Below are 72,089 nucleotides of genomic sequence, written 5' to 3' on the forward strand. Positions count from 1 at the left end.
GATTATAGGTACAAGATTCATGTTAATAATTACATACTAAAGTTTAGTTCATTTAAAAAATTACACAAATTCTCAATTAAGATGAACACTATCCATCTTAAGCTTAAACGGGTCAAATATATACCAAATCACATGACAAATTGTTTAGAAAATGTCAAATTTTTTGTCTTTATTACCACTATGTGATAGTCTTTGACCCGTTTTAAGATTTAAGACGGATATTCCATCTTAAACAAGACGTACTTTTTCAACCTTAAATATTCCGTAAGTAATCGTACGGTGACACAAATTTTTATCTGGTCTTGAACTACTATAATATGATGGCTTGAGCTTCAAAATTAATTTTCACTAGAACGTCCAAAGAAAATCAAATAGTTACCTTATCTAAGCAATAAAAAATTAGAGTATACTTAGTGTAAGATAATAGTTTATTCATTCCATTTTTATTGTTTTATTTTCATTTTGAAAAATTTAAGAAATATAGGTGATATTACTACTCTATCCCTTAATTAAGAAGAAGAGGGAGAATGTCATCTTAATAGAATGAGTAATAGTATAAGATTAGGGGTAATAGTAATAGTCCATCGATTTTATCATTATCAGGGGATGGTTGATTTGGGATAAATTTTGGAGAAAAAAGGTCAATAAAAATAGAATGAGTGGATTATTCAGCAAGTCACAGAAAAAAATCAGCATTTGGCAGGGTATAACAAAATTTTAGTAAATAATTAAGATAATAGGGGAAAAAATGTTTAAATACGAAGTACTTTAGTTTATTGGAAACGAAAGAAATGTTTAATAATTTTTGACAAAAAACGCTTATAAAACCGAAGTCAAAATCAAAACCAATTAGACATTGTATATTTTCTAAAAAAAAATGGGCATATAGCCAAACAGAGCTGTATAATGATGGTGGTAAACATTATTAGTTGATTAATACAGAGAAACATATGTATATACTCCATAATTGTGATGAATATAATAAATAAGCAATTGGTTCATAATAAATGTTAACATTTATCGTAAATATAAGAACATTTAGCACTACAATAAGAAAATCACTTTTATTAGAAAGCAAACTCTATTAAAAGTGTTCAATTATATCAGTGCATTTGTTTTGGTTGGAGTGAATGTAAATGACGATTTATTAGGCCATATTAAATTGTACATCGTGTCAACTATGGCCGTTAAGAGATACATAAAGCTAATATTTACATCTTCATAACTCTTGAGGTAGTTATGGTTTCCACCATCGTTCATGCCCCTTCTCCATATGACATCCTTGCTTTTAAATGAGTCATTTTTTACTTTCATTATGCGCGACTTTGACTAGGTATTTGAGTTGGACTCGGCAAGACGAAATTTGCTCTTGAAAATTTCACAATAAAGTGCATACACAATGAAGTTAATATAAATCATATTTCCAATTAACTAATCCTATAATCAAATTTTTTAATAAAACTAATATAGATCTAATCGGATTTACAAGTAATGCCTATACTATCTATCCTAAACTCTAAAAAATTAAACATTTACTCCCTCCCTGGTCAATAGTTTACACTATCCCTTTTTGAGTGTTTTAGTCAATAGTTTACGTTTCTGTTTTGGATATGTTTTATACTCTCTACTTTATCTTTTAAAAATATAAAACCAATTCCCCTCTCTTTGTACCTTGGTCTTTATGTATATATTTCCTCCGTCCCGATCAATAGTTATTTATTACTTTTGGCACAAAGATTAAGGAAATAAATATGAGTGAATTTGGACCACATGCACATGAGCCACAAAAGGTTGCCAAAAATGAAAATGGATAACTATTCAATGATACACCCAAAAATGGAAATAGATAACTATTGACCGGGACGGAGAGAATATATGGAGCATATGTAAACATTTTATTGAGACAGATGGAGTATTTAGTTATTGGAGTAGTTAGTTATTCTCTAAGATATAAAGATACATCTATATAATAGACATGCAACTTTAATGACTCATATCTTCATAGATGTACACGGGGATAATGATGGGTTCTCAGATACAAAAATATATTTCGTGTTTAACCGGAGACAATATCCATTGAGGTCATGCTACGCCATGACGATAAATAGAGGCAAGGGGCAGTCACTTAATCATGTTGAAATTTATATGAACTCAGATTTTAGTTGTGGTTAGCTTTAAGTAACAACGTAAAAAAACAACATCACCAAAAGGGATGAATGCTCTACATTGATGATAGGGAACAAGTATACCAATGCCACACGAAAGATATTGTTTACATGAAGTTCATAGGAAATAATCAGTCTTAATTGTAAATTATGAAAACAAATTCTATTGGTTAAAGATTTAAAAAATTCTCCAAACACGCTACATATATGATCGAGATACCTGTTGTGTTACGTACCCTCATTCAGCTTTTACACCGTCTTATGCTTACATAGTCGAATATATGGGTAGATATTGTAGGTTAATCTAATTTGGGAAGCACATAAAGGTTTGCTTCAATTATCACATGTTTATTTTGGTAGAATTAAACCACATTTGGCAATACCGTTTTATGTTAACTAAAAACTGATGGTGCCTACAACAATAAAAATAGGTAACTACATAATTGAATAATGCAACTGTCTCTTTGGATGTTATACAACTGATATAATTAATACCAAAGAGAGTAACTTTTACATTACATGGACTGAAGATCCAGCAGTAATCAACTAAATCAACCAAAAGTTTTGTACGTTCCAATTTTTAAAATATTTGGACTTTTTTTTATATTTAGTTTAGTTGACTTCTGCTACCAAACATGGCAATGTAAACCAACGTTTACAATATGTTGTTTTACAAATTCTTGGAACATTCAACATGCACATTGTTAAAGATAATCAAAATTGGAGCCCCGTGCATCGCACGGGCTTTCCAACTAGTAATAATAATAATAATAATAATAATAATAATAATAATAATAATAATAATAATAATAATAATAATAATAATAATAATAATAATAATAACCAAGTGCTGCGAGTCCCGTGGTGGGCTGTGCTCCCTCAAAGCGTTCCAAATTTGGGCGAACTGCGAGGTCACAGGTTCAACCCCCGGGATGAGCATTCATGCGGTTATTGCACGGGGACCTTCGGGGTCTGTTAAACAGGGTGCCGGCTTACCGTGCTGTCGCGTACCTGCGGGGTTGGTCTCCTTGGATCGCGCCTGGACGGCCTGGTCATAGACCAGAAGCTGGGGCCGGTAGCTGGGAGATTCCTCGCGCTAAGTGCAAAAAAAAAAAAAAAAAAATAATAATAATAATAATAATAGTAATAATAATAATAATAATAATATAATTTGTAATGATAATAATAATAATAGGTAATTGCTATAATAATTAGAATAAGGTAATAGTAATAGTTTCCTAAATGGCCTCATATACTCTCTAAGTTTAGACTATAAATACCATGATATCTGAAAAATAAATCACAAAGAAAGAAGAAGGAGATTTAAGAGACGAAAGGAGCAATTAGATAAAATGTAAAGATCGTCGTGTAGTCGCAAAATTGGCGACTGATATCAGAATTAGCGACTGAAATCAGTCGCTAATTTGGCGACTGAAGTCGATCGCTAAATTGCTTTATAGAAAACCCGCAACACTCCTTCCCCTCTCTCCCGCTTTACTCTTTCAAAACCACAAAAAAAAAAAAAAGGAAAGGCGACACGAGCGACGACACCACCACCTCCACCGCCGTAGCCACCGTCCTCACCGCCTCCACCACTCTATTTAATTAGGTTAGTTTTTTTTTTTGTTTAATTTCAGTTTAATTGGTTTAATTTGTTAGATTAATTTGTAGTTAGTTGGATTAATTTGTGATTAGTTTGTTAGATTCATTTGTAGTTAGTAGGTTAGATTAATTTGTAGTTAGATTTTAGTTTAATTTGTGTTTGAATTAAAAGGGAATGATTAAGGGGGTTTGTGTTTAGGTTTAGAGTTATGGGTGGGGGGTTGGTCGGCCGTGGGTGGCGGTTGTCGGCCATGGGTAGGCCGTGGTGGGCGGTGGGTGGGGTGGGTCGTGGGGTGGCCTTGGGTGGGTCGTGGGTGGTGTTTGGTGTTGGGTAGCTAAGTGTAACCGTCTTATTATTATTAGTATTAAGCTAAGTGGAACCGTCTTAATATTATTATTATTATTACTAAGTTAAGTGAAACCGTCTTATTATTATTAGTATTAAGCTAAGTGGAACCGTCTTTTGGATTAAGAGAAATTAGCTATTAGCTAGGTGGAACCTTCTTTAGGACTTGATTTTGATAAATTTAGTTTGATAATTCATGTTATTGATGAATTGAGGTTGAATAACCCTGTTTTTTTTTTTTTTTTTTTTTCTTTTCTCATTCCAGGGTTGTCACCGCGCTGCTGAGCACCACCGTCCACCGTAGCTGTTGCTTCTCGTTTTCTTTTCATTTTTGCTTTTACTTGATTAGGTAACCTCCTCTTACCAGTTACCTTTTAAATTTACGAATTTTAGTTCAAATTATGCTACGGACTCTAGGATAGAAACCTTTATTATGTTGTTGATATTGTGCTATTGATTAACTTAATTAATTTAGATGGATGGATGTAACAGTGGAGGATTGGTGTCTTCATCTTGTTATGCAAGTATCTTAAAGCTTTAGCTACACCAACGACAATTTTCATTCTTGTTTCCCAATCAAAACATTTGGAATTCCCTGCAAATTTATCCAAAATACATACAAAATTACTATTGGACTAAAACACTGGTATACATATGAATATAAATATAAATAAAAATAAAAATAATTACTCACCATACAAATGACTTTCTAATGTGCCTCCATGCACATAGTCATAAACCAAAAATCTTTTCTTAAATTTGACCGAATATCCAATCAACTTTGTAAGATTTTGATGGTTTGCTTGACTAAGGAGCGAAACTTCATCCTCAAATTCTTCGGGAGTTAGTAATGATACCTCATTGAGTCGTCTAATGATGAACACCTGCACTTCAAAGATAAAATTATACTCGCTAGACCTGATACGCCTAAATCAACTTATAGAATTCTGGAGGAAGTTACCTCCTCAGTATTCTTCAGCTTCCCTTTGAAAACACTCCCCAAACCATCCACACTTATGCGCAAATCTAAGTCAAATTTTTTTGTTGCATCAGCCAAAGATTGAAGAGGAAATTTGACAAGCGGCTCAACACATAAATCATCCTCAGTATTCAAGTCTTCCTTCGGTTGGGAGTGTGAGTCGGGGGCCACAGATACATCTATTGTTCGGTGTGAAACCAAAACCAAAACATAAAATCTCAGTTCCATTTGTATGTACTACAAAAAAAAAAAAAAAAAACTTAAAATGATGAAACAAACAAGTGTGATATTAAAGGACAGCAACAGCAACAACAACAAGGTGTAGTTTTGGGGTTGCCTAACATGAATTATCATTTGGAACCGTTCAATAACAAGTAATTAAGTTAAATTAAATGAAAATTACCAGGAATATGCTTCTTACGAGCTCGATTCTTTTTGCGATTAGGTCTTCTTCTGGTTTTGGATGAATTTGAAGTCTGATGAACAATTTTAAATCGCAAACCCCAAATAAATTTCGATAAACGAACAGAACAGTAAAGAAACATGATTACGAAAGTTATGCGCAACCAAATTGATGTTGATGAAGAGCAGAAATCGATGATATTCAGATACTCCATCTTCAGATTATGATAGAAATTTTAATGAATTAGGGTTTGAGTGTGGTTACGAGTGTGTTTATTTGGTTTTGTTACTTTTGAATTTATATCTCCCCTATTTTAATTATCCGTGTCTAAGGATGCACTTAATATATACCTGGAAAAATCAACTCAACCCGAGCCAAACTCTGCCGCGTCCGAATGACACCGAAGCTCGAATCGACCCGAATTTTTATGGATCCGAAATGATCTGATCTGAAATCACCCGACCGTAAATGACCCGACAAAACATAACTTTAATGCCTTTTTTTTAATCTTAATAAACGAAAATGACCCGACCCGAAACAACCCGACCCAACCTAACCTGACAATGTGACAAACCTGAGCTAACCCGACCCGAATTGGCCTGACCCAAACCCGATCCATTGACCCGTTTTGCCAGGTCTAGATAGGTATGTAATCGAGCCAAGTCAAGCCCAATCTCACTTGAATTCGAGCTTTAAATCAAAGCTCGGGATAAGCTCGTACGATTTATATGAGATTAATCTGAGGCTGAGCTTTGTTTGAGAATCTCTTTATCATTAAAAAAAATACCTATAAAAATGGAAGTAATTTTAAAAATGACAAGTTTCCCACCCTAGCCTCAGTATGCTCTAGTTCAGCTTAGTTTGGGCTCAAATTCATTTTGACTGATCTCGACCCCAACTTTGATCAAGCCAGTCGTGAAGACTTGTCAAGCTGGGCTAGCTCATTCACGGCCCTACGTCTCTGGATATGTTCGTAAAATACACTTAACTAGTATTGGAGCCCGGCTTCGCCCGGGCTACCTCTATTTACCATTAATTTTTTTTTTCATTAAATAAAATTACTTAAAGTTGCATAACCCATAAATTTATCATTAATATATTTTCCTATGACGTATCCTAAAATAACGATAAAATAAATTTTGAGACAAATTCACTACTCCCGCTATTAATATTTTACTCTTATTAATGAAACAATAGTAATAACATTTTACTACCTGCCCGTAATCATTGTTACTTTCGCTACTCCCGCCGTAATTATTGTTACTGTCACTACTGCCGCATTAATATTGATAATTTCACTCCTTCCGCCGTAATTATTGTTACTTTCACTATTGCCGCATTAATATTGATTATTTCACTATTTATTCAAATGAGTGATTACTATCATATAACTATCTCCATTGTTACTGCAATTCTTTTCTTTACTGACGAAATTACTTTTACTACTTATATAGGCATGCAATTTTAAGAGGATTCTATATTTATATAAATATATTACATATATGCATTAAATCAAGTTGAAAGAATTATGCAATATTATATATTATGGAATCTAACTTGAATTATTTATAACCTACTTATATTATATTTTTGTATGTTAAATAATTAACATCTCTATACATCTAATAAACTATAAAGTTTAATAAAATTGCATAGATTTTAAATATAGTATATAATTTTATGATGATAATAATTAACACCATAAGTGTGCATTTTATACTAATTAATTATTTTATTTTAAGGGAATTGACCATCTTCTAACCTTCTATAAATATTTAGGAAAATTACTAAGTATCTTCTTTCTTTTAGTCTCCTTGAAATTGACCATCTTAATTAATTATTTTATTTAAGGAAATTGATCATCTTAAATAATTATTTTATTTTAAGGAAATTGACCATGTTTTAGTCTCTTAAAATCAATCAATACATCAATACTATATATTAATTCCAGAAACCAAGGGACTTCAATGTAATTAAAGAAAGTTATACAAATTAATTATACTATATAGTTTTAAATCAATAGCACCGGGTGATGGACCCGATTAAGGGATCTCAATGCAAATATTACATAGTTTGGGTTAAAATTAAATTATATAGAAACTTGGTAATTTTCCTACACATGGTCAATTTTCTTAAAATAAAATAATTAATTAAGATTGTCAGTTTCCTTAAAATAAAATAAAGAAGATGCCAGGTAATTTTCCTAAATATTTATAGAAGACTAGAAGATGGTAAATTTCCTTAAAATAAAATAATTAATTGCTATAAACATGCACACTTATTGTATTAATTATTATTATCATCATAAAATTATATATTAAATTTAAAATCTATGCAATTTTATTAAAACTTTATAGTTTATTAGATGTGTAGAGATATTAATTATTTAACATACAAAAATATAATATAAGTAGGTTATAAATAATTCAAGTTAGATTCCATAATATATAATATTGCATAATTGTTTCTACTTGATTAATGCATATACGTAATATATTTATATAAATATAGAATCTTCCTAAAATTGAATGCTTAAGTAGTAAAAGTAATTTCGTCAGTAAAGAAAAGAATTGTAGTAACATTGGATATAGTTATATGATAGTAATCACTCATTTAAATAGTAAAGGTAACAATATTATCAGCGAGATTAGTGAAAGTGGTAGAAACAACAACGGGAGTAGTGAAATAATCAATATTAATGCGGCAATAGTGAAAGTAACAATAATTACGGCGGGATGCGGTAGTAGTGGTAGTAACAATAATTACGGCGGGAGTAGTGAAAGTAACAATGATTACGGGCAAGTAGTGAAATGTTATTACTATTGTTTCATTAATAAGAGTAAAATATTAATAGCGAGAGTAGTGAATTTGTCTCAAAATTTATTTCATCGTAATTTTAGGATATGTCATAAAAAAATATGTTAATGATAAATTTATGGGTTATGCAACTTTAAGTAATTTTATTTAATGAATTTTTTTTTTAATGGTAAGCAGAGGTAGCCCGGGCGAAGCCGGACACCAATACTAGTACTATATATTAATTTCAGAAACCAAAGGACTTTAAAGTAATTAAATAAATCTATACAGATTAATTATACTATATAGTTTTTAATCGCTAGCGCCGTGTGATGGACCTGAACAATGGACTTCAATGTAAATATTATATAGTTTTGGTTAAAGTATAAATTTAAAGAACACCAGAATATAGTGAATTTCCTTAAATAAGCAGGCCCTACTTATGATATGAATTAATATAAAGATGTTAATTATTTAACATATACAAATATAATATAAGTCGTTATATTTTGAAAACTATTAAAAGGTAAATAAATCATTTTAGATTTCCAAAAAATATAATATTCCCATAATTCATTAGATTTGTAATTTATTTAGTAAATAATAATGATTGCTCTTAAATAATATTCTAATTTAATATTTCAGATTTATTTAAGTATAAAACTTTAATACAAACTATATAATCATCCACTAATATGATAGTAACCACCCATGTGAGTGTAAAAGCAACAATAGTAGCAACAAAAGTGAAAGTCATACTATCAGCAACGGGAGTAGTGAAATTAACAGTAATAAATGCGGGAGTAGTGAAAGAAAAAATAATGACGGGGCAGGAGTAGTGAAAGTAGTAGTAGTCACAACATATGCAATGAAAGTAACAATAGAAGCAACAAAGAGAGTATGAAAAATTAATTAACAATTCGATTTTAGAATAATATTAATTTATTTAAAAATATGAGTTTGACAAAACTAACGGATTAATCGTAAAAATAGTAGGAGTAGTTAAAGAAACAACCGTAACCGAAAAAGTGGTGAAAGTAATAGTATTAACAGAGGATGTAGTGAAAGTAATAATATTAACAGCGGGAGTGGTGAACGTGTCTAATAATTTGTTGATTAATTTTACATCTCACCAAAATTTGTAAATGTATGTGTTAAACAAATTTAGCGAATCATATTTTATAGAAAATAAATTTTAAATGGTAAATAAAGGTAGCCCGGGCGTAGCCGGGCATCAAACCTAGTATATATAAAGCAGAAACTTTTCGAGTGATATTAGAGAGTCCAACTTTTTTAGAAATCATAATAAGTGTAGATCTAGCTTTTTCTTCTTAATAATTTATGAGAAAGTATAATCCTAATAGAAGTAAATCTAATAATTTATGAGAAAAATAATATTATTAGAAGTGAATCTAACAATTTATCGATTATTCTTTACTAAAATAATAACAGAAAAATAACTTGATAAAAAATATTTATTTTAGAAATATTTATAACGCAAAAAAAAATATAATAAACGTATAAAAGTGTTAAAATTGTATATTTTATAGACATACAATTAATCTTTGTGAGACAAAAAAAACATATCCTAATTTCTAACAAATACAAAATATTGTCAAAAATCTAAGTTGTTCGATTTCAACTACTTAGTGAAACTCGTGTAGTAACAAAAATAATTTTATTTAAAAACTTTTTTGAATATTTAGAAAATTTACAAAAGATTAGGGTTGTTAATTCTCTTAAAAGAACCTTAGGAAAAAACTGATTTTTATTTTTTTAAAAATATTTCAGGAAAAAGCAATATGTCATAATAGGAAAAAGAAGTAAAGATTAATATTTACTTAGCATTCGGCGCAGAGAAAATTTCTACAGTGACAATATTAGAAATAAAAAATTTCAACGATAGCATAAAATAGTTTTAACTCTGATTTTTATTTTTTAAAAAAATACTTTTAAAAAACCATAGGAAAAAACTTTTTTTTTTATTTTTTAAAAAATATTTCTGGAAAAAAGTAACATATCATAATAGGAAAGAGAAGTAAATATTAACATTTACTTAACATTTGGCAGAGAAAAATTTCTACAATGACAATATTAGAAGTAAACAACTTTCACGATGGCATGGAATAGTTTAAACTCTGACTTTCTATAACGTATCAAATGTTTATGATTAGATTAGCAATAATATTCACATAAGATTAAAAAAAAATTGAGTTACCCTCTAAAAAAAATGAGTTATCATTTAAAAATATATTAAATAAATCTCATATCGATTTTGTCAAATGAGCCAAAAAAATTAAATATAAATGAATAAAGTCAAGAATTATGATTTTATGCGGGACTAATAATCCAAGAACTAGCTAACTATGAATAAATTCGTGTACGATAAATATTTTTTTAGAATAATTGTGAGAACTTTTTCTTCGAACTTGTTTCAAATTCATATCAAATCCAAGTAGACGTTAAAAATGTATTGAACGGCCAAATATACAAAATTATGCGGTTAGACTGGCTACATCAATTTTTACTTTCTAAATTCCAATTCATCTATGTTTCCAATTCACTCAAAAATATATCTCACATCTAAAAAATTAGATTTGGTATTATATACTTCACATGAAGTTCATAGGGAACCGCCAGTCTTAAGGATAGATAGTCAAAAACAAATTTGTATTGTTTAGAGATCTAAGAAAAATCCTCCAAACATGCTACATATATAATTGAGATACATGTTGTTTTGCGTACCACTATTCAAGATTTATACTGTCGTATGCTTACAAAATGGAATATTGATAGATGTTGTAAGTTAATCTAATTTGTGAATCTTAAAAAATGAGTCTCAGTTATCACGTGTTCATTTTATGGAATTAAAACACATTTTTGGGAATGATGTTTTAAATTAACTAAAATCGGTGGTGCTGGTACGTATAACAAAAATAGGTAATTACATAATACAGTCGTGTCTTTGGATGCTATACAACTGATATAATTAATACCAAAAAAAATACCTTTTATGTTAAAGGGACTGATGATCCATCAACAATCAACTAAGTCATCAACAATTAACTAAGTCAACCAAAAAGTAATTTCTATGTTTCGATTTTCAACATAGTTGGACTTTTTTTTTTCAACTTAGTTTACTTCTACTACCAAACCGTGACAATGTAAACGAACTGTGAATTCTTAGAACATTCAACATGCAAATTGTTAAAGATGATCCTAATGGAAGCCTCATGCATCCTATGTAATAGAATCACATATATTTTTTTACTGTTGTTTAGAGACTATTAATTTTATTGGAATTCAGTATGGATTTGATTTTACGAGAAATATATAAAGAGCAAAATACTCTCTTAATTATAGAAAGTCAAGGTAAACTTATGCTATAAGCCGGAGATCTAACATTTTCTCTAAACACACTAAATATAGATAATTATGATATCTGTTGCTTTACTTAACACCATTTAGTTTCACGTCGTTTTTATAGGTTAAAATAATTTGCAAAACTCATAAAGGTTTGTCTCATTTATTAAGGGCAGTTTTGTTTTGGTGAGATGCACTATGTTTATGGAGATACCTATTATATTTAATTAAAACCAGTGATACCTATAACAATAATGAAGAGCTATATACATACTCTTACAATGTTACTTATGTTGGAAATCTATATCTCATTACTATAACATATTCATATATGTTTCAAATTAATTTAGTTATAAAATTAATAACAAATCTTATGCATGCAAACTAAAAAGATAAGTGAAGAAATCGATTTCTCACCATATGATTTTCGGATTTATGGGCACAAATGAGTTCACCTTCTCACTTGTTCTTGAGCTCTCCTAACAATGGATGAACAAAAGGATCCAAAATAGAATCCCTCCCAAAAGTGAATACCCAAGGTGACCTCTTAAAAGACTAATATTATTAGATCTAGAACAATATTAATCTTACTAAAATGACCCAAAATATTGGTTTTGGTCTCTTGATTTCGGTCAAGAGAGGAAAGAAGTGGGAGTAAATTTCTCTCTAAAATTTCCATATGAGTTTTTGATGTGTAGAGAGAAAAATAATTTCTTAACCTTAGAAATTATATTGTGAAAGATAATGAATAATCAAGAGGAAAAACCCCTAAAGAGGCTCCTCTAAAACCGGTTGGGAGAGGGTAATGGTGCCCAATGCATGGGCTTGTTTTTCTTCTCAAGAAAAACTAGACTTACAAGTCTACAAATAGGTGTGCAATCATATTGTTTTCCACTCAAACAATTAACACAATTTCATCCTAAATACTCCTTTCATTTCGGTACACATACATAAAATGGATGAGTCCATTTTATTTGTGATTTTGTCAATATGTCACATGTGACACATTTCATGACATCTTATTTATAAAATGTATTTTTAACCATTAAAAATCAACATATTAATAAAATATGTCACTTATAAAAATAACATAGTAATACACAATTACTTGTACCAAAAATGGTTTACCAAATTATAAATCACAACATCTTGCATTTATAATAAATTATTCATTCCGTTTCAATTGTTTCCGTAAACAATAATTTCACCTAAGTAATAAAACAATTCGATTACTTAGACCGTATCTTATTTAATCAAATTACAATGAGACACGTAAATATTACTTCCAAAATCGTCCGTCAATTTTAAGTAATTTAATTAACCCGTATCGTCATACGATCAATTAAATAATCAATTAAGAGTGTCACCCTTTAGGTATGACCTAAGGGGATCAACTGATCACCACCGTCGCACGACAGTAATGTCAAACTCTAGTCAGCCAATCATTACCGATATGTGTGGACCAGTTGACTTTAAAATATTACATCCCACATGTATTCTTAAAATGAGATTTAAACATGTGATCATCATGATCAACAGTTGTGATCGCATTATTGTCGGACGACACATATTCCCACAACTTATGTTTAACAACTGAAATGATAACACTATTAAATGATAAAACGTCTATGCTAAAAGCACTAATAGTTCATTGATGATCAACTAGACCAACCACGAACTTTTGTATATCAATGATTTAACATAATTGAACTTCTTTTAGCAACTATAGACTATATTTATACAGATGATCCTAATAGGAGCCCCGTGCATCGCACGGGGTTTTCAACTAGTTGTTTAGGAAAATTAACAAACTTCTATATAATTTAATTTTAACCCAAACTATATAATATTTGCATTGAGATCCCTTAATTGGGTCTATCACACGGTCCTAGTGATTTAAAACTATATAGTATAATTAATTTGTATAACTTTTTTTAATTACATTGAAGTCCCTTGGTTTCTGGATTTAATATATAGTATTGATATGATCATCTTTCACTATTTTTCAGTTAGTTCGACGAACGATTCACAAAAAAATCGCTCTAATCGGAAATCTAAGTACATTTAAAACTTTTTCTAATAATCACATCTTTTGTCCTAAATTAATCCCCATAACTAAGGCTTGTGATCTTTTTGAGAAATATTTTATTAATTATAGGCGATTTTCATGTATTATTAGGATTGGATCATTATTGTTTTTAGTATTTTTTATATTACAAAATTTTCGCATTGCTTTGATTTTAACCTTCATGCTTATTCAAGTCTTATACTCACATTACACATTTGATGACATTAAAGTCCAAGATATGCAGGTGAACATATAGGAGTAAGGATCTTCTCCATTTCTTTTTCATTACTTTTCAATAGTCAGGATTAAATTTGGGCTTGATCGGATGGTTGTATATTTATTTGGAAATAAAATTTAAACGAATAGGATTGAAATATATAATATAATAATGTTTTGTGAGAGGTAGTGAAGAAAATAAATGGAGATGATCCATTTTAAAACTGTAGATCCGATTATATGATTACGTGTATACATGATGAGATACACATCCGAATTTACATGTTTACTTATTTTCAAAGGGCCTAAGGCCGAAGAGTCAAGCCTCTCAAGAGCTGTGGAATATTTATGGTCTTAGGTTTAGTGGTGTAGCTAAAAATGTTTATATGTGGGGTTAATTTTAGGGTTATTTAACGAGAATACTCTAAACTATAAGAGTCCTTCTCAAAATACTTCATACTTTAATTTAACTAGGAATATAATGAACTATCTCACCCATTCCCACGGATTAGAATTAGCCTTTTTTTAACCTGATACAGCAGGTAAAAGTTATGGCGGGACCCTCTTCATTTTCTTTAAGACAGAACTCCTCTTTCTTCCTTTTCAATTGAACTCCTTGTTCATAGTTTCATACACCAGTCAACTACATAATAATCCATGGGTTTACACCTTTAGATAACATTCACTCACCAGATTTCTATCATCAAGGGAACCCCAGCTACATTCAGTGACAGGCCTTGGTCTTAGAAAGTGACGGAGAAAATTTAATTGTATCTGGCCAAATTTGTAACCATCTAATTTGTTCAATCTGTTATCTTCTTAATACTGAACTCCTCCTTCCCCCTTTCCACCCTTTGTCTTTGCAATTTCTGGTTATCTACTTGATTCGCTAATTTTGCTAATCTCTCCTCTAGATCATACACTACTTAATAACATCACAAGTCCCAACAACTTAACCAATTCAAATAAGTAGAACAAAATGATATGAAATGCGTGAATTTTAAAGTTGAGTTGCCTCAATTTGTCTAACTTAAAAGTGGGTTTATAAATGATGGGTGCTTTCTAAGATGAGTTATTTGGTGAATAGATAAAGACCCAATGAAATGAAAATGAAGAAAGATGAGTTGTTTTCTATGTTGATTTAAATGAGGTATGGAAGAAAATGGGATTGTGACGAAGTGAACTCATTTTTGTTAGTGTGAATAATTCATGTAATTTTAGCCAATTTATGAAGGTGTAACTTGTGAAATGAGCCAAGATCAATTGCAAAGAGAAAGGGTGTAAATTCACAGGTTGGAAATTGCAAAGACAAAGGGTAAAGAATCAATTAAAGCATCTGATATCACTTGTATGAAATGAGCCAAGATAAATGGCGAAAATGGCAAAATTAAATTCAATATCGAAAATAAATGGATTGCTTTTTATAGAAACAGATGGACAAATGAACTTTAGGCGAAGATAAACAATGGTGTTTAGGAGAAGATAGAAGGGTCAATGATGTTTAGTGGAAGAAAAACAAATGTAAAGGAAAAAGAAATCGGTTGAAAAGGTAGCCCTTCCACCTGTTTCATTAAAAGAGAAGGGGTGTAAAAGTTGGGTGTATTGTTAGTTAAACTAAAGTATGTAGTATTTTGAGAAGGACCCTATTAGTTCAGAGTATTTTCATTAAATAACCCTAATTAACCCTTAATTTTAATATAATTGATGTCCGTTCTTTTATTGAAGGATTGTGAAGATATAAAATTTTCAAATCAGAATAATTTTGATAATAAAAAAGGTCAATTGAAAGTTGTGGGGTTTTAAGATTCCATTAGGAAGTGGCTTGTAGTCTTGTACTTCCTCCATTCAACTCCACTCTACCACCTTTCCATAATCATTCATTCAACTCCACTCTACCACTTACTATAAAAAGAAAGTAAAATGACATTATTATCCTTATCACACCTTCCTATTTACAAGAAATGCCACTAAATGGCCCACCTCCTTTTACCAAAAAAATCCACCCTAATCTATTTTTGTCCCAATTAATGTTCCTAATCCAATCCACCCTTCACTAACCCTTCCCTCCAAATTATCCTAACCCAACCCATATACTCCCCCAAATCCATTCAAAAAAATCCCTCATTCAATACCCAACCCCATTTACTCCCCTCATCCCATTTACTCCATTTACCTACCCATCCGTCTATCCTTATCTCCATTCATCCAGAGACTTCCATCCAAACCCTAAATCTCTCTTCTCTCTCTCTCTCTCTCTCTCTCTCTCTCTCTCTCTCTCTCTCTCTCTCTCTCTCTCTCTCTCTCTCTCTCTCTCTCTCTCTCTCTCTCAATCATCCTCATCTCAGTAAAACAAATCCGTCATTCCTTACCCTAGATCTATTAAACCCTAAATTTGTCTTGTATCTTGATTACCTTTCAATCATAAATCGTTGTTCCTTCAATATATCAGTGTTCTTTAAATATAAATAATGAATAATTCACATAAAAAATGTGGTCATAAATGTTTGATGTGTATGCTTGATTGGTATAGTAATGGTTCATCTGAAGATGAGGAAGAAGATGTTATTGAAGACTCTGTGCCTGATTCACCTCCTCCAAACATCGTTGTTCCTGATTCTTTAGATCATGAAGATTTAGGGAGTCAGGTCTTGGAGACGGAGTTCGATGATGGTACTTGGTTCTTACGTACCTCCCCTGAGAACGACGACCGTCCTAAGTCACCTGACATCCCACTTGCTGATGGTTTGGGTTGTAGATCTGGTGCACCTGATGACCGTCCTAAATCTGAATCGCCGTGCACCAAATATGCGAATGCTTATTTGAAGAGGATGGCTGCTAAACGTGCGAAAACACCTGTGAAAAAACCTCCACCAGTTGAATATCTGGAGGATCATTCTCCATCACCAAGTTCAAAAAGATTCAAGGCTTATTGCGATGGATTCAATGCTAAGCATTAATTAAGCAAACTCGTTGGTATAATCCCTAAATCTTAGTCTTTTTATAATTTATTTATAATTTCAACAATTAATATGCTGGGATTTCGTGCTGTTAGGAATTAGGACTGTTTGTTTTTGTTATGGATGAATTTTTTCGACTGTTTGTTTATATTTTGTTTATTGTGTTGGTTGAAAATGTTAATGTTGGATGAACTTGGTTAATTTGTTTATGGATTAATTTTTTTCGACTGTTATGGAAGAATTTGGTTAAGGTTTATTGTGTTGGTTGAAAAATTTGGTTAATGTTGGATGAATTTGGTTCATTTGGTTATGGATGACTTTTTTTCGACTGTTATAGATGAATTTGGTTAATTTGGTTAAGGTTTATTGTCTATTTGATTTGTTCCTCGAAACTGAAAAATTCGACTTGCTGAAGCATGTTTTCTGTGGATATTATGTGAATGGATGAGTCGTGATTGAGTACACTTCAGTACTTTGCTCACTTGACGTCTTACTGCTTGTCCTCGTGCTAATGCTTGTATTCTTACCACACTTATTGATCATTCCAAATTTACCTTAGTGTTAAAAACTCAGTTAAGGTATACTCTGTAATTAATAATTGATGTTGGCCAATATTTAACTGAAAAATTCGACTCTCTGAAGCATGTTTTCTGTGGACATTATGTGTATGTATGAGTCTATCTGAACTGAAAAATTGAACTGTTAAGATGAATTTGGTTAATTTGGTCTATTCTTTTGTTATAATTTCTGAGGATTCAAGGCTTAATGTGTTGAATTTTTCTGTTAAGATTCAAGGTTTATTGTCATTAACCTCGATGATGGTCCTTCCTGGACTGAAAGGGTATCATCACTGTTATTGTTACTGTCATTGTTGCTCTGTGATGAAGTAGCCTTAATGGTTTGAGAGCTATAGAATATTTTTGGCGGAGTCTAGTTAAGTGGCCAATAATGTTTAGTTGTTAAGCCACCACATTATATATGAATGAATGGGTGTGTGTGTCTAACCATTTAAATAGGAGTACTTTTAATTAGAGCTCAATGATAACTCTACCTTCATGGTTTGAGGGCTGATTTAGTACTTTTGTTGAATAGAGATGACATGGTCTACCTTCATTGTTTCTGTGTTGGAGGCTTTACAACTCCAGACAACTCAATGATGAGGCCATATTGGCCTGAGAGTTGTTTAAACCAGACAGGCTCTATGATGATTATACCTTAATGGTTTGAGAGCTATACATGGTTTTTGGTGGAGTTGAATGGGGGAAGTATATGTACGTTTTATTGCCCATTACTTACAAGTATTTTTGCCACCACATGCTATATTAATGAAAGGGTGTGTGTGCTCAATAATGGTAAGTGCAGTATGATTACTCAATGATGACTATACCTTATTGGTTTGAGAGATTATTTTGGATGTCAATACTGTTTTTTGCTTGTTGAGCATGGTCTACCTTCATTTTGTTAAGTGTAGGAGGCAAGAATACTTGGGACAACTCAATGATGAGGGCAAACTTAGCCTGAGAGTTAGTCTATACATTTTGCAACTGTACCTTTACATATTGCATTTTTGTAATGTATTGTGTCAGTATCATTTCTGTTTGCATGAAACTGAAAATTCCACATTATGTATGCATAAAACTGAACTGAACTTTGCATTTCACATTCCATTACATTTCAAAATGAAGTTTAATTGTCATTTGAAATGGTTTTTTCAAATGAACTTTAAACTTAACATTACATTGAAGGATTAAAGTTAACATTAAACTAACCATTACATCCCATTTAGCTGATCAACTATACCTTCAATAACATTGTAACCTAGTTCGTTCATAAGATATTCTAACCCTTCTGTTTTACCAATACCTTGTAAATACTCAATGCATTCCCTGACCAACTCCACATTGACCTCTAAATTCCTTGGTAACATACCAATGGCAGCCAGATGCCCATTCCCCATATGTGGAAGAGAGAAATTGTTATGACCCTTGCATTTCATAATCTCAACCATTACTGCTTGTAATGATAGGAATATATTATTCAGTTGACTTGGACTATAATCAACAAATGCTTGCATTACCTCATTCACTAAATCATCCATTGTCTTTGCTGCATGTTTTTTTTTGTAATGATTGTAAAGCTCTGAAATAACCTAAGTCATTACAGTTGAGGTCTGGTGAGTTAGGTGGCTGAAATACCAACTCAATGTGAAATCCATCTGAGTTTGCAGCTGCCATAAACTCAGGATCATCATTCTTGATATGAGGCCTTGCATTGTCTTGCTGTATGTATATGTGTTTGCTTAAACCTTCTGGCCAAACCCTCTTAATTGCTGGAATGACTTGCTGTATTAAGCATTCTTTGATGACCACTTTTGTGATAGACTCAATTGGCTTAGTCTCTAAAGTGCCCCTAGGCCTATTTCTGCTTGCCCTTGCTGCTGGAACTTGGTTTGTGAATGGAAACATGCCTATTTTCCCATCAAATAGACATTCCCCATCAACTGAATATATTGGTCTGCTCACTGCACACATGAACATAACTTTTGTGATGTACCTCTTTGATTGGCAACTTCTAAATGGCAGCTCCTCCCCTCCACAACATATACTTTCTCGTTGTCATCTGTGACGAAGAACCACTTCTCATCCATATGTATTGTGTTGCTCATTTCAGTAAATAAGATTTCAGTTAGTGGCACATTATTGAGATCAAAGAATTCTTAAAGTACTTGCTTGACAACTAATGACCTAAGTGAATAAAGTAGCCTTTGATCCTTATGTAAGTCTGTGAGTTTAGGATGTAATGGGCTTGAATGAGGTTTAAGTAAACCCTCTTTCACCCATGAATGGACTGTTCTAACTGAAACTCCACAATTTTCTGAAACTCTGATCATGGTATCTCTTAGAGAATGATCTAATGACTTTATGTGCTCAATGTTTGGTAAGATTCTTTTCCTATTTTTGTTGCCTATCCTACCAATCTTCACATCTAACTTCTCACCTACTAACCTTGATTTTTTGGCTAATCTCCATATGTTAGAGATGCTTCTATTACTCAAACCGTATCTTGCAGCTACCTCTTTGATGGTGCCACGAGAAAGCTTACCATTTTGCGACTTTTCGAGCAAGTAAATGGCGATTTCTGTCCGCTGATCTTCTGTCATGCATTTGAAGCCCATTTTGTTGTAATTTTATGTTTGTAGTTTTATGTTATGGACTGTAAGAATTTATGGATTGTAAGGTTTTTTTGGCTGTGTTGTTACTGAATGAAGAGAAAGATGTAATTTAAGGACAAATTTGTTGTAAATAATGGTGAAGTAGTACTGTTATAATGCTGGAGTTCCTTGGTTTTAGTAATATAGAGTTGACAGGAAGTGGAGGGAAAATGTAAAGGGAAGTTTTGGTGGGGTTTTTAAAATGTTGAACATTTTGGTGGGAAGATTATCCCATAATCAAATCAGGTTTAGAACCACACTTTATCATTTAATAAAGTAATATGCATAATCCCAAATGTACTTGATGGGGCATATTCTGCACCCGCTGACCAGTCAACATATTGAGCAAGGTCAAAGATATCCACAGCCAGCCGGGGCACACATCCGCGAACTCATATCCAAGACCCCTCGGCGGTGAGTCAACAGGGCCCGCCGGCCTGCCATAGATCCCTCGGCCGAGGGGTAGATCAGTCTTTTCACCTGCTAGCCACTTGGCCACTTGGCCACTACGTGACAAAAGGTGAAAGTCTATAAATACTCCTCTACTCTCATTTAGTAGAGGATCCACAATTTAACCTAAGAATCACTATTCACCTGGTAATATCTTCCTTATCTCTCTACAATACGTACTTTGCCAAGTAACAACAACTTACCTCTCTAAGTTACTGACTTGAGCGTCGGAGTGAGTTCGCTCGGCCCAAAGCCGAGCCCTCAGTTTGTTCATCGTTTCAGGAGACCGCAAGGAGGATTCAACCAAAGACGTCATTCTACAAGCACGGGTGGTAACTTATAACTGCTCTGGAATTACACCCGGAACAATTGGCGTCGTCTGTAGGGATCTACACTAGAAGCTAGTCACATTCATTCCCAAACAAAAAAAAAAAACAAAACAAAAACCCACCCAAAAAGCTAAGAAGATGTCAAAGCAACAAGAGGTATTCGTAACTGACGAAACCGAGTTCTGCCAAGATAATACCGTCCACAGTTCTGGAGTTGTGCAGCCCTCCACCGGCCGGGTAATTCAACCGGAGTACGGGATGCCAATAATACCAGATACGCCGCTGCCCGCCAACCAGGTCACCATCATGGGGCATGTGGTCGATGCAGCGAAGCTGAAGCTACTCCTGGACCTAATTGGTAGTACGTCGGCTCACACTGTCACACCGACAAGAGCGGCGGAACCCGTCCAGGAGACCAGGGCCCAGAATGTGACTCCAAGAGACTTGAATGGAGCACTGGAAGAAGCTGGCCCCGTCAAGACGCCGGAGGAGCCCAGAGTGCCAGTGGTAGACCTAAGTCCTTCCCGCACCCGCGGGAGGACATCGTCGCCGCAACACCGACGAGGCCTGCCTCAGAGGAGTGAAAGAAGTCCGACTCGTCAGAGTCGGAGAAGAAGCCCGACTTACCATAGTCGGAGGAGAAGCCCCACCCAGTACGAAGAGAGGAGCCGGACTAGGAATGCGAGGAGCCGATCACCGCGTATCATTCGACACGTGGTCAGACAGCCCCTCAGTGCCTATGTCCTTGACACCGCCGTGCCAACCAAACTAAAATTGCCGACGTTCACATACAAAGGGGATAGCGACCCCACCGACCATGCCGAGGCCTTTGAGTCGTACATGTCGGTGTGGGAACAACCCGATGAAGTCTGGTGCCGAGTCTTCCCAACGACCTTGCATGGGATGGCTCAGAGTTGGTACAAAGGGCTGCCCGACGGCTCGGATATCTTTGTTACGCCGACCTAAGGGACGCCTTCCTAGCCTGATACTCTTGCAATAAGAGGAGGGCCGTGGAGACATCGGACCTCTTAACCATCAGGCAGGAGGGGGGCGAGTCTCTACGAAGCTATGTGAAGAGGTTCGATGCCAAGGTTCAGCAGATTCGAGAGATTAATCCCGAGCTGGCGGCCTTCGCGCTGATGAAAGGCCTCCCAAGGGGAGACTTGAAAAACGAGCTCATCAAGTCCGGAGGCCTGGGCTTAGACGCCGCCAGGAGGATGGCCGACCAAGCTATCAAGGTAGAGGACTATCACAAGACCTGGGTGGGCCACAGTGAGGCTGGGCACTCAGAGAAGAAGAGCCACCGGGAGGACAACCCGGATGAAAGACGTCGTGACAATAATAGGTCACGGTGCCCCGATAGATCGCCGGGAAGCGAGCTCGGCGGGCGCCGGGGAGTTCGGGAACGTACCACCGCAGGCGTGCAGTGATCACACCCCCTAGTTGTATCTCGCCGCCGAGGTCTTCGCCCGAGCAAGGGCGAGGGCCGAGAAATGGGAAAGGCCCCCAAGCCGAAGGGAGACGGTGACACGAGCCGATCGTGAATACCACGGCCACACCGGTCACCTTATCGACAACTGCCAAGCATCGAAGAATGCCATTGAAGAGCTAATTCGGAAGGGGAGCCTCGGCAAGTATGTTGCCAAAGGCCAAAAGACTGAGGCCGGCGGTTCAAATAAGAAATCCGTCTTTGAACGGATAGGAGTGATCCATGTAGTCATCGGGGGCAACGAGAATGGTGGGTCCGCTCATGGGCACAAACGGCACCTGAACGAGCTGTATCAGGCCATCAACTTTGTGCCCAAAACAGCGGTCCCCGCTTCCAACATCCCCGACATGACAATTGGGAAGAAGGACTACGAGGGAGTCATCGCCCCTCACAGCGACCCACTTGTAGTCCACTTGGACATATCCAACCACCTGGTCAAGAGGTGCCTGATTGACAAAGGCGCCTACACGAACATCATGTTCAGGGAGTGCTTTCTCAACCTCGGTCTGAAGGTTGAAGACTTGAGCCCCTGCACCAATCCGTTGTACAGCTTTTCCGGGGCCGGCCTAGTACCCCTGGGGTCGATCAGACTGCCAGTGATGTTCGGCGAGGGGAATGCGGCGAAGAATATCCTATCTGAGTTCGTAGTCATTGACGGCTCGTCCGCCTACAACGTCCTCATAGGCTGCGTCACTCTGAGCGAGGCTGATGCAGTAATGTCAATCCGGGCCCTGACACTGATGTATGTCTCGGACCGGGGGGAAGCGCATAAGCTCGTCTCCAAAGACGAGAAGGACGAGGTGGTTAACACCCAGATATCCGCCAGAGGGTGCAACATGCAGTCCCTCAAAGTGGCAAAGAGGTCAGGGAAGGGGAAGAGCCCATCCTTGCAGCAGGAGGGTGACCCGATGAATACCGACGTCGGCATGGTTGAAGGAACCCCGACCGGCCAAGAAGAGCCGCGTCCCGGCGTATGGGAAATAACCACTGACGGGTCCCCCACGGCGAACAGCTCAGGGGCTACCATTTTTATCACCAGCCCAAACGGGGACGTGTTTGAGCACGCCTTGAAACTTACCCACTCGGCCTCAAACAACGAATCCGAATACGAGGCGGTGATAAATGGAGTCGAGTTAGCTAGGGCTGCCGGGGCGGAGCACGTCGCGGTGAAGACATGCTCACTGTTGGTAGCCAGCCAAATCAGAGGAGAGTGTGAGGCTCGAGACGACGGGATAATAAGATACCTGGAAAGGGTAAAAGTCAACACCGCCGAATTGGAGTCCTTCCAGATACGAGACATTTCGTGTCCGACGATCCCTCGCCGACACACCGGTGCCGATGACATGGAGGGTGCACCTTTGATGAGCCATTAGGCACCGACAATCTCGGGAAAAATTTTGTATAGCGGCGGAGGTGCCCAAGACAAATTGTGGGCACCCCAACGCATGTCTATATCTAATGAAGAATCATCCAAGTTTTCCATGAATGTGTTCATTTCCCCCATAGTCACTATCGAAACAGACACCGGCTCACCTTTGTCACACCGACAAGAGCGGCGATCATCATCAAGAAGCGTGTACGTCGCAGTCACCCCAAGTAGTAGACGCTACGGCAGATCACCCCAAGAGGTAGACGTCGCAGCGATCGCTCCAGTCCAAGTGGTAGACGCCACAGCGATCATCATCAAGAAGCGGTACCGTCGCAGTCACCCCAAGTAGTAGACGCTACGGCAGTCACCCCAAGAGGTAGACGTCGCGGCAGTCACTCCAAGTGGTAGACGCCACGGCAGTCATCATCAAGAAGCAGGTACCGTCGCAGTCACCCCAAGTAGTAGACGCTACGGCAGTCACCCCAAGAGGTAGACGTCGCGGCAGTCACTCCAAGTGGTAGACGCCACGACGTCATCATCAAGAAAGCGTACCGTCGCAGTCACCCCAAGTAGTAAACGCTACGGCGATCACCCCAAGAGGTAGACGTCGCAGCAGATCACTCCAAGAGGTAGACGCCACGGCGAGTCATTACAAAGACACGGTGATACTCGCAAAAACGGTCAACATATCTTGGGAACGTTAAACACAGTTGAGATACGCACTCTAGATCGCTCGGCCAGGCCGAGGCGAAAACAAAAGAGGCACTCAATTAATAACGTAAGAAGACAACTCAGACGAAGACGAGAAAAGACCTCGGCCAAGCCAGAGGCAAAGTGAAAACGTTTACAGTTAAGATGCTCAACTACTAGCGCAAGAAAACTCAGAAAAAGGGTAAAAACCTCGGCCAAGCCGGAGGCAAAAGAAACGAGCTCTTATTAAAAATGTTCAACAGATTACAAGAAATGCAGACGACGGCCGTCCCCATAAGGATAAGCCCAAAACACAACCTACCAAAGTTGTACAAAATACAAGGGAAAGAAAGGCAAACGGTTACAGACACATCATTTAAGCGCCAAAAGACGGCAGGGAGGAAAGGCTTAATAGTTGGCCTCCGAACAGCTCAAGCTGTCCGAGACGCCGGGTGAGCCTGGTGACGACCGTCCGCCTCCCTATGCCTGTTGCTGCTTACCATCAGCAGCGTTAGCAGTATCATCCTTAATGGGCGACCCAGAAGCTGTCTCAGCAGTCTCAGCTTCCTCAGCAGCCTCAGCTGCCCTCATCCTCTCGGCTTCCTCCTTGGCCGCCTTAGCCTCCTCAGCAAGGGCCGCCTTCTCCACGGCAGCCTCTTCCTCCTTCTTCACCCTTGCCTCCTCCTTGGCCCTTTCCTTCGCGGCTTCCTCCTTAGCTTCGAGCTTGTCGTCAAACAGCTCGTCGAATTTGTCCCATGGAAAGGAGCCATCGAGAGGGAAGAGCTCCTCAATCACTTCCCTTGCAGCTTCTTCAGCCAGGTCCTGGTATTGGGCGCACATGTTAGGGAGAAGAACGGTTTGGAGTCTCTCAATGTCCTCCTCCCTTTGGGCGATGATAGCATCCTTGTTCCGGACCACCTTCCCCTGGCACTGGAACAGGTCCCTAAATTCGTTCCTCTGCGTAAGGTAAAGGTCGGCGTGCTTCTGAACGAGGTCACGCATCTCCCGCAGCTTAGCGGCTTGATCGCCGCGACCTCGGCCTTGGCTCTCTCAGCAAGGACTTCCTTTTCAGCGTCCTCCCTGAGTTTTCTCTCTGCACGGACTGCCTCTTCAGCCTCAGCCTTGGCCCTCTTAGCCTCCTTGTTCGCCGTGTCGAGTTCCAGCCTTAGCCGCTCGAGCTGTGGGGGAGCCTCAGCCATTGTCCTCTCTTGCTCCATAATGTGGGAGCCGGCTAGCTGAGTCCATTTCGCCAGCCTCTTGCCTATTCTCCTCCCCTCTGCCACGAGCTCGGTGGGGGAAACCTTTTGAGGTGTGGGAACGACGGTGACGTTTCTATCACCCGCCTTCTCAGGCTGCTTCTCCAAGTGCCGCACAGTGAGAACGGCGGCTGCCGACGGTTGATCTACAAAAATCAATTAAAACATCCGTGTCAGTATACATGGACGTATCGGAAAGCCTGTCATCAGGAACGCCCAATTAACCGGCTAAGCCTGACCCACAGGATGTATCCGTACCATGCTTGGCCTTCTTGCTCGGAGGACGCATCTCCTCGCGCAGTTAGCGATTGCAGAGTGATAGCAGGAATATCGCAGCAGGGGTGGGCTCTTTCCTTTTACGGATAAGGGGAGATCCCTCCGCATCGGAGTCCCCCCCATCAGTAATGTCAACGATCTCCACCGTCTCCTTCTGGGCTGGAGGGATGGAAGGTGGAGCGGATGTCGATATGCCGTCACCGCCGAAGATTTTGTTTTCCGCGTTCCGCGCGGCATGTTACTAGCAACCCTCGCCTGGGCCGCCTCCACATTCAGGCCTTTCAGCTGCTGATCCATCAGATCGTTCGGCGACGTCCTGCGATCACGGGCCAGAGCCTTGGGGTGCAAGTTAGCAACGGTCTTGTCCTTGTGCAGCCCCATCCTCTTAAGAATATCCTCGGACAGGTCCGCGCCAAAATGATCTGCAAAAGAAGCAAAGCGAGAGTTGAGCAAGGAATGAACCAAAATTCAAAACGGTCAAAAACATTGAGAGCAGTGATGGGCCTCACACCGACCCCACTCACCCTGTGCTAGGGTCGGTATGAGGCCGACATGCTGAGCGACTCATCTGAAGAATGATCTGCGTTGGGGAATCCATCTTTTCGGCACCCCACTCTTGTCCGCCTCGAAAAGCCTCATCGCGCCTTCTCATCCTCGCAAGAGGGACCTTCTTTGGCGTCCATCTTAAGCTTTTTCCGGTGACCCATCCGTCGTGCTCCGCTTTAGTCTCGCACCGCAAATTAACTTAGTCTTTGGAAGGACCGGGCGGCGGATAGTCATCCGGCACCTCAATATACACCCACCGATCTTTCCAGTCTTTGCAAGAAGACGACTTGTCAACGGAGACGTAACCCGGCTCCATTTGCACGTTGTACCATCCGACGCGACCAGAAAATGACGGCCGAAGGTGGTGAAGCCGACGGAATAGGTTAACCGTTGGGACTTCCCCCTTAAAGAGACAGAGCGGACAAAGCCGACTATGGTCCGATAGCCAAAGGGTGCGGTGGCCCCGCGGCGTTCATGGCCCTAATGATGGCCATAACGTAATCATTCAATGAAACCGGAGCCCGTACTCGGTCCAGGATATATACGCCGGTGCAACCGGTGGAGGGCAAAAGATGGCTGACCCCCTCGGGGATAACAATTATCCCCGCCAAAGTAGAAATGGCCCTCGAAAAATGTCTCGCCGGAACAACGGGCTAACTTATGGGTCCAAGTACGGTCGGGGCCGACCTTACAGGGGTCGCCGTGATCCATGACGCATCGCCTCCCTCATTAGGATGAGCCCTTTCGGCATCATCACCGAAATCGTCTCCGTCATCATCAGCATCATCATCATCCTCCCATTCCTCCAAAATTTGAGGATCAACTTCAGGAGAAGGAGACCTAGGGCCCCAGGACCATAGCGGGATGGCGTCTAGCATCTCCCCCTCATCAAGACGCGACGGAGAACCCCCCGGCGTCGGTTTGCTAGCTCCGGCATCGTGAGAAGACATGTTTACTGACAAAACTCACAAGTTAAAAAGAGAAAAATTTGTTGGTTTACCTTGAAGAAAAGTACCAGCCGGAATAGTTACACTGAAAAGTAGAAGAGAGAAGCCCTTGAAAGTCTAGAGAAGAAAATTTTTGAGGAAATGAAATTGGTGCCCAATTTGGGGATTAACGCCCTATTTATAGAGGAAAGCCCATGAAGAGGGACAATCGGGCACGACCCATGAAACGTCGACCAATCAACAAACGGACACTTGTCGAACATGCAACCACGGAATGTCAATCGTTGCAACAGTTGAATGTCAATCAATGCAACAAGAACAAGCGTCTTCAACACGCCCCTTCATATCTCTCTGCCTGTTCATCTTCCTCAACAAAATTCCTAAGTACCCGTTTTCTCCAAGCAACATGATCAACCAAGCCGAAAGCACGGCCAGGGGGCAATCGAAACAACCGGCACTCTCCACCCTGGTCTCAGCCAACGTCATTGCCTTTTCCACATCGGATGTCCATCACACAACCATGTGGAGGGGGGATATGGTACGGCCTCAGCAGAGCCACGCCGAGGTAGAAGAAGCCAGGGCAGAAATTTTGTCTTGCGCAGAATATACGCTCAACATACATCGGAGCCCATACCACGGCATAGACTACGCTGGGGCAAATTGATGGGGCATATTCGCAGACCGACGATCAACATATTGAGCAAGGTCAAAGATATCCACAAGAAGTCAACGGCTTAGACAAACCCCTAACCGACGCAGCCTGTCGGCCTGTCAGATGGGTCCCGGCCGGAGCAACCAGCCAGCCGGGGCACACATCCGCGAACTCATATCCAAGACCCCTCGGCGGTGAGTCAACAGGGCCCGCCGGCCTGCCATAGGTCCCCCTACGAGGAGTAGATCAGTCTTTCCACCTGCTAGCCACTTGGCCACTACGTGACAAAAGGTGAAAGTCTATAAATACTCCTCTACTCTCATTTAGTAGAGGATCCACAATTTAACCTAAGAATCACTATTTACCTGGTAATATCTTCCTTATCTCTCTATAATACGTACTTTGCCAAGTAACAACAACTTACCTCTCTAAGTTACTGACTTGAGCGTCGGAGTGAGTTCGCTCGGCCCAAAGCCGAGCCCTCAGTTTGTTCATCGTTTCAGGAGACCGCAAGGAGGATTCAACCAAAGACGTCATTCTACAAGCACGGGTGGTAACTTATAACTGCTCTGGAATTACACCCGGAACAATACACCCGGAACAGTACTTCTATTGTTTCTTTATTTTTTCTTAATTGTTGTGCAAAACTCCAACTAGTAGAGTGGGGTTGAATGAAGGAAGTACTAGTATGGCTGCCATCTATTTAGACTTTGAGTCTATCAGATGGCTAATCTGATATACAACAAGCCTCTCTTGTGACGGACATATCCGTCACAAACTTGCGACGGGTCAAATAATACCCATGTGGGTAGATAAGACAAAATTGATTGCTACTCCCTAGGTATTCTGCTTTTGTCTTATCTACCCCACATGGTAATATTTGACCCGTCGTAAGCTTGCGACGGATATGCCCGTCACAAATGAGAATTTGTGTCTGATATATTTGATTTGCAAGCAATCACATATACTTGTAGGTTTATCTGGTGGACCTAGCCGCCATGAGTTTTCTCATCTGTCATTCTAAAGGAAATGGATGAGGTTGAATAACTCATTTTCATTGAATAACTAATAATTAAAGAACACAAATTATCATTTAAGACAAATATATCCGTTTTAACCTTAAGAGTCAAGTTAAATATCACACATAAGGCAAAAGGTTTGTCCCAACTCCCCATCTATGTGAGTGATTGTTATTTAACACGGTTTATTTTTAAGACGAATATATCCATTTTAAGGAAGACCGATTAAAAATAAATAAGTGCCGTTGTTTTCATAGCTTACGGTTTACGAACAAATAATAATAATTTACTAAAAAAAACACAGGAAAAAAAAAAAGGAAAGTCGTCAAAGAAGGGCAAATTGGCAGACGTCGGCCGCCTACCAAACGTGCGCAAATTGCAACCCTTCCTATATAAAAAAAAATCCCCAATTCTCAATTCTTCATCTCTGCTTCCATAAACAATACTCCTCCAAAAACCAAACCCTAATCCCCAAATTCTGGTGGCATTCAATCGATTCAATCAGATCAAAACGACGACATTAAAAATTGAATTCAATACGATTTTGTGAATGGTGAAATTGTCAAGTAATACTTCCTCTTTGATCTCCGAAACGGGGATCTTCGCTTCTTCTTCCGCCTTCGCTTTCGGTTCGTGCATGGAAGGCTGGTACCACCGCTGCATCGGCGTTGACCCATAAACCATCATCCTCTTTTCCATCTCTATTCTATTCAATTCTTTACATTTTTCTAATTTCAATTCAATTCAATCTAGATTTGGTATAGTTTTCCGGATCGATCTCGTAGTTTGTATTTTTAAAATCAATTCAAAATGTTGCTAAGCAAGCAGAAGAAGGTTGAGGCGATGAAGAAGAGGATACTTATTATGGTGAATGTGGTTGGTAGTGCTGGGCCTTTGAGATTTGTAGTTAATGAAGATGAAATTGTTGCTTCCGTTATTGATATGGCTTTGAAATCTTATGCTCGTGAGGGCCGGCTTCCGGTTCTCGGCTCCAATTTTAATGATTTTCTTCTCTACTGTCCTCTTACTGGATCTGATGGTATGTAGTATTAATTTCAATTCTCGTCTTTGTTTTATTTGTTGATATATCTGTCTTAAGCTTAGAACGGAAATCATTTTACTTTTGTCCTATCTGGCATATTTGACCCATCTTAGGTAAGAATTTGAAAATCATATAACCTCCCTCAATGCTCTGTCTTGTATTACCCCCTCCGCCCCGATCAATTGTTGTCCTTTGGTTTTGGCACAAAGACGGAATAGGGAATAGGCCAATTACTAAATGACAAGTGGAACAAATTGCGTATGAATGATCAAATTGCTCATCAAGAACAAATTGACATCAAATTGCACATCAAGTTCGTTCTTAAAATAAAAAATAAAAAGGTTGACTGGACACCCAAAATGGAATAGGACAACAAAAGACCGGGACAGAGGGAGTACTTGTTTACGATTGTTGGATTGTTACATATGTAATTAGGTTTGTATTGGGACAAAGTCCATATATGTGTGATGACTAATGATTACGCCAATTGACTCCCTAAGTCCCTATGTTACATAGACTCGGTTCAAAGGGTCGGACTTGGGTGTGTACCCAAGTGTCAGACACGGCTTTTTTTTTTTTTTTTTTTTTTTTTGAAAATTTGCAAGTTTTTGGTCTAAAATGAAGAGTCGGAGTGTCATTTCAATGGAAACACCTTATGGTTTACATTTTGTTCACATAGCCATAGGTCCTCGTCGCCCGAGTACACACCTTTGTTCCTTCTTTTAAAACTAGCTATGGATATTGATTTCCATTGTTCTAGTACTGCGCTTGCTGAATTTATTGCGTGATTGTTCTCTCAGAGACAATTTTGTCTAAATCTCTCAACTCTCTTGCATTTGGCAGCATTGAATTCATTTGATACAATCGGAGCCCATGGTGGCCGAAACTTCATGCTGTGCAAAAGGCCGCAGACTGATAAGGCAACTGATATTGGAACACAAGCTGCTGGGATTACTAAGAAGGGCAGTGGAAGCTGGAAGTCATGGATGAATAAGACACTCAGTCTCAAGGTTACTTCCCATTAGTCTGAAAAACATAACTGTGACGGGTTTTGACACGATAATGGCTTCCTATTTAAGAGGTTTACTTGCTGAGTATGGGTTGCCGGCTGGGCTCATAGTGATGGAATGATGAACTCTTGATTTACTTATTTACTTTGTTTGTGGGACTTGATTTACTTATTTACTTATTTACTTTGTTCGTTGTAATATCGGTCACATTGCTCTCATATGCAATGTCAAAGATCTACCATACTTGATTTTTGGATATTTCAACTCAATAAAGGTTTTCTTATTGCCTGTTTCAGAACAAGTATTTCATTCCAGTAGACAGTAGTACACATTTGATGACAAAAATGTCAAAGGATATGCACGTGAACAGGTAGATCCAGTTACTTTGGATTTGCTTCAGCATAAATAAATCACAAGTAGTTAAATGAGCATATTGAATGTCCAGTTGTTTTCTTCCTTTGAGGATGTTACTCGGTAGTCGGGCCTACCAGTAGCTTCGGCGGTTGGATCTCGTGTAAGAATTCAGGGGACACTGTGTGTATTTTGCAACAAGCAACACCAATAAAAATTCCAAACCTCTATTGGAGTGTATAGGCTTGACAAATCCAACCGGATTCCTAAGGCGTGATGATGTTGATCTGAGATTCGAATTGTAGAGCGGGTTTGAACTTAGGCCATGAGTATTACCACTTAGTACTGGCCACCGGTCCAAAACGGGACCGGACCGAAACTGGAATCGTCAAAAATCATGGACCGGGACCGACCGGTTGGACCGGAATTTGTCATTACATGCCCACTTTTCCAAAAATTTCGGTCCATTGGACCGATTAAAAATATAAGTTTAAGAAAAAAATGAAAATAACAATAATTTCGGATTTTCGGGCATTCCGGTCCAAACCGGTCCCTGACAAGACCAGAAACCGGAATGTTAGAAAATGGTGGACAGGAGACCGGATCGGGATTTTTAATACCGGTTTCGATCCACTAGATTCAGGTCCGGACCTAGTTGCCATTTGCCAATATTATCCGCATTATGATAATAAAAATGAACAATTGATCAAAATAGATAGATAGTCAACAAAACACTTATTTTAGTCAAATTTACTAATCAAACAACCTATCCCAAAACAAGCCTCGAAAATTAAACTTGACAAACAGATCGATCAGATCGGCTTTGAGTCGGTCATTTCAGGTTGACAGTAATTTGAGTCGGATGAGGGTAATTCGGGTGGACTTGGATAAAATCGGGTCAGTTTGGATTTCGGGTCCTATGTGCGAGTTGGATTCATTCGGATCGACTTGGATACATGACAACCCGTTTACAAGTGCACATGTCAGCCCTGACCTCGGCAATGTTGAATAATTGATCATCGTATTAATGAACCAATCACTATTTGGATCACTCACTTCACAATCCACTATAAATACACCACCCAGAATAATACACAATTTACTACAAAATTTGTACTTCTATCTACCAAACTAAGGAAAAACAACCAACAAAAAGCCTTAAGGTTTGCTTGTAATTCTTTTGATTGCAAATTCTTATTAATTTCAATCTGTTAATTAATTGCTTCATATGTTTGTATATTGTATTACAAATCATGGGTATGTTGAGTTTTCTCATTTGTAATGTTGTACTGTAGTAAGCAAAACCCATGTTTTAGAATTTTATATGAACAGTTTAAAGATTTGTTTTTTTTTTGGTTAGTTTTATAGATTAGAATGCAATTTTATTTTGTAGAATTATTTGGGGGATTGGGTATAGAATTGTTAAAGAAAAATCAGGTTTTACTGTTCATTATATTTGATCATGTCATGTATGGTGGATTTATTTGTCAATTTGATCCATTACCATGATGGTAATTTACGCTTAATGAACCCGAGAAATATATATGGATTTGGGTTGGTCTCACATGTACGACTTTTTTATACCAGACTCACAGTTAACAGTAGGACTGAGATTTGCTTGTTCTTTTTGTGAGTTTTGATTCATCTTCGATTAATCTCAGTAATTCTACCGTTTGCAGTAGAACAAATGGAACAGTAGAATGGCTGAGATTTGCAAGTTTTGAAATTTGATTGAATGATGAAATGGAGTCAACTGATGTAGGTACTGACACTGAACAGAATAGTTGAGCATGAGTTCTGAAATTTCACCTGCAAATTGTCGCGGATGGGCAGCCAGAGATCCATCCGGAGTTCTTTCACCTATTGAGTTTAATCGAAGGTATGCTGAAATAATTGTGCATTCCTGTAGACCTTGTTTCATTAGAATAGCATTGGTGATTCGCTGTTGTTTCTTCATTGATGGTTCATTTCGCGAGTTTATGACTGTCCTCATTTACCTTTATGGTCCGTAAGTTGGGACACAATGTTGATGATCCCGTAGCGTTGAAGTCAGATATGATCAAATGGGATGTAAGCAAATATATCTGAGAATGGTAATATAAAGGCTTCTGATCGGTTTTTGCTTAGAATACTCCTTTCCGATAGAGTACTTATTTTTATTGAATACCGTTTAATGTTATTAATTTTCTGCTAATGCTCTGCGGCTGTATTTGATTTCTCCTCTATGAGAGACTGAGAGTAATGCTCTAATAATTACTTATTGTTTTGAATTGTGTTAAACTTAATCGCTCGTTGAATCCAGGGTTGTTGCAAATGATGACGTTTCCATTAAGATTACGCACTGTGGAGTATGCTATGCTGATGTAGTCTGGACAAGGAACTTGCATAATGACGCCAAGTACCCTGTTGTACCCGGGTATGTAGCCATTTTGAAATAATAATTTTAGTGGCCTTCGTGTTAGACTTTGCAGTTTTTTCCCTTTTCTTTATTACTTATTTCTGTATATCTTGGTTGGTGTGAAGTCATGAGATTGTAGGAACGGTAAAAGAAGTGGGGCCAAATGTAAATCGCTTCAAAGTCGGGGATCATGTTGGAGTTGGAACTTATGTGAATTCATGCAGAGATTGTGAATATTGCAATGACGGGATGGAGGTCAGTTGTGTGAAAGGGTCAGTTTTTACATTCAATGGAGTGGACACAGATGGTACAGTCACAAAAGGAGGTTACTCTACCTCCATTGTCGTTCATGAAAGGTCAGTATTTTTTAAGAAAATGTTTCTATCAAATTCATCTTATAGTTACAGAGCTTAGTTAAAATGGACTTTGTCTGTGTCTTGAAGATTCACTGCATTTATATTCAATTGCTGCATAATGTCTATGTTTCCTCATAAGAGAAACCACAAATTTGGATGACTGTTAAAGCTTCTCAGGCATTCAGCGTTGTGTTGGCTTTGTTTCACTCATCAACACTTCCTGTACTGCATACCAATCATCAAAGCTGTATATTCTTTGTAAGATTACCAATGTTGACATCCTTAGTCTTGCTGCGAGCGAAGTCATTTCAGAATTATTCAGGATATGTTGGAAGTATAATCTAGACATTCAAATATTGTCCTAGCTCTCCTACTAGCACTTCATTTCTAAACTATCTAATAATTATTTGGCCTCGGCTGCCTGCGATTCTTCCAAGAATCAGCAGCTTATTTTTTGTTGAAATAAATGATCTGTGACTAAGTATATGGAAAACAACATAAAAATAAGGAGTTTAGGAGGTAAGGTAATACAACAGGAGATGGATCAATTATTACTAGTGTTGATTTGAATGATGTTGGAGTTGAATTGCTTCTACTCGGAAAGTTAAATTCTTGTCAATTGAATTCTCAGGTACTGTTACAAGATTCCTGACAACCTTCCCTCACATTTAGCGGCACCCTTATTATGTGCTGGAATTACTGTTTATACGCCCATGATGCGCCATAACATGAACCAGCCTGGTAAAAGTCTTGGGGTGATTGGCCTTGGTGGCCTTGGTCATATGGCTGTAATGTTCGGTAAGGCCTTTGGGCTTAAAGTCACGGTCTTTAGCACAAGCATGTCTAAGAAAGACGAAGCCTTGAGTGTATTAGGTGCTGACAATTTTGTTCTTTCATCTGATGAACAACAAATGAAGGTAAATATATTCCCTGTCCAACTTTACAGTAAGGTTTACTCCAACTTGCCTGTTCCTGTACTTATGGTTTCTGACAGTTCCCGGTAATTTTTGAATGTTTGGTGCAGGCTCTAGCTAAGTCACTGGACTTCATAATAGACACTGCATCAGGAGATCACCCGATTGAGCCATACATGTGGCTTTTGAAGACATTTGGTGCTTATGCTCTGGTCGGCTTCCCTTCAGAAATAAAATTCAGTCCTGCCAGCCTTTCATTAGGTATGTCCTGCTAAATCAACTGACTGATAAGAACACTTGGGGTTTATGTTTCTCGGATTTGGGTACAAGTAATGACATCACAACGTGTTCAAAAGAAGTGTCCAAACTATTCATTCCAATTAGCGGAGCTACTGATACAGATTTTGAAAACAAACATACAAAAACTTATCAGAAGGGCCTGATAGTGCAACAGTGGCACAGTGCAACCTATACAACAACAACAACATCAGAGCCTTAATCCCAAAATGATTTGGGGTCGGCTGACATGAATCATCCTTTCAAACCGTCCATGGGTGAACGCACGCCTCAAAATGCGAATAAAAAAAGGGAGGATGAAAAACAAAAAGGAAGAACGAAAATGTAATGGAAAGTCAAGGTAAACTTAGGGGGTTTAAAATCGAATTCCGGCTTTCTTTTATAAAAACTTAAAATTTAAATCGAGAGAAAAGATTAAAACGATTTTTAAAAACCAAAATAGAATTAAGGATCCGAAATGAACCAGGTAAAATCTGTAAGAAAGTGGTTGGTAAAAAAGTGTAATAAAGGAGAGAAGAATAAATAATTTAATTTCTTTAAATTAAATAAAAAAACACTAAATATGTCAAAAAACATCAAATACTAAAAATCCACATGTATCATTTCCTTCCATTGTGCCCTCTCCGTCACCATACTTTCCTCAAGCCCCAGAACTCTCATATCGTGCTCTATCACTCTCAACCATGTCTGTCTCGGTCTTCCTCTACCTCTAGGGACCTTTTCTGTTCTCCAAGTATCCAGCCTCCTAACTAGTGCGTCCATAGGTCTCCTTCTCACGGTGCAACCTATAAACACGATAAATTAATGAGAAACATAGAAGTATTTGGGTCGGTTTCATATGTGAAGTTGTCGCATATATGATTTTGTGTTCGTCCCTGTTACAGTATGTGGACTGATACCTGTATCTTTTGTAGGTATGAAAACGTTCTCTGGCAGCATAACTGGTGGTACCAAAACTACTCAAGAAATGTTGGAATTTTGCGCTGTTAATAAAATATATCCGAAGGTGGAAATTATTCCTATTCAGTATGCAAATGAAGCAATTGAACGACTCTTAAACAGGGATGTCAAATACCGGTTTGTCATTGACATTGAGAACTCTCTTAACTGATATCGTCATTGGAAACAACTCATTATACGCTAAAAACACCATAGGAAACTAATGTACATCATACTTACGTTATGTGTTCATTTTGGTGTCTGTATTGGTGTTGATAGTTGGCCTGAGTACACATAAGACGGTCTCAAAACCGCCTATCATTGTTTTCTGCTTCAAATTGCAAGAACTTTTTGTCTGAAAGGGTTTATGTCGTGCTCTGCACACGTTCCTTCTTTACGAAGTATTTTGGTGTCTGTATTGGTGTTGATAATAAAATGGTTGCGTTTCACTTTGTTCTCCTGTTTTAACACAAATGTTATGTATTCATCGAATGCTGTCAATGGCTCATTAACCAAATTAATACGTTAGAAGACCGAGTACGAAGAAACAACAATACACACAACAATGACTACTTCAGTGTTTAAGTGTGTGTTGATGCAAGTATAAATTTCAAAATTACTATATATATGTCACTTTAAACCAAATCTTAACTTTTCTCTGTAGAAGTACGAGTATTATTTTTATTAATTATATTTATAGGTCATATGACATTTTAAAAGATATCAAAAGTAAAAGAATATAACTTGTAAGTATAAAAAAGAATTCGTCTTCCTTAAAACAAAGATCGCCGGTGTAAACACATGACGATTCTGAATACATGAACCGAGTTGGGCACCCAAAACTAGTGAATTAGTGATGTCAGCACTTACCTAGGCAATGTTGAATTTTTGAACATTGTCAACATTTCAGTTTTTGAATCTTCTCTTAACAATCAACTATATATAGATTAGCAATTAATAAACAATGCACTTTAAAACAATTAAAAAAATCAGGTTGGCTTATATTCTTTATATTTTATATACTTATATAGCACATGTTCACCTTATTTATGTGCTTCCACGCGTTATCGAGACTCTGATACCATGCGAAAATTATTTCAGCTAAAAGTTTAAACTTACGGTTGAAGTTCAATAAACGGTTTTATACCTAATACACATGTTCTATAGCTGTGATTCTGTAGAGTTTTGGTTGCTGTTTAAATATTATCTGAATCCTGATACAGGTACTGATACTGAACAGAATAGTTGAGCATGAGTTCTGAAACTTCACCAGCAAACTGTATCGGATGGGCAGCCAGAGATCCATCCGGAGTTCTTTCACCTATTGAGTTTAATCGAAGGTATGCTGAAATTATTGCATTCTTGTACTCCTTGTTTCATTAGAACAGCATTGCTACTTCACTGTTGTTCCTTCATTGATGGTTCATTCGCGAGTTTATGACTGTCCTCATTTTACTTCTATGGTCCGTAAGTTGAGACACAATGTTGATAATCTCTCAGCATTGAAGTCAGATATGATAAAATGGGATGTAAACAAATACATCTGAGAAGTGAGAACTGTAACATAAAGGCTTCTGCTCGTTTTTGCATAATTAGAATACTCCTTTCCAACAGTCGAATGTTGCTGATTTTCTGCTATTCTCTGCCACTGTATTTGATTTCTCCTATATGAGAGGAATACTTTAATAATTACTTATTATTTTGGGTTGCCTGAAACTTAATCGCTCGTTGAATCCAGGATTGTTGCGAATGATGACGTTTCCATTAAGATTACACAGTGGAGTATGCTATGCTGATGTAGCCTGGACAAGGAACTTGCATAATGACGCCAAGTACCCTGTTGTACCCGGGTATGTAAGCCATTTTTAAATAATACGGAGTAATAATTTTAGACTTTGCATTTTTTTCCCCTTAATTACTTATTTCTGTATATCTTGGTTGGTGTGAAGTCATGAGATTGTAGGAACAGTAAAAGATGTCGGGCCAAATGTTCATCGCTTCAAAGTCGGAGACCATGTTGGAGTTGGGACTTATGTGAATTCATGCAGAGATTGTGAATATTGCAATGATGGGATGGAGATAAATTGTGTTAAAGGGTCAGTTTATACATTCAATGGAGTCGACACAGATGGTACAGTCACGAAAGGAGGTTACTCTACCTCCATCGTTGTTCATGAAAGGTCGGCTTTTCTTAAAATAATGTTCCTATCAAAGTCATCTTATATTTACTGAATTTCAACTCGGAACATTTAATTTTGGGAATTGTATTCTCAGGTACTGTTACAAGATTCCTGACAACCTTCCCTCACATTTAGCGGCACCCTTATTATGTGCTGGAATTACTGTTTATACGCCCATGATGCGCCATAACATGAACCAGCCTGGTAAAAGTCTTGGGGTGATTGGCCTTGGTGGCCTTGGGCATATGGCTGTAATGTTCGGTAAGGCCTTCGGGCTTAAAGTCACGGTCTTTAGCACAAGCATGTCAAAAAAAGATGAAGCCTTGAGTATACTAGGTGCTGACAATTTTGTTCTTTCATCTGATGAGCAGCAAATGAAGGTAAATATTTCCCTGTTCCTGTACTTGTGGTTTCTGACAGTTCTCGGTAATGGTTGAATGTTTGGTGCAGGCTCTAGCTAACTCACTGGACTTCATAGTAGACACTGCATCAGGAGATCACCCAATTGAGCCATACATGTGGCTTTTGAAGACGTTTGGCGCTTATGCTCTGGTCGGCTTCCCTTCAGAAATAAAATTCAGTCCTGCCAGCATTTCATTAGGTACGTCTGCTAAATCAACTGATGTGATAAAAACACTTGGGGTCTATGTTTCTCGGATTTGGGTACAAGTAATAACATCACGACGTGTTCAAACTAAGTTTCCGAACTATTCATTCCAATTAGTAGAGTTACTGATACGGATTTTGTCACATATATGATTTTGTAGGCATGAAAATGTTCTCGGGCAGCATAACTGGTGGTACCAAAACTACTCAAGAAATGTTGGAATTTTGCGCTGCTAATAAAATATATCCTAAGGTGGAAATTATTCCTATTCAGTATGCAAATGAAGCAATTGAAAGGCTCTTAAACAGGGATGTCAAATACCGGTTTGTCATCGACATTGAGAACTCTCTTAATTGATATTCTCATTGGAAAAAAAAAACGCCATTATATTACATTTCGTGTTTATTTTTGTTTGTATTGGTGTTTATAGTCGACCCGAGTACACATAAGACAGTCTCAAAACCGCCTATGATTGTTTTCAGTTTCAAATTGCAAGAACTTTTGTTCTGAAAGGTTTCATGTCGTGCTCAATGATGGGATAATAAAATGGTGCTGTATCACTTTGTTTTACTGTTTTTCTTTCTACCAACTTCCTACTGTATATTCCTTGATTTCACCTTCATGCTCGCTCATACAAGTTGAAATATACATTTGATGTTGTAAATAAACGTCTAGAATATAACCCATATTAACCAGGACGATTGCAGTTGAAGATATTTCTATAACAGAATAGCTGAACGAAAACACCTTAATTATACTCGGAAAATTATTGATCATAGAGGGAAGCTTCATTCTGATCAGAATGGAGTCGAAGAAATTCTTTCCTGGAATAAGTGTTTAGATGGGTAGTGATAACCGAAAGGCCTCAAAGTCTGGTGTATGAATTAAAGAGGCCTCAAATTCTTCAGTATGCGAAATTCCTGGCTGGCTGATATGCAGAAATGTTGTGTAAGTACTGCTCTTTATTTGATATGGGAAGAGAACAATAGAAGACTGTTCTGCGACTCTATATGTACGAGAATTTTGTATACTGACAGTGATCGGACACCAAAACTAGTGATATTCTAATCGCTTCACTTTTGACGAAAATCCAGTGAAGAAGTTTCTGAAGATTATTATAAATCCAAATTAGTCAAGAGTGTGTACATGTCAGCACTTACCTAGGCAAGGGTGAATTTTTTACCATCCTATTAATTAACATTTCACTTTTTGAATCGGTCTTCAAACTCAATTATAAATATAGATTAGCAATTAATAAGCAATGCACTGTAAAACAATTTTAAAAAATCAGGTTGGCTTACTTTCTTCTGATCACAAATTATACTGATTTTGTTATGTTAATTAATTTAATGTTCTGTTTTTGATAATTTGATAGATTGGAATCTAACTGTACTATGTGAAGAAATCGGGTTTTATTGTTCATTAGAAATTTTATATTTAATCATCTTATGTTAAAGAATGTAAAACAATGAGGGTCATGTTAGATTTGGATTCATTTCTCAGTTTGTTCCATTATCATGATGGAGATTTACGCGTAATAAACCCGAGTAATACATAGAGGATTTGGGTTTTGCTTGATCTCTAAATGCTACCTGAAACCTGATATAGGTACTGACACTGAACAGACTAGTTGAGCATGAGTTCCGAAACTTCATCACCTGCAAACTGTATCGGATGGGCAGCCAGAGATCCATCCGGAGTTCTTTCACCTATTGAGTTTAGTCGAAGGTATGGTTATATAAATGTGCATTCTTCTAATACAGTCCTTGTTTTCATTAGAACACCAATGTGAGGAGTAAGGAGTACCATGTGAGGATAGTAATGTGAAATCTTCAGCTCGTTTTTGCATTAGAATACCTGTCTCCAATAGACCACGCTCTAATTTCATCGAATACAGTTGAATGCTGTTAAATTTCCATTGTTTTCTGCCACTTTATTTGATTTCTTTGGCTCGTTCTTGCATTAAATACCAGTCTGCAATGTTGTTAATTTTCCATTGTTTTCTGCCACTGTATTTGATTTCTTCGGCTCGTTTTAGAGTACCTGTCTCCAATGTTGTTAATCTTCGGCTGGGTTTTGCATTAGAATACCTGTCTCCGTTAGACTACTCTTTAATTTTATTGAATACAGTTGAATGTTGTTAATTTTCCGCTGTTCACTGCACTGTATTTGATTTCTTTTCCATAAGAAGAGTGCTTAAAGAATTTTGCCTGTATTTAGTTTGCATTAAACTTAATCACTAGTCGATTCCAGGGTCGTTGCAAATGATGATGTTTCCATTAAGATTACGCACTGTGGAGTATGCTACGCTGATGTAGCCTGGACGAGGAATGTAAATACAGACTCCAAGTACCCTGTTGTGCCAGGGTATGTTTCTATGTCATTTCGGAGTACTCATTTAAGTGGCCTTGCTGTTAGTCTTTTCATCGTATTTCTTTTCCAAAAATCCAAATTACTAATTTCTGTATATGTTGGCCGGTGTGTAGTCATGAGATTGTCGGAACAGTAAAACAGGTCGGGACAAATGTTCACTGCTTCAAGGTAGGTGATCTTGTAGGAGTTGGAACTTTTGTGAATTCATGTCGAGATTGTGAATATTGCGATGAGGGAATGGAGGTCGGGTGTGTGAAAGGGGCAGTTTATACATTCAATGGAGTGGACGCAGATGGTACAGTCACGAAAGGAGGTTACTCTTCCTCCATTGTTGTTCATGAAAGGTCAGTATTTTATTTGAATGATTTCGGGTTGGATTGCTTCTACTCGGAACCAATAATTCTTGGGAACTGAATTATCAGGTACTGTTACAAGATCCCTGACGGCCTTCCCTCGCATTTAGCAGCACCCTTACTATGTGCTGGAATTACTGTTTATTCTCCGATGATGCGCCATAACATGAACCAGCCTGGTAAAAGTCTCGGAGTGATTGGCCTTGGTGGCCTTGGGCATATGGCTGTATTGTTCGGTAAGGCCTTTGGGCTAAAAGTCACGGTCTTTAGCACAAGCATGTCGAAAAAAGACGAAGCCTTGAACGTACTAGGTGCTGACAATTTTGTTCTTTCATCTGATGAACAACAAATGAAGGTAAATATAGATTACTCCGAATTGGCAGTTGCTTCACGTACGCGTTCTGACAGTTGTCGTTAATGGTTGAATGCTTGTTGCAGGCTTTAGTGAATTCACTGGACTTCATAGTAGACACTGCATCAGGAGATCACCCAGTTGAGCCATACCTGTGGCTTTTGAAGACGTTTGGCGCTTATGCTCTGGTCGGTGGCTTTCCTTCAGAAGTGACATTCAGCACCGGCAGCCTGTTATTTGGTATGTCTTCTACTACAACTGATGGGGTCAGACTCGGATAATTAAAGTGTCCGTACCCATCACCCATGTTTAAATGTCCGACTGTTGATTCCAATTTGTGGAATTGTTGATAAGGATTCTGAACTGAGCTGAACTGATACTACAATTTGTTATAGGTATGAAAACGTTCTCCGGCAGCTTAACTGGTGGTACCAAAACTGCTCAAGAAATGTTGGAATTTTGCGCTGTTAATAAAATATATCCCAAGGTTGAAGTAATTCCTATTCAGTATGTGAATGAAGCAATTGAAAGGCTCTTAAAGAAGGATGTCAAATACCGGTTTGTGATCGACATTGAGAATTCTCTTAAATGACATCCTCGCGAGAACAGAAAACAAAATCCATAATACGGAGCACCTCGCAAAACAATATAACATCATAACCAAAGAATGTACCTTATGTTTGTATTTACATCGCTTTTTAAGTAGTAGGTCTTGCTTAAGACATTCTTGTGAACCGTCATTCTTGAATTACGTACCTGGTTGTACGTCCACTTATATTTGGTCAAATGTAGTGAATTGAACTGAACTGAGACAATAGGCAACCGGTAATAAATAGTTTGACATGAGCAAACTTACTACTAGTTTGTCAATCAAATTGAAAAATGGACGTAAATTTTTTCCAATTCAATTAAAATATGGCTTGAAATAGATTCTTTATTGAGCGAACTATAATACTCATATACAAATAATTGAGACAGAGAGAGTAATTTTTATGCTTTGGATACTTTCAATCACACTTCCTTTGATTGTCAGATTGAGTGAGATAACACAGTCCTTCAAAATGAAATTGGGCCGTTTAGGTTACGTAGCCCAAAACTAAATGATTAATATAAAAGCCCATAAGTCTAATTACGGATTTTAATCATGAAATTAGGGTTTAAGACTTCTTAATTAACACCACTATTTAAAACAATATAACATCATAATAACCAAAGAATGTACCTTATGTTTGTATTTACATCGCTTTTTAAGTAGTAGGTCTGGCTTAAAACCGTCTTGTTAACCAAAGAATGTACCTTATGTTTGTCATGAACATTTCTTCTCAAAGGTCTCATGTTGTGCTCAATAAAGACTCATATACAAGTCACAGTATACATTGATGTAAGTCTAGGACATGCATTAAAACTTTTTTTTTTTTTTTTGGTGAGAACATTCAAACTTGTACGTCAACTTATATTTGGTCAAATGTAGTGAATTGAACTGAACTGAGGCGCAGTAGGCAACAGGTAATAAATAGTTTGACATGAGCAAACTTACTACTAGTTTCTCAACCAAATTGAAAAATGGACGTAAAATTTTTCCAATTCAATTAAAATATGGCTTGAATAGATTCTTTATTGAGCGAAATATAATACTCATATACAAATAATTGAGACGGAGAAAGGAATCACTTCCTTTGATTGTCAGATTGAGTGAGATAACACAGTCCTTCAAAATGAAATTGGGCCGTTTAGGTTACGTAGCCCAAAACTAAATGATTAATACAAAAGCCCATAAGCCTAATTACGGATTTTAATCATGATTAGGGTTTAAGACTTCTTAATTAACACCACTATTTATAACTCCACGCCTCTATTTCTCCTCTCTCATAATTTTCTCCCCATCCCCTCTCTTGATCTGTCTTCTTCACTTTTTTATACTCTTATACCAAAATGTTCATACAAGCTCTAGCCTCTTGTTATCATTTGCGCACATTTTAGAAAAACCCGTTTCATTATATTGGTTTTATTATTTATTTGTTTTCTAAATATTTGAAAAAAAAAGAGCAATGATGAGAACGAAGATTGTCATGCACCACTCTGATGTTTATCAATATGCTGATATATTCTCTTATACCCATTTTTTTCTGAGCTCTCTTTTATTTACAGTATTCCTCAAAAACTTTTTATTACGTTTCACTATAAATTTTTTATAAGGTCGTCTTACAAAAGTTATAGGAAACCAGATAATGGCGATTCAATAACTTTTAGGAATTAGGATCGAACCATGACTCGGACCGTATTAAGTTTTTGTTATGGTGGTTTTATTTTCGTTTTCGATGTTTTCATTTCTGTTTTGATTTTATTTGATTGCAGTTGAAGTTTGCATACTTTATGCATGCAACATACTCTAAATCGTATGCTAACCTGTCATTCTGTCAAACATATTACGTTGTCGTATTCATCTCCGTATCAACTTTAAACGAGTCACCATTACTCGAATTCTAACATGACCCAATTACATAAACTAGTTGTTTGTCTCAACCTTAATCTAACCTGCTTTATTTTCTTACTCCATAACCCAACTCGAACTATTTAACCCATTTATTTTTAAGTTAGTCATTTTTAATCTAATTAACCCGTTTAACCTAATAAACTATTAAAATAAACTAAGATATATACCCATATTGTCCTAAAAATTTTCAGACGAACCTTATGATTTTGATAATAAAATTAGTCCCAAGAATTAATATAGACTCGAACTAATTCAACTCTAATACAATCAATAGATAGAATGAAAGACTAACCTTAGTTAATATCTTACAAACGCACATAATACAATGACAAGAAAATAAATGATTGAAACACTAGCCATATTGTCCCAAAAGTGGTTGTTAAGTGTTTTGAAATGGTCGGATAAAGTATCTAAGGTGCTGTTTGGCCTAGTTTATGTGAAATAACTTTTACTTTTTAGAATGAGTTTTTTCATAAACTACTTTTTGAAAAAGTTGTAGTTGTTTGACCTAACTTTTGTAAAAGTAGTTTCTTAATAAATTGATGTGTTTGGCCTTTTTTTTTTTTTTTTTTTTTTTTTTTTTTTTTTTTTTTTTTTTTTAGTTTCCATAATCCTAAGAGTTTTTGGGAGAGTAGAAGCAGAAGCATCAATTTGGTGCTTCTGTTTCTAGTAGCTTTTTATTAACTTCTGACTTTTCAAAAGTAGTTTTTTATCTCCCTAAATTATAGTGTTTGGCCCAACTTCTACTTTTACAATTAGAAAAGCACTTAGAAAGCTTGGCCAAACACCCCCTAAGAAGCTTGATGAAAAGAAATGGCCGCCCATCAAAAAGTTAGTCGATATATGATTTACAAATGTAATTTATTTTCGCAGTACGATTTTTACTCATTACAGTTCTTTTTACGCAGTTTTTTCCATTTGTGTACCCCTAACTAAAAAAGCTCTAAACCTAATTCTCCCAATTCACCATATAACTTTTCAAATTAATCAAAAAAAATTCAATTATAAACAATAATTTAAATGTTAAAACATTGATTTGATTGTTTAATTGACAATTATGATCAAATTAGTCATATACACCTACACAGAACATACCAATACAAATAAAAACTCAAATTCATGGTCATTATGGAGTTTCATTCCTTATCAATCAAAACTCGTGTTTTAGGCGTCCATATTGCAGTTTCATTCCTCAAATTCACCATCATCAACATACCTACATAAATAGTTATGACCATCTTATAGTTCTGTGTTTACAACTAAGTCAATTAATCAAAGCTCGCTACATGTTCGACGAAATGCCTCATAGAATATCTCATGCTTGAAGTGCTTGAAGAGTCATTCATGTGAGTACAACTGGAGTTGGGCAAGCGGGCGACTGATCGGCGGCCTGTGGTGGCTGGCCGGAGTTCGGGTGAATGGTAGGTAAGGGTTGTCTTATTATGAGGTTGAGTGGGAGAGGAAAGGAGAGGCGAGGAGAGAAGGGTAAAGATATTGTTATTCGAAAGATGCAGAAACAGAAGGAGAATAGAAATACCAGTCGCAGACGAAAAATACAAGCGATGAGAAATAAACCCGAATGCAGTGCCGCGGTATAAACCACTGCCTTGAAAACTATTTCTCCGGTACGACCGTGGTGGCGATCGGCTAGTGCTTAGGTAGTTCCCCAAGGTTAACACTACAGTCCCCACGCATTTCCGCCCACTCGGAATCGTGAGACTTGGAACGAAGAAAATATCGCACCAGAATTTTATGAGAGAGAGAGAGAAGACGAGAGAAGAGAGATGAGTTTCGTGTATGTCAAATGTGAAATAGTCACGCATATATATAGCAGAGCAGACGGTTTTAGGAGCCAAAAACTGCTCCTCCAAAAACGTCAGTCAACGAGAGAAAGGGGGAGAGAATAACTCACCCACTAACAGCACTGACTTATTCCACTAACAGCCCATTAGACCGTTTCAACAAAACAGAAGCCCACTTGGATGCGGCCCAAAAAGATAGGCACAGCCCGCCGCAGGCGATTGCCAAATCCCAAATCCCAAATCCCGAATCACGAATCCGGATCCGGGCCGGGCCGGGCACGCGCGCGCGTGTGCGAGCTGAATTAAGCACCTCGCAAAGCTTCCACAAAAGCCTCCCATGACCCACTAGTGATATGGTAAGGAGGGTGGGTATATATAAACCCATAAAACTTCCTTTTCCTCACCAATGTGGGACAATTGGAAACACTCCAAAGGCAATAAAAGCCCCTATATTTCCAACAATCCCCCACTAGGGGCGCCAGAGACAGAGAAAGAAATTCCTGGGTAAAGGAAGGATTGGATACTTAGGTATCAATATCTTTCGATTTGAATTGACACTTTAGTGAAATGAGGAAACAACTTACTCACAGCGAGAGAATATCTTGCGATTTGAATTCCTAGCCGAGCTTCGGTCGATACCCCCACAACACATATCATACCTTTGATTACGATCGTTCGCGAAAGTGCAACGCGCTCTTTTAGAGTAATGCGTTTAACTTGGTATTGCGACATGTTCACATGACTTCTCATAGTCTTGTGATCATCACACACCGCATAGGTGGCTCAAGTGCTTCTCAACAAAGACTTCTCACGTGAGTCATTAAGGACCTAAGTCCAACCCGGTGTATGATCCATCAAGTGCGTCTCAAAAGCACCACCATTAAGGCTATGAATCATACAACGCCATAGGAATAGAAGCTTTAGACTTAGTCAAGTCTCACTCTTGACCTAAGGACTTAAGCCCCATTCCCCTCGACGTATCAACGACTAGTCTCCTAGCGACCCTTTAGTAAAGGGATCGGCGAGATTGTTTTCGGACTTCACATAGTCCAAAGCAATCACTCCATTATCTTGGAGTTTATGATTGCAGCGTGCCTTATTCGAATGTGTCTCTTTTTGAATTATAGACACTATTCTTTGCAACACCAATAGCGACTGCGAGTCACGGTGTAGAGACCGGTGTTAGCCGTCCGCCCCACACCGGTATATCGCCTAAAAGGTTTCTCAACCATTCAGCCTCTTGTCCCGCCAACTCAAGAGCTATGAACTCAGATTCCATGGTAGAGCGTGCGATACAAGTCTGTTTAGAGGACTTCCACGATATAGCACCTCCACCCATGGTAAAGACATAACCACTAGTAGAACAGATCTCATCGTTACTCGCAACCGGTTCGCATCACAATATCCCTCTAACACAAGCAGAAATTTACTATAATGCAAACATAAGTCAACTGTTCCTTTTAGGTATTTTAGTAAACGACGAAGAGCATTCCAGTGTTCATTACTAGGGTTATGTGTATAACGACTCGATCTACTAATCGCATAAGCAATATCCGGTCGAGTACGAGTTCATTAAAAACATCACACTACCTAGGATTTTAGCATACTCTTCTTGGGAAACACTCTTGCCCAAGTTTTTACACAAGTGTACACTAGGATCATAGGGTGTTCTAGCAGGCACATCATCAAAGCAGTTAAACTTTTTCAACACCTTTTCAACATAATGAGATTGACTTAGACAGATTCCATTGGGGTTTCGGATGACCTTAACTCCTAGGATAACATCAGCTTCTCCTAAGTCCTTCATCTCAAAATGTGATGACAAAAATTCTTTGGTTCTAATTATCACCTCTAAATTATTACCAAGTATTAACATGTCATCAACATAAAGGCATATAAGCACACAATCAGATTCTATTACTTTTGAATAAACGCATGAATCAGAATTGTTAACCACATAGCCATTACTTATCAAAGTGTTGTTAAATTTCTCATACCACTGTTTAGGTGCTTGTTTCAGTCCATAGAGTGACTTGTTCAGTTTACACACTTTACTCTCTTGACCCTCAATCACGAAACCTTCAGGTTGAGACATATAGATCTCTTCCCTTAGTTCACCATTCAAAAAGGCAGTTTTAACATCCATCTGATGTATAACAAGGTTATGAATAGCAGCTAAGGCGACAAGAGTCCTAATAGTCGAAATTTTGGTCACAGGAGAGTAAGTATCAAAGTAATCAATACCCTTATTTTGTGTAAAGCCTCTAACTACAAGTCTAGCTTTGAACCTCTCTATTGTACCGTCAGGTCTCATTTTCTTTTTAAAGATCCATTTACTTGTAATGGGTTTACTACCTTTAGGTAAATCAGTCAACTCCCAAGTCTGATTTGACACAATAGAGTCAAGTTCACTTTTAATAGCATCTCTCCAAAAATTAGCATCAATGGATTTCATTGCCTCACTATAGGTTTTTGGGTCATCTTCTATTAAAAAAGCTGAAACAAACTCATCACTAGCACAAACAGTGTATCCTAGTTCAGACAACATAGTTGTATCATAATCATCACCAAAGTTCTTTGGGCATCTAGGTCTTTTACTTCTTCTAGGTTCAACAGAAACATCACTAGAAGTGCTAGCACTAGCATGTGAAGACATATCAGAAGATGCAACAGGTAAACTAGGAGATGGTACAACAGTTTTATGAAAAGGAAAAACATGCTCAAAGAATTCGGCATCTCTAGCCTCAGATATAGAACGGTCATTCAAAGACATAAATCTATAAGCAGAGCTATTTTGAGCATAACCTATAAACACACAATCATAGGTCTTAGGTCCAACGGTAGGTCTCCTAAAATCAGGTAAGCCCACTTTAGCCAAACACCCCCACACTCTAAGGTAACTTAGGTTAGGAGGATAGCCCTTCCAAATCTCATAGGGGGTCTTGTCAATTTTCTTATGAGGTACACGGTTAAGAATGTGACAAGCAGAAAGTATTGCTTCCCCCCACATATCGTCAGATAGGCCAGAACTTAAAAGCATAGCATTCATCATTTCTTTTAAGGTTCTATTTTTACGTTCAGCTACACCATTGGATTGGGGTAAATAAGGTGGACTAGTCTCATGTATTAAACCGTTTAAAGACAAAAGTCGGCCTAGATAACTGGATTTATACTCACCACCTCTATCGATCTTACCCTTTTAATTTTTTCGTCAAGTTGGTTCTCAACTTCATTCTTAAAGTTTATAAAAGAGTGTTCAACTTCATCTTTAGTCTTAAGCAAATAGACACGGGTGTATCTAGAACAGTCATCTATAAACGTAACATAATAATTCTTGCCACCTCTACTTGCAACATTTTTGAAGTCGGCTAGGTCGGTGTGAATTAACTCAAGAAGACTCGTGTTCCTAGTAGTCACGGGTTTACTAGGCTTCTTTGTAAACTTAGCCTCAACACAGCCTAGCACATTTAGAGAATTCTTGACTCGTCAAACTCGGAATTAAACTCATAGTTCTAAGTTTTTTAATATAATCCACATTCACATGACCTAACCTACCATGCCAAATATCAATAGACTCAGCGATATAAGCAGAAGAAGATGCAATATTATTAATAGCAGAATCAGAGTTCAATACAAAAAGACCCCCGTAAAGATAACCCTTGCCCACAAATTCTCCATTACGCGACATTACCACCTTGTCAGCCTCAAAAACAAGTTTCAAACCAGCTTTGTTTAGCAAGGCACCAGACACAAGGTTTCGACGCAATGAGGGTACAAATAAAACATTACTGAGAGCAAGTGTTTTCCCCGAGGTGAGTTTGAGAAAGATCTTGCCTTTGCCTGTAATCTTTGCAGATGAAGAATTACCCATGTAGACGCATTCCCCATCAAAGAACTTCCTCGAACTCAAGCAAATAAACCCCTATCAAGCACAGAGGTGTCTCGAAGCTCCAAAGATCAAGACCCATTCAGCAGAACATTACCCACCAGATTCGCTTCCACAACCACAAATTTTGCAATAACATCATCGATCCACAAAGAACATTGGCCTCAGCAGATTTCTTCTCGAACATTGGTAGGCTTTGTGACCAGCTTTTCCGCACACATAGCAGACAATAGGACCCTTAGCACTTTTCAATCTTAGGAACCGGTTTGGTATGCTTCCCTGGACCATTCTTCTTAGCAGGACCCTGGTTCTTACCCTGACCAACCTTGGCCTTACCCTTACCCTTATAATTCTCAGCATTAGACGGACCACCAGACTCAACCAAATTAGCTTTAACAGCAGGAACAGTCACAGATTGACTAGCAGGAAGGTCTTTAAGGCGATTAGCCTCCTCGGTCCTCATATGTCCAATAAGTTCTTTAAGGGACAGGTCTTTCTTTTTATGCTTAAGTTGGTTTCGGTAATCAGACCAGGAGGGAGGGAATTTCTCTAGCATAACATTAGCTACGAAAATATCATCAAGTTTCATGCCCTCATTCACAACATCAGCACATAAGTTTTCATAGACATGGACTTGATCCATGATGGGTTTCCCGTCAGCCATCTGAAATCCCAACCATTTTCCCACAACATACTTCTTTTTCCCAGCATCATCAGCCCCATACTTAGTTTCTAAAGACTCCCAAATAAACTTAGCAGACTTATTCACAGCAAATAAGTCGAAAAGGGTGTTTGTCATATTATTCAGAATATGCCACCTAGCAGTTTTGTTGTCTTTCACAAATTTAGCAATATCCTCTTCATTGGACTTAACATCTTTAGCAACAGGAGGGGTCGTCTCAACATCAGTAGGGGTGATAGGTTTAGGCGGGTCATTAAATAAAACATAATCAATTTCTAACTGCTCAAAATACATCAAAAGTTTCTGGGACCAACGCTTATAATTGTGACCGTCTAACGACTCCAATTTCGCCAATTCAGGAGCAATTTTCGACATAATGACATAGTTACAAAGAACTAAATAGTTTTCAAATTGTTATTCGAAAGATGCAGAAACAGAAGGAGAATAGAAATACCAGTCGCAGACGAAAAATACAAGCGATGAGAAATAAATCCGAATGCAGTGCCGCGGTATAAACCACTGCCTTGAAAACTATTTCTCCGGTACGACCGTGGTGGCGATCAGCTAGTGCCGGTAGTTCCCCAAGGTTAACACTACAGTCCCCACGCAGTTCCGCCCACTCGGAACTGTGAGACTTGGAACGAAGAAAATATCAGTACCCAGAATTTTATGAGAGAGCAGAGAAGACGAGAGAAGAGAGATGAGTTTCTGTGTATGTCAAATGTGGAATAGCTGCTGCATATATATAGCAGAGCAGACGGTTTTAGGAGCCAAAAACTGCTCCTCCAAAAACGTCAGTCAACGAGAGAAAGGGGGAGAGAATAACTCACCCACTAACAGCACTGACTTATTCCACTAACAGCCCATTAGACCGTTTCAACAAAACAGAAGCCCACTTGGATGCGGCCCAAAAAGATAGGCACAGCCCGCCGCAGGCGATTGCCAAATCCCAAATCCCGAATCACGAATCCGGATCCGGGCCGGGCTCGGGCACGGGCACGCGCGCGCGCGCGTGTGCGAGCTGAATTAAGCACCTCGCAAAGCTTCCACAAAAGCCTACCATGACCCACTAGTGATATGGTAAGGAGGGTGGGTATATATAAACCCATAAAACTTCCTTTTCCTCACCAATGTGGGACAATTGGAAACACTCCAAAGGCAATAAAAGCCCCTATATTTCCAACAGATATGAGAGAAAATGAGAGGGGTAAAATAGGCAAATGTGTACTATATTGAGTAAAATGTGTACTGCGAAAATCAACACCCTTTACAAAAGGGCTTTATGAAGTGACTACAAGTCAAGGTCATCGTCTTCGAAGTCTTGGTGGTAGAAGACTAGAAGCCACATAGTGATTTTATCAGATTTAGGACATGTACTTGTAAATCAAGGTCATCGTCTTCGAAGTCTTGGTGGTAGCAGACTAGAAGCCACATAGTGATTTTGTCGGATTTAGGACATGTACTTGTAACAAGTGGCAAATCTACCATTATCCTTGTTCACATGTAATGGTGTATGTCGCTCATTCTCGATCGATGTGGATCAATTTGTTGACCAATTATACTCTTCTGGGGAATACCATGGTTGTTATCGTGCAATCTTTCAACCTCTTTCCGATGAGGGTTATTGGAAGCCATGGACGGTGAAGAAATTGATTCCAAATGATACTTTGATGAGAGGAAAGGAAGACTGACATCTAAAAGAATTCGTAATGACATGTGAAGAGTTAAGAACGATTAACACCTAAGAGGGGGAGGGGGTGAATTAGGTGTACCTTTTAAAAATTTTATTCTTAACTTAGTTAATTAACTACTTTAAGCTAAGAATAAAGAAGTACAAGACTTGAGAAACTTAATTGAATGTAAGTTCACAAGAAGGTACAAATGAGTTCTATGTCACGGTATAGGTGATCGTGACACGAGTAACTTGATCGGTATATGCGAGAAATAGCAAAGTGGAAGAACGTAAAAGTAAATGAACAAACAAACGACATTTTAAAAATTGGTTCAGCCTCTACTCCGAGGCCTACGTCCAACCGTTATTTTATTGCTTGTTTAGAAATTTACTCAAACTTACTAAACCCCTTACAATGAAAATAACTCGCCAACCTACTCCGGTTGCACTCAAACTTAAAGCTACTCCGCTTCAAGAGTTTATGGGTTCTATCTCAAGGTGTTACAGAATCTTGAATCTCAAGAGTTCACTTTAATGAACATGGAGATTACAATGAAGATCTAACACGAGAATCATGGAACAAACTCATCATGTCACAAAGACAATGAACCGATACTTGGAGGTTTTTGACTTTTTCGAAAACAATTTTGAAGACTTAAAATCAGAAAAACGTTTTGCAAACACTTGAAGAACAAAGCTTTAAATGCACAAATGATTTGCAAGGTTTTTACAATAAATGCTTTGGAAGTCTTAAGAATTAAATGTGACTAAGGCACTCTATTTATAGTGGATTTAGTCTTAGGTAAGTACACATTGAAAAATTAAATCCAATATTAAAATGATAGCTTTGAGTGATGGTAAGTGTTAGACTTGTAGGCTTGGGGCTTAAGAAATCAGAAAACTTAAGCTTCTACACTCAACATGTGACAATTTACCGAAATGGCAAAAAGCCTTTCTTACTTTAGAAGTTTGAAAAGTCTTCTTTGCCATTTTGGTAAAAGGTGTTTGCACAAATCTAGAGGCTTAGTCAAGTGGGCTTGTGACTCAAAATTTCAGATTATTTTCAAGCTTTTGAAAAATCAAATGTTTAAGGTTTAAAGTTTGCAAAGTTTTGACACTTAAAAACATTTGGTCGAAATTCCTCCTCCGTATGATAGTATCGAAACCACGGTGACAGTGCATCGTTGCATGGTTTTGCCATTACTTGACTTAAATGAGAATGTTACACTTACTCTTACATATATCGACTAAGGCTTTGGAAAGTATCATTGTCTTGACTTCCTTGATTGGCTTGATCATTTTGAATCATTTGTTGAAAGTCCATTTGATTGCTTCATTCACTAATTATGTCAACTAAGAGCAAACAATCAAATAACAAGGGGACTTGGCATCATCAATCCAATGTGTTCTAACAACATGGATGAGGTTTCCAAAACGACTATTACTTGTAGTTTATGTAATGTTGAGGGTCATAACAAGCGGACATGTGTAACAAATAAATCTAGCGGGTAATACTTGAGTCTTTTGTCTTTGTTTAACTTAAACTAGCATGTTAATTTTTTTTACAACTATAATGTTTATTTGTTGATGGTTTAGGTCAAATGGAGTCGGGCCCAGTAGATCCTAGCGTTCAAAATTGCAAGAGGAGCATAGAAGCACGGATATTTGGGATGAAGAGGAAATTACGGTTCTACTTAACGTCATTGTTTAAATTACTTGAATTACGAGTCATTGTTTAACATACTAGTATTAAAAAGGTATATTTTGTTTAAGGATATTGCACCGCTAAAATGTAGAAATCATCTTTATTCCAAATCCAAATTCACCATAGCCTCAACTGTTGACAATTTCATTAGTGGAACCCAGTTTTATGATATTCATAGGTTGACTTTTGTTGTTGTTCGTAATGATATTGTAATTGAATTAGTGGAGCGTTAGAGATAAGAAATCCACACTTTTCATTTACTGTTGGAGAAACCACCGTCGCCTTGCAAGATGTAAATATCTTGTAGGTCAATGGATTATCTATAACCTGTTTTGACCTCAGTTATTGGAGCATTACTTAGGTATTAGGCCATGTACTAGTGTATTTAAAAGTGATATTGTAACTCATTCAACGTACGAAAACTGAGTAAGCCGCCAACTTTCCGAGCGGCTTTACTCATTTAACCTATGAAAATTCTCAAACCCCTGAATCCGTAGCTACCCTAAAATTTAACTTACTATAACAGATAAAGCTGCCAGCTTCCCCAACGGCTTTCCCATTTTTGTTAAATTTTATCAGTTATTGGGTATTTGGAAGATCAAAATTGGGTAAATCCGCCATGTTTGTTAGCGGCTTTGTAGAAAACCTGGAAAAATAAAATAAAAAGTTACGATGTGAATCTATTGGGCTAACATTTATTAATGAAGAGTTAGAGAGGTCCAATGATGAGTTATAGAGGTCCGTGAATTTTACGGAAAATTCAAATATTTTGTAGTGTTAAATACAATCATCAAAATAACACTACAAAATATGACTTTTCATTTTAAAAGTAAACTAGTTTTATGGCCCGTGAAATTCACGTGATGTTTTGTTTTGAGTGTGATGTTTCTAGTGTTTTAAGTAATTGAAATTTTATAAAATATCAAAACATATAGTAACTTCACCTTATGAATAAGTCGTCATTGATTGCGTACTAAGATTACGGGCATTTACATGTTAACATGAAGATCAGAGTCGATAAATTAAATAAGCCAAAATAGGTGAATATTGCTATTTTTTTCGAAGGTAAATGATGATAAAAACCAAACAAATATCAAAATAAAATATACATTTGAAAAAAAAGAAAAAAAAAACTATTAGTCATTCACGTTGATGTCGTCAATCTTGTAGTTAGTCTCCAATATATAATTATTTAAGCTATTCTAGTATTTTACTTCTCCATATAGTCTTCTTTTTCCAACGAATCGACCATATAATAAAAAAAGTAACTCAGTAATTAGTCTGAATTAACCAACAAAATAGTGAAATTTCCAACGAATCGACCTTTGAATATCTCAACACCACAAATTTTGATAGCCCCTAAATGAGAACAAAACAAACACAAACGATGAAATTGAAAATGTGATAAACATTTCATAAGCCAATGAAACTTACATAAAAAGTAAATAAATTAGTTAATAATTTTAAAATCTTAATACACTTGGCTTGATGTTAATAGAATGATAGGAAAGTTTAGTGATACATTTAGTTCTACTGACGATAGAGAAGAGTTTATATTAATTTATTTTTTGTGTTTGCAGTTAATAATTTTTTAATTTTTCTGTACTTATAAACATGTGATAGTTTTAAAGATAACTTTTTAATACATAATACAGATTTTTATAATATTGTATAAATAAAAAAATAAATAATCAAGTAATCAATATAGATGAATTAGTATTTACAAATAAAAAATCGATATGTGGATTAAAATTAATTATTTTAAGTAGCCTTTTAACTATATTGTATAGATTAAACAATAATTAAACATCAAAATAACTACTAATTGAAATTTGGGATTTTATTGTTAGAATAAAATTTACAGACAAAATCATCATTTATATTTTAACGTTATTTGTAGTTCTTACCATATTCATTCAAAAAAATGTTAACCATTCAATCTACCTTAAATTATAGTTCGCGAATAAAAATATGTAAATTTCTATTTTGAAAAATTTGTTTTAGGTTGAGTTAATTACATATAGAATAAGAATAGGTAGAAAAATGACCAAGACGGAGGGAGTATAATAAAAGAAAAAATAAAAAAAATTAGAAAACAATAATAATAATCGTTGCAAAACACTAACAAACATAGTAATAATCTTGATAAAATACTAAACAAAACGTGGCAAAAGTTTAGTAAATTGTGGTTATAGGAGTACATAACAATAAATATACGTTGACGATATATTATAACAATATATGTGTTGATTAATAATATTTTTCTTACGATTGTATTTTGTCCTTAAGACAATGCGATCGCAAATTCGGATTTGCATGACACCACCAACAACATAGCTAGTCCCGTGAATTTTTCGGGCAATAAAACTAGTATACTCTTCAAAAATACTTGATTATTATGTAAAAAATTAATTTAATTACATATTTACACTTATACATGATGAAAAATACTTGATTATTATGTAAAAAATTAATTTAATTACATATTTACACTCATACAAGATGTCAAGATTAACTACGTATAACATAGAATAAATAGAGAAAATTCAAAATCATCATATTAGTAGAAGACCGAAATTAAACCCTAGAATAAAATAGTGAAAATAAATCAAAATCATACTAGTAAGTAGAAGAAATTAAACTCATACAAGATTAATTACATAGCATAATGAACCCACATATAACTTTAAAAAATACATCAATTTAAATGAAAGAATTATGAAAAAAAAAATACTCTTAAACTACATTATCAATTTTCTTACAAAAATAAATTAGGAAATAATTTAACTACATATTTAAACAATCCATGACAAAATAAAATAATGTAATAATCAAGAATTATCACGGTAAATAAAAGAAGTGGAAAAATGTATGTAGAAAGTCTAAGGAAAACGATCCGGTGGTGGTCGTACTGACGGTGGCGAAAGCCGATGGTAGGCCAGTTGGCGTTCAACATCGTCATCAGTCATGATAAGGTTTTTGTTGAAAGGTGGTTAGAGATGAAAAATGGCGACATCTTCCAAATCATCACATCGTTTGTGAGTTGTCGCAATAGCCTTGTCTTAGATTTTTCGACAGCAAATGTAAAACTCAAAGGAATACCAATTTTTTCACGATCAATGTTTTTCTGAATCAATTTGAGAAATTTTTGCAAAGCCGGATCCTGTTATTGCTGAGTTAAATTCTGTGTTCATCAAAGTTCAGAACAACTGAAATCTTGTTTAATAACAATGAAAAACTTAATAATTTAACTAGGATATTATGAAACACATATATCAGTATTTTCAATCAATAGACCAACTGAATCTGATAATAAATTTTGAGAAAAATGTTGCACAAGAAGAATATTCGGTAGAAAAATAGTGGGAGACTATAATAAACAAATGGTTAATTAAAGTTAATACTTGTCTGAATCACATTCCTTGCTATAGTGTCCCCATCTCATCAAAGTTATAGGGCAAGGTAGTTCGAACTGTATAAGGTTGTGGAAGTAACGCAAATGATCCTAGTTCACCACATATTCAAATGGGGGTTGTGTGTCTAATCTTGACATAGCTCCTTCTACAAGAATGTAGATTTTCCCCAGATATTCATGCTCATTTATAAGGACCATCTCGGACGGTACAGTTTCAATATCAACCTCTAAAACCTGTAAACAACAATGGATGAAATTCTTCCAACAACAAATCTTCTAATTTCGATTTTGGTATCTTTCGGTAAATGACTTATAATGTTGGATAACTAGTGGGTGAATCCTTAAGTTTAGTGATCAAGCCACAAATCTTCTCTCAAAACTTTTCAGTCAAACTTTGAAACCCAACAAACTTTCTCAAAGTTTGAAGATTTTCAAGCTTATTTGTCAAATAAGAATAAGAGCTAGTCATATGGAAGTTAGTAAACATAATCAATAAGAATTTAATCTATAATGAACTTCTGTAAATATTGACTGTGAATCTCAATTTAGTCTGATGAGTTATCAATTTTGTTGTTGATACATGTCATTTGATAATTGTATGAAAATTGGCTACATTGAGATACGATAAAAGAGATACAATTTTTTATTTTGAACACCATAACCTCCACAACCACAAAATCAAGTCCATTTCATCTATTTAGTTAATTCAAATGTGGACAAAGCGAGAAAAAGAATCACTGGGTTATAAAATAACTAGTTCAATATAGATACACAATGATTAATAAGAAAACACAACTACCATTTCATCCAATTAATCAAGTTTGTAAATATTTACAGAAATGAGCTTAGCAATCTAAAAAAATGTTAAAGCCTCTGTGTTAGAATTCTTTTCAAACTGCCAAAATAAAATAAAATAAATAAGGATAGTTATTAGTACATTCTGTTAAAACAAATAAAACTTTAAAATGATTATTGTGTATTTATTTATGTAATATAACTCGCTTACATTGATAATCGACCTATCTTTCGAATATGCACCAGTCGTATCATGATCTATAACTTTGCAATGTCATAGCTTGGAAATATTAAGATCTCAAGTGTAAAAGGAAATATAATGATAAAGTCCAGAAATGCCCAAATGTCATAGTTTTTTACTACCTCGAATCGGTCACGAACACACGAGCCAGTTACTTTATCAACATAGGATACTGTATTAGCGAAGATAAGAAAATCAAGAAAGATAAAAGCAGTAACGGTCAAATCACATATCTTCCACCCTTGCGTAAATTCATGGACAAAACCGACATGATATGGTATTGCCCACGAAATAATGATCGACAAAATGGCTACCAACACCTTCCAAAACCTACATCAATATAAAGTAGTGATTTGAATTAACTAGTAGTTCATATATTTCGTCTCAATTGTAATCAACTAATTCGAATTCCGGGCATATTATTAAAAATAACATGAGTAAATCACGAATTATACTCAAAGTTTAGCTACTACTTGTTTGTTCAAGTCTTTCATTGACTTTCAATTAAGACATTAACCCTGAAACATGGCGATTTAAACTCATATACTCTTCAAAAATACTTGATTATTTATGTAGAAAAATAATTTAACTACATATTTACACCTATACAAGATGTCAAGATTAACTATATATAACATATAATAAAATAGAGAAAATCAAAATCATAGTAGTAGAAGGCGAAATTAAACCCTAGAATAAAATAGTGAAAATAAATCAAAATCATACTAATAAGTAGAAGAAATTAAACTGATTAATTACATAGCATAATGAACCCATATATAACTTTCAAAAATGCATCAATTTAAATGAAAGAATTATGAAAAAAAATACTCTTAAACTACATTTTATCAATTTTCTTACAAAAATAAATTAGGGAATAATTTAACTACATATTTAGACAGTCTAAGATAAAATAAAATAATGTAATGATCAAGAAATATCAAGGTAAATAAAAGAAGTGGGAAAATGTATGTAGAGTTAGTATATATACCTAATGAGGGTGTTGAAAAGGTCAAAGAGAAAGCGACCCGGTGGTGGTGGCGGCGGTGGCAATAGCCGGCGGTAGTCCAGTTGGCGTTCAACATCGTTATCATCAATCATGATAACGTTTTTGTTGGAAGGTAGTTAGAGAGGAAAAATGGTTAGGTGAATGAAGAAGGTGTATGTGTTTGCAATGCTACTGCCATATTCGGTTGTTTACACCAAATTTACAACTCACCACCACCTTCTTTTGTCCTTTACTGTGACTTCGCCATTTTTTCATATACGGAGAAGAAAAGATCCTTTGTGGGTCCAATCAATTAGTCGGTTTAAAACCGTCTTTTCATGTGAGACGGTCTTTTTTTTAGAGAAAATATTTGTTTTTTGGTATTAATAAATGAGTGATTAATCATAAAAATCCGGTGTCATTAACTCTTAACTACTATGTAAACGATTTTATTTTTTAATTTGTAATTATAATTAACAAAATTCCATATGTTTATCTACTTTTTTTACCTAATGGCTCTAATTTAGTTGTAAAAGATTTAGTATGTCTTTGGTCTTACTTTTCAAAGTATTTTTGAACTTAAACATACTTTTTGGTCAAACACCTCATATATTTAAAAGTTAAAATAATTTCTCAAAAACTCAAATACCATCTGTTTGCCCATAAAAATAGAAGGGGCAATTTGGTGTTTCTGATTTTTGAAAATTAGTTTTACAAAACTAAGCTTTAAAAACAAAAACTCATTTTTAACAATTTAGGCCAAACATGCTCTCAGTGTGTGTTTGACCTTAATTTCAAAGTGTTTTTGGACTTAAATATATTTTTTGGCCAAACATATTATAAATTTAAAAGCTAATAGTAGATTCTCAAAAACTCAAACACCATGTTTTGCGCATAAAAATAGAAGCATCAATTTGATGTTTCTGTTTTTGAAAACCACTTTTGAAAAATTAAACTTAAAAATAGAAACTCATTTTAAGCAAACTAGGCCAAATATGCTCGTGTCCTTGGTCCTTTTTTTTCTTTCTTAATCGATTTTATATTGTTTTCTTCTTCTTTTTTTGATAAAAAATGAACTATTCGATCATTTCCAAGCTACTACGGAGTATCTCATTATTATCCTAATGTTGTTATGTGAAGTATGTTATATGCATGTGTGTGATCATTTTATAGATTCTCATTCTATTAAAATTGAACTATGTTTAATTTTAGTTATTCTTACTTATAATAAAAGTTACTATTTTCTTGCAAAACCCAACTTATTAATTAGTTGTCATCAAAAATACTGGGACGGGTATTTTCGAAGTAAAACATAAAATGCTTGTAATACATTATTTTTTGAGAAAATCATTATATTTCGTATGTTTTAAGATTGGTACATTCGTTTTAAGAAAGACTAACTGCAAATGGAATATTTAGTATGTCTTAGTTAAGACAAATGTATATATTGGATATATAGTGGAAAATGGATTACAAGTTTGAACCCTCTTTTCCTTTATGTCATAGTGTCGTACGTACTATCTTTGTGCCTTGTTAGACCTCAAAGAAATGTTAGACAATCTAAAGTTTACGTTTCATAATTACCTCAATCAATGATATTGGAGTACTATTTACTAGGGGAAAATTTGGCGCACTATATTTTCTCCTTCCATTAGACAATGCAAAGATATTAAAAAAAAAATAGGACTTGGGACATTTAGTACCTTAACGACTTAAACTTAACCATAATCACATGGCTAAAATACCCATAATTTCAAATGAATATTACATACGAGTATAAACATTCACTTTAAATGAAACTTATGTTCTCATTCATATTAGCGGAAGTAATTACCTTTTACAAAATGTTTTTGTTTAATTGATTACAAATAAATTACTCGCTCGGTTATTTGTTATCGATTCAATTTGGCACAAAGACCAAGAAAATGAGAATAACAACATGGAAATAATGATAAATAAAAGGGTCATATCACATGTCTCTTTGCATACATTATCTCTCCACTTGCCCACTTGTATAAACCTTACCTAGTACTAAAATAGATAACAATTGACCGGTACAGAATGAATGAGTATTACTCTAATTAATATGTAAAAGAAACTAAAATATTAACAAACTATAAAGTATGTAAACGTTATACCTTCTATTACTCATAAGACTCCAAAATTGTGCAATTAGAACAACGTGCCCAGTTTACATGGAATAAAGCAAATATGGTCAAGTCTTTTACTATCTTGCATACGGATTGTCAAGTCTTTATTACATTATCATTTTTTTTGCCAAAAATATATTTTGTCAAATAATTGGTCATTACTTGTGTAGTTGAGTGTATATTTTTATTTGTTTCAGATTATAATTTGTTTATGTTACTATATTTAAGCTCAAAATTCTAATCCAGAAAAAAGAGGGAAATATCCACTAGTTATAATCATTTATTTACATTTGAATTAATTGTCCCTTACAAATAATAATCCTAAAAAGATATGATATATAAATAATAATGATGGGAGAATCGTACTAAATTTTCAATTAAATTGAGTAAGCTACATTCACAATTAGCCATATTTGACTGTAGTCCTATTTCATTTAAAATCATTTTTTTTGTTGAGTAACAATTTTATGTTGGAAACTCGTTGAATTTGGGATGTTCGGTTGGTAACTAAAATTGAAGCCTTAAATAATAGTAGTAGAAAAACATAATTTGTATAGCAAGTGGTATTTAAATTGAGGCATTCACTAAGCAAATGACTTTGTACTAGACAACTTTACCAAATGAATAACTGTTTTTTTTAAATTTCCGTTGTTTTGTTAAAGGAGAACATTTTACATGCACTACCATGTTCATGGTAACTTCTATGGATACCGCTTTGAAAGAATAGCTTAAAACATGATCCAACATAATAGCGTTTTAATATTTTTAACACTATTTAAAGAAAATAGAATAATGTCCTTATGGATTGAAGAGGCGGACACCTAGCGTCGAGTAAAGAGAGTCAAAGACGATACAACAACAAATGTTCGATGACTTACTCTCTCAAGAATCAAATGAATCAAATAATGTCCTACTTTTACACTACATCTGTATTAAAGACTCCAAGTACCCTGTTGTGCCTGGGTATGTAGTATGTCATTTTCGAGTAATGGGACAAATCACATGACGTGACTCGTGAGGAAGGAATTTTTTTATCCAAAATTTCTAAGGGGACGTTTGTTTCGCACATGGATATAGGTTTGGAATTAGGAATCATATTTGGGTGGAGAATTATCCGACCATCTATATTGTTATGGTGGAGAATAGAAAAATAGTTCGTTACTGCATATTATTTAAATTTTGAAGCAACACTTATTTGGTATAACTCTTAATGGGTTTGTTAACATAAAGGTAAAGGGGTAAAGTTGCGAACACTCGACTTTATTTACCATGTTAGAGCTCCCGACTTCCTTTTTCATGCTATTTACAAGAGCTCTCGAGCGACAGAAGTAGGTAATATTTTGTGTATTATAACTCCAATACAGTAAAGACCGAATGCTACACAGCCACCAGACATGAAATAACACCGTAGCACCTGATAGTTCAATTTCAGATGACGACTGAACAATTACGAATATGACGTTATCAAAATAATAATGTTAATAGCACATAAGGAATACAATTATTGTGTAATATATCCCGTGTGTGTTTTCTGTGTACTTTGAAAGAGTATTTCAAATCATTTATGAGACACCACGTTTATTACATGTTAGTTGGGGAATACAATTATTGCATTATAAAATGTTAGTTGGAGATTTCATCTTGAGGTAGTTTTGTGGTTGTTGGTTTACATGACTAACATGAGTACTTGGCATAATTGGCGTTTATTACATGAGAAAGAGCCACATGTGGTAAGAGTCATTCATGTAAAAGCATTATACTTGGCATATTGTGTACATTTGACTGTGGTGGTTGGTGGAGTTGTGGTTGTGTTGCATGGTTATTGAGGAGACGTAAGGTGGTTCGGGAGACCGTCTTATGCTTGGGTCCCCTCTTGGAGCTTCTTATTCTAAGAGGGACGTGCACGTTTATGACTTGAGTATGGAGGGACTCGTGTGGTGTCACGACGTCTGGCAGGAGTCAGATTAGAACCCGGGCTCGGTACCACGGCGGCGTGTCCCGAGTACTTGTTTACGGGCTGTAGTTCGGCTGTTTGGTGGCGGTGTTGCGATGCTGCACCATGTTACATATGGAGGTGGTGTGTGGTGGATGGAGACTTGTGATTGTGTGCTTCAAAGATGCATTGCATAGCCATGTCTACATGTTATGTCGTAAGCATTTGTATTATTATTCTAATTGGCGTATGTTGGTTGTGTGTAACTGTCGCCTGCTTTAATAGGGGTGACCTGTGATGAACCATATGATATTTTCAGTTATATACGGAGCAGTTTGAGTATAGGTTTAGATATCGTGATAATCGGTATTCGGGTCGCGATACGGACACTTGGAGTCGAGTTGCATAGTTCTATGATAGATGACACAGACCTTAATTAGTTGAGTAGGATAATGTATAACTCACATCACTACAAGAATCTCTTGCACGGCCTACTAAAATAGGCAACTGAAAATCAGCCGCTAAAGTAAATAATTTTATCATCAACTGGTGACAAAGTTGCTTTTGATACAATTTCTTCTTGAAAAAAAGGATGTATTAATTTTTTTTTTTGCTAAAAGGTAAGCTTTTCATTGATAAACAACACTTACATATACAATTATATAACTGTCCATTTTCATGTGCTGATCTTACATAAGATGCACTCTAACTAACCAAGAATTATCTCTGATAGAGATAATGCCAGGCTTACAACAACCAAATCTATTTCTAATGACCATTCAAATGTTCTTCACTACTATATCAGGCCTCAGTACTCTATTCTGCAACTTAGCATCATTTCTCTGCATCCAGATGACATACTAGGCTGCCAAAACTGCAGCAGTACAGATGTCTGATCTTTTTGAAGCTTGCTCCATCTTTTAGTTGCAATCCTCAGAAGACAATTAGTTTGTGCTATGTCAAAACACAGCCACTTACCAATCCCCTGCAAGATTTGTTTACTGAATGAACATTAAAGAAATAAATGTTAATGATTTTCAACTGCAACTCGCAAATGCAACATAGATTATCAGCAACAACATTATACTAGAACAATCTATCCTTCAGCATCAGTGCATTATGAGATATAAGTCAAGCAATAAAAGAGTGCTTAGAGACACCCATATTATTCCAAATAGCCTTATTCGACCTAACTTCAGGATGCTTGTTTAAAGATCGCCCACCATTGTTTTTGATATTTATCATTATTTGTGCTTGGATAAGAAGCGAAATAAACTTGATGAGCTTGATGTGCGAGTATAAATGAATCATACTTAGAGTAGGTTCGAGTATGGTTCACTTATACGAGTTTGTAACGATCGTGGACTCTCATTCCGGCTGCAGAATTATCCTTCCATTCACACTTGAATAAGATGGTTTTATAAACCCGGTCATGCCTATTACAGAAAAACTTAAAGACATCTTCTAATATGCCATAATATTCATTGTCATCAAGAGAGGATATAGTAACACTATAATTGCATCTAGCCTTATTTTTCCTGTAATTGAATGTTTGGAAATTAAGTCAATTAACTGAATATCGATTCCATGTTTTAACCTTTTGTGAGGGACCAAAGGCCAAACTGCTTATCACATCATTTTGAATATTTAACTCAACTACATGGTTTCGAAACCAGGATGAAAATTGATCCTCGTGTTTATTCCAAACATCATCCTTGCTCACATTAGGATGTTCATTAAAGAAATCAGTAACAAATTTTTCTTCATACGACTCCAATATCTCACAATTAGATAGAACGTAAACGTGAACCCGATTATATTCGTTGTCGTCTAAATATCTTGTTTCCCTAATTGATGAACAATCTTCATCATCATGACTTTTGAAAAACTCGGGTAAACTTGTGTCAACTTCGTCCGCTTTTTCAATATTCAATATTTTTTGCTTTCGTTTCTATATGTTTTTCGAAGTAAAGAGTGCAAAAATTTGCAATCTTTTCTGTTAAATAGACATTGCATATAGAACCTTGCACTCGAGCTATATTACAAATTTTTGTCTTCAAGTGATTTAGAAATCTATACAAAATTGATGAGATTAATGCTAAATTTCATTAATAAGGTTAATTATATAGAACAATAATATTTATAACTGCACGAATATACTAGTTAACTCTTACCTTTCAAATGGATATATTCACCTACATTGGACGAGTCCACCAACTTTTACTTTATAAGGCAAATGGACCGGAAGATGATCCATGAAATTAAAAAATGAAGGACGGAAGATCATTTCAAATTTACATAAAGCTTCTGGAATTTGCTCTTTGAGACGAATTATTTCATCAACCGATATAGTCGACGAACATAAATCTCGAAAAAAATTGACTAATCTTTGTTACTGCATTCCACACAGTAGTTGGGAGGAGATGCTTCAATGCAACGGGTAATAAGAGCTCCATGAAAACATGAAAATCGTGGCTTTTTAACCTTTGAAACTTTAGTTTCTTAAGATCAACACAACGTTTGAATTCGGATGCATACCTATCATGAAACTTCAATTTTCATAACCACTAACACAATACCTTTCTTTCAGTTTTGTCAAGAGCGAAAATAGCTTTTGGCTTAGACCCGTCGTTATGAATGTGAAGTTTGTGATGATCACAAATTTTCTTGAACCAATAGTATCACATGTTTTTCCTTCTACATCCATAATCGCATGAATGAGTTGCTCAAAGAAGTTCTTCTCTATGTGCATTATTTCCAAATTGTGCGTGATTAAAAATTTATTCCAATACGGAAGGTCCCAAAAAATGTTTCTTGTAAATCAACCGTTCTTCTTCTTTTTCAACTCATTAAACTCTTCTTCGGTATAATCAATAGTAGATGACAAATCACATATCAACTCCCATAACGCATTCCCTGGAAACCGATCCGGAGCATCATCAAGCACCTCTTTACCTTAGAAAAAGTTTTCTTGTTTTTTCTATGTAAGTGTCTATCCGATAAGAAGGTTCTATGACAATCAAACAAACTTATTTTATTGGAATTAGGAAACAAAATGCTTTGCTCTTGTCTATGCAACAAGGGCATGCCTTTTGTCCCATGGTAAACCACCCTGATAGCATACCATAGGCGGGAAAATCTTTTATGGTCCATAAAAGAGAAGCTTTTAGTTGAAAATTTTGCTTTTTGGATATATCATAGGTTTCCACACCAACTTCCTACAAATATTTCAACTCTTCCACCAACGGTTGTAAATAAACATACAAGTGACTTTTGGGTTCTTAGGACCGGGAACAATAAGTGACAAGAAGATAAATTGTCTTTTCAAACATAACCAAGGTGGTAAGTTGTATGGCGTGATCATTACGGGCCAACACGAGTAAGCTTTACCAAATTGGCCGAAAGGGGTAAATCCACCCGTAGACACGCTAAGTCGCACATTGCACCGCGTTCCTCGGCAAATTTAGGATAAATATGATTGAAACACTTTCATTCCTCTCCATCACTTGGATGACACATCTTTCCCGGAGTACGAGGATTTTCTTTGTGCCATCTCATTTGTTCGGGATGTTTTTTGTTGCATACATTTTTTGAAGTCTTGGAGCGAGAGGAAAGTAAATTAATGGGCTTAATGGTATTGGTTTCTTACTCTTTTGACCTCACTTATTACCATTCTTCCCTTTTCTCCCTTCAAAAAAATTTCCCCTTCACTTGTCTCATATCCATCCCTTTGTCATTTCTTGCACTTGTCAAGCAAATCGTCTTCTTTCCAAAAAAAACATATATCCTTCGGGACATGCATCAATATTTTAATGCGAAACTGGAAGTCTTTAACTATTTTTTTGGTATTATAGAAACTTCGGGTCATGGCGTTATTATCGGGGATAACGTCTTCAAGCAAAGAAGCAATACCATCAACGACATTAAATGACATATTAAACTCACAATATTTCAAGGTTACTATCTTAGAGGCGGCTTGTAACAATGACCTTCTGTTCCCTTCATAATTTCATATAAGGGTTTTTTCTGAAGCCTTTAACATTTCAAAAAAGGATTTTGCTTTTGGGTGTGGTTTTTGTTCAACCATACGTTCGTGGTTGTCATTATTAAAAGTACTAAACTCCAAATCATGAAATTCCATATCTCTATATGATTCTCATTTTCTTTGACTTGAGATTGTTTGGTAATTAGAGAATATGATTCTCCATGATAAAGCCAATTATAAAAATTTGGACAAAACTCATTTGTATAAAAATGTTATTCTACCTCAATGTTATGCATATATTTCAAATTTTTGCACTTAGTACAAGAAAACCTAAGTTTATTTTCTACTAAATCATAATTATCTTGTTGTTTAGCAAATTTAATAAACCCAAGAACCCCTTTACGAATCTACCGGTAGGACATTTCTTCTTATTTACTCTATCTTCATACATCTATTTGCGTTCCAATATTTTCATTTTATATAAAATATTATTATATAAAATGTATTTGTTATTCATTTATTTATTATGTAAGTAATTAAACATGTTATTATTTATATAAAATGTTGTTTAATTGAAGTTCGATTCACTGCCTCAGGAAACCAAGATGGTGACATCTTCGGATTACCTTGGCTGACTAAGAAGGGGTGTTACACAATCAGTCAAATTTTCTGTCACATCATCTTCTGCAATGATACACCATTTTCTTCCCGTGATTATATCTAACAAAAATATACAAAACCATAGATATCTGTCTCAATGGTTGTCGTTTTTGTCAACCTATGATAATGTATCGTATAGTAATACGAACCTATCATAAATGAACAAAACTTGTTTCTTTTATAAAGATAAAACAACCTAAATAATCCATATGCAGATAGCTTAAGATTGCAGTTTTCATCGAGCCAAATATTAGATGGATGAATGTAACCGTGTAGGATTGGTGTCTTCATCTTGTTATACAGGTATTTTAATATTTAGCTACACCAACAACAATTATCATTATCGTTTTCCAATCAAGGCATTTGAGATCGCCTGCAAATTTATACAAGAGACATATAAAATTACTAGTGAACCAAAACATATGTAGTGCTTCCGTCTACATAACAAGATCTCAGATATGCTATTATGGGGACATACATGACACACATAACAAGTTGTATTCCCCGTGTAATTCAACACGAAAAATTTGATATCATTATACGTAAATGTGTTGCACATAATAGTTCGTCAGGAATACGAAACGTATATATTGTTAAGTCGGAGCCGGTACTTTAGAGGCCTAGTGCGAAAAATATTTTTTTGGTCTTCAATAACTATGATAAGAAAAAAAACGACAACAACAATAATAACCATAATCGTGGCAAAATACTAATAAACCGTGGCAAAAATTTAGTGAATTATTGTAAATTTATATACATTGTGGATTTTGGCAACGATTCTTTTTTCTTGCTAGACCTATTAGTTTCCGGGGAAATAAAGTTATGACTTATAATAACGGTCTTACATATTCATAAGGTAATTGCGCTGTCGAGGTAATTAAGCTAGTTATATTATGTAAGAAATCTTTTGATAATGGGTCTTACATAGTCTTACATATTCGTATGGTAACTACGCTGTCTTATAATAATCTCTATTGTTTTCATTGTTTAGTTTTCATAGTTACAATGGAAGGTTTTATCAAACATTAAAAGTGGTGAAAGCGAATCATTGGTTGATTTGAATTCATAGACAAATTCTCAGATGAAAGAAAAGAGGTAAAAGGAAAGAGAAAACTGATGTAAGTAATGTTAATAATAATTCTCAAAGATCTAAAAAATAATGATCATTTCCTGTTTTTTAGAATAAACGATAAGAAACAATGCAAATATTCCTCGAGGCTTATTAAGTATGTCTCCGGTAATGAAAACAATGCTTTGAAAAGCCATATTGGTAGATGCAAAAAGTACTACCAAACGTGATATAACTCGTTTATTCACAACTCGACTTGTGTGACCGATCTCTGGTACAAACCCGAAGTGCCAGGATTATTCAATAAACGGAAGCACTTTCGAACGTGAATTTTGTTAAGTTTTGGGCACCAACTGAAAACTCATTTAGTTTAATAGGGGTACCTCGAATTATTTGACCATAATTGTTTGACCATGATTTAGTGGTGTTTTATGAGTTGGGTCACGCGTTTGCTAGAGGTAGATGCTGGTTTGGAACTTGTTGATGATGTCATCCTTGTCGTCTTCCGCGAAAGGTATTGTCAACCGTGATCATATGCCCTACAGAAATCATCTCTCTTTTGCGTTTGATTTAGAAGTCTTAATATGGGTCAAAGCTATTTTCTAAAAACTCTTGTTGTTAAAGTTGATGAGACGATTTAAAGTATCGTAATAATTACCGTAATAACCGTATAATATTGATCAACGTCGAGTATAGCACTATAGCAGTGATTGTTGAATATAATAGCTTTATCAATATCATGAAATTAGGATTTAAGACTTCTTAACACCATTATTAATAACTCTACGCATCTATTTATCACCTCACATATTTTCTCTGCATCCCCTTTTTTATTCTTCTTCTTCACTTTTATATGCTCTTAAAAAACAAATTGTTCATACAAGCTCTAACCTCTAATTATCGTTTGAACACATTTTAGAAAAACTGTTTTCTTATGTATTTTATATTTTGTTTTATTTGTTTTCAAAATATGTGAAATGAATGAGCTCTTTGTTTTCAAAATATATGAAATAAAATACACAAAAATTACGAGTATTTTTAAAGTTATGAGTGAACTAGTAAGAGAGTCTGAGTCTGAGTCCGAGTCTGATTTGAGTCCTAGGATCGAGTCTAAGGAGTCAGGTGTTGAAAATACCCCCTCCCTGGTATTTTCTATACACAACAGAGAGATTTTTTTCCTACCTCTGAAATCATCTTTCGAAAAGGTCAACACCCTTCATTGTGGATGCCTTTTTCATTCCCTCTTGATAAGAGGTAACTTCTCCGCATGAGGTTTCTTCTACCTTGGCCCATGTGCCATGTTAATGCTTTTTTTTATACGTTTTTTTTTTTGTAATACAGGTTTCTGATCATGGGTTACTCGGTTTAGTAGGGCTTACTCGACCGAGTAGGTTGCCTGGTGTTTCGAAATTGGGTTCTAGAGTGCCAAAACACGGCCGAGCATGTTGGTACTCGGTCGAGTGCATCGAGTACCCGGTCTGATGGGTTAATTATTTGCGGGTTTTATTAAAATAGTTGGAGAAGTATACAAAGGCATGTGACAGTTCTTAATCACCTTTTTAATCATCTTCTTAAAAACCTAAACTACGTATAGCCTCTCTAACCATTTCAATCACTCCTAAGGCTATATTCGCTCGATTGAAGGGTTTTTACATCTATTGTTCGCGTCGATTTCATCGGTAAGCATCGTACTCTTGTTATTGTTGTCATGTTGTAGTTGATAAACCCTAATCAGATTGATTGGGGATTTAGGTTAGATTTTGATTGTATGATGTGGTTATAGATGACGAGTTCGTAGAGGAGCCTTTCTGATTTGATTGTTGTGGTTGATTGGATATCGAATAAGTAGGGTGTTTTCTCTACTCAATTGGCTGCATAATTGGCATAAGATGTGATTGTGGTTAATTGTTGGCATGTTTATCCTTTTGTTTGAGATTGATTGAGATTATATCGTTATTTGGTTGTTGTTGTGGGACCTTGCCGAGACATGTTTCCAACCCCATGTTCGCCTCTTGTGACTCCCGTCACAAAGGGGATGTGCACATTAAGGAGATGGGTTCGCTCATTGCGATGAGCGGGGCTTAGGTGGTATGACTGCGCTTCCCATTGGCGGTGTGGGTTACCTGTTGTGATGGGTAACCTGGCAGGGCTACATACGGTAGTGTGTAGTCAGTTATTGGTGAATGTTGGAGTTTGGAGTATTGGTTGATTATGTTGTTTGTAATTGTTTCCGCTGCGTATGCTTATATTTGTTATACAATTGACTGACCCGATTTATGTTTTCAAAACTGTGGTGATCCATTCGGAGATG

General features: G+C 36.3%; 5 protein-coding genes, 1 non-coding gene and 1 pseudogene across 9 annotated transcripts; 5 read left to right on the forward strand and 2 right to left on the reverse strand.

Moving 5' to 3' along the window:
* Window positions 1-4,799: 4,799 nt before the first annotated feature.
* On the reverse strand, window positions 4,800-5,320 carry LOC141594629 (receptor-like kinase LIP2). Its single transcript, XM_074414635.1, has 2 exons — window positions 5,075-5,320; window positions 4,800-4,997 (listed from the first exon to the last, which is right to left on the reverse strand). The coding sequence occupies exons 1-2, from the start codon at window positions 5,318-5,320 to the stop codon at window positions 4,800-4,802; spliced, it is 444 nt and encodes a 147-aa protein (XP_074270736.1).
* A 13,346-nt stretch (window positions 5,321-18,666) lies between these two features.
* LOC141594630 (uncharacterized) lies at window positions 18,667-19,426 on the reverse strand. The gene is made up of 2 exons (XM_074414636.1): window positions 19,057-19,426; window positions 18,667-19,001 (listed from the first exon to the last, which is right to left on the reverse strand). The coding sequence occupies exons 1-2, from the start codon at window positions 19,424-19,426 to the stop codon at window positions 18,667-18,669; spliced, it is 705 nt and encodes a 234-aa protein (XP_074270737.1).
* A 9,963-nt stretch (window positions 19,427-29,389) lies between these two features.
* On the forward strand, window positions 29,390-31,473 carry LOC141596332 (uncharacterized). Its single transcript, XM_074416453.1, has 2 exons — window positions 29,390-30,168; window positions 31,015-31,473. The coding sequence occupies exons 1-2, from the start codon at window positions 29,940-29,942 to the stop codon at window positions 31,194-31,196; spliced, it is 411 nt and encodes a 136-aa protein (XP_074272554.1). The 5' UTR covers window positions 29,390-29,939; the 3' UTR covers window positions 31,197-31,473.
* Window positions 31,474-32,587: 1,114 nt separating this feature from the next.
* On the forward strand, window positions 32,588-36,888 carry LOC141596334 (putative cinnamyl alcohol dehydrogenase 1). 3 transcript variants are annotated; one of them, XM_074416456.1, is made up of 7 exons: window positions 32,588-32,695; window positions 33,295-33,411; window positions 33,835-33,948; window positions 34,056-34,286; window positions 34,918-35,203; window positions 35,311-35,461; window positions 36,412-36,888. In XM_074416456.1, the coding sequence occupies exons 2-7, from the start codon at window positions 33,323-33,325 to the stop codon at window positions 36,606-36,608; spliced, it is 1,068 nt and encodes a 355-aa protein (XP_074272557.1). In that variant the 5' UTR covers window positions 32,588-32,695; window positions 33,295-33,322; the 3' UTR covers window positions 36,609-36,888. The 3 variants fall into 3 exon arrangements, with proteins under 3 accessions (XP_074272557.1, XP_074272558.1, XP_074272559.1); XM_074416457.1 differs by having other exon boundaries at window positions 32,604-32,695; window positions 33,212-33,411; XM_074416458.1 differs by having other exon boundaries at window positions 32,606-32,695; window positions 33,312-33,411.
* Window positions 36,889-37,598: 710 nt separating this feature from the next.
* LOC141596335 (putative cinnamyl alcohol dehydrogenase 1) lies at window positions 37,599-39,794 on the forward strand (annotated as a pseudogene).
* On the forward strand, window positions 39,458-43,107 carry LOC141596333 (putative cinnamyl alcohol dehydrogenase 1). 2 transcript variants are annotated; one of them, XM_074416454.1, is made up of 7 exons: window positions 39,458-39,546; window positions 40,832-40,951; window positions 41,477-41,590; window positions 41,710-41,940; window positions 42,019-42,304; window positions 42,388-42,541; window positions 42,697-43,107. In XM_074416454.1, the coding sequence occupies exons 2-7, from the start codon at window positions 40,860-40,862 to the stop codon at window positions 42,891-42,893; spliced, it is 1,074 nt and encodes a 357-aa protein (XP_074272555.1). In that variant the 5' UTR covers window positions 39,458-39,546; window positions 40,832-40,859; the 3' UTR covers window positions 42,894-43,107. The 2 variants fall into 2 exon arrangements, with proteins under 2 accessions (XP_074272555.1, XP_074272556.1); XM_074416455.1 differs by lacking the exon at window positions 39,458-39,546 and adding an exon at window positions 40,086-40,171.
* A 1,237-nt stretch (window positions 43,108-44,344) lies between these two features.
* On the forward strand, window positions 44,345-44,435 carry LOC141598050 (small nucleolar RNA Z221/R21b). The gene has a single exon (XR_012523253.1). It is a non-coding gene; the product is annotated as a small nucleolar RNA Z221/R21b (small nucleolar RNA).
* The last annotated feature ends 27,654 nt before the right edge of the window (window positions 44,436-72,089 follow it).

This window comes from Silene latifolia, chromosome 8 (assembly GCF_048544455.1).
Source record: "Silene latifolia isolate original U9 population chromosome 8, ASM4854445v1, whole genome shotgun sequence".
Taxonomy (NCBI): domain Eukaryota; kingdom Viridiplantae; phylum Streptophyta; class Magnoliopsida; order Caryophyllales; family Caryophyllaceae; genus Silene; species Silene latifolia.

Excerpts from the sequence above, each read along its gene's own strand:
- LOC141594629 (XM_074414635.1), bottom strand. The coding sequence starts at position 5,320 with ATGGAACTGAGATTTTATGTTTTGGTTTTGGTTTCACACCGAACAATA. Across the intron at positions 4,998-5,074 it reads AGCTGAAGAATACTGAGGAG|GTGTTCATCATTAGACGACT; the intron begins GTAACTTCCTCC and ends TTTGAAGTGCAG.
- LOC141594630 (XM_074414636.1), bottom strand. The coding sequence starts at position 19,426 with ATGTGTGCAGTGAGCAGACCAATATATTCAGTTGATGGGGAATGTCTA. Across the intron at positions 19,002-19,056 it reads TAACTCACCAGACCTCAACT|CAAAGACAATGGATGATTTA; the intron begins GTAATGACTTAG and ends AAAAACATGCAG.
- LOC141596332 (XM_074416453.1), top strand. The coding sequence starts at position 29,940 with ATGTTGCTAAGCAAGCAGAAGAAGGTTGAGGCGATGAAGAAGAGGATA. Across the intron at positions 30,169-31,014 it reads TCCTCTTACTGGATCTGATG|CATTGAATTCATTTGATACA; the intron begins GTATGTAGTATT and ends TGCATTTGGCAG.
- LOC141596334 (XM_074416456.1), top strand. The coding sequence starts at position 33,323 with ATGAGTTCTGAAATTTCACCTGCAAATTGTCGCGGATGGGCAGCCAGA. Across the intron at positions 34,287-34,917 it reads TCCATTGTCGTTCATGAAAG|GTACTGTTACAAGATTCCTG; the intron begins GTCAGTATTTTT and ends TTGAATTCTCAG. Across the intron at positions 35,204-35,310 it reads CTGATGAACAACAAATGAAG|GCTCTAGCTAAGTCACTGGA; the intron begins GTAAATATATTC and ends TGTTTGGTGCAG.
- LOC141596333 (XM_074416454.1), top strand. The coding sequence starts at position 40,860 with ATGAGTTCCGAAACTTCATCACCTGCAAACTGTATCGGATGGGCAGCC. Across the intron at positions 41,591-41,709 it reads AAGTACCCTGTTGTGCCAGG|TCATGAGATTGTCGGAACAG; the intron begins GTATGTTTCTAT and ends GCCGGTGTGTAG. Across the intron at positions 41,941-42,018 it reads TCCATTGTTGTTCATGAAAG|GTACTGTTACAAGATCCCTG; the intron begins GTCAGTATTTTA and ends CTGAATTATCAG.